This window comes from Benincasa hispida, chromosome 1, assembly GCF_027475165.1.
Source record: "Benincasa hispida cultivar pf3 chromosome 1, pf3_genome.v1.1, whole genome shotgun sequence".
In the NCBI taxonomy this organism is placed as follows: Eukaryota; Viridiplantae; Streptophyta; class Magnoliopsida; order Cucurbitales; family Cucurbitaceae; genus Benincasa; species Benincasa hispida.
Window position 1 is genome coordinate 76,752,860 of NC_143478.1, and position 72,089 is coordinate 76,824,948.

Below are 72,089 nucleotides of genomic sequence, written 5' to 3' on the forward strand. Positions count from 1 at the left end.
ATCATTTTTATATGTTGGGTGACTAAAAAATGAGTAAAGAAAATCTATGTTTGGCAGACAGTACAACTACACATACAATACTTACAAGTAGCAAATATTTTTCTAAACTGACAATATTGGAAGCAAAAGTCAATCGATTTCAGGTTCTACAAACCTGATTGAAGGTTTTGGAAAGCGGAAAGCTAATATTATTTTTCCTAGAGGAATAAAATTTATAATTGACAATGCATTGTTCTCTAATCAATGAAAAAGAAATTTACTTAGTTTTAAAGATATAAGTTGCTATGGTTATCATATTGAGATTGAAGAAAGAGTAATATGGAGTATCTTTATATCATATCTACTGTTTCATATGAAAAACGTATATTGAAAGAGTTGCCTGCTTTATCTTCTGGATTATATTATACCCATATACGAGTAATTGAAACATATGCAACAATGAATATGAAGTTCATGAATCCAGACATATTTACAATTTCGCGTGACAAATTAGGTCATCTAGGGTCTATAATGATGAGAAGAATTATTGAGAATTCAAATGGACACCCATTGAAGAGCCAAGAGATTCTTCTATCTAATGAATTATCCTGTGATACTTGCTCTCAAGGAAAATTGATAATTAGACCATCGGCAGCTAAAGTGGGGATTGAATCACCTGCATTTTTAGAATGAATTCATGGTGATATATGTGGACCTATTAACCCACTAAGTGGACCATTTAGATATTTTATGGTATTAATAGATGCGTCCAGCAGATGGTCACATGTGTGTTTATTATCAAGTTGAAATCTTGTATTTGCAAGATTATTTGCTCAAATAATTAAGTTACGAGCACACTTTCCTGATTATACAATTAAGACCATTTGTCTTGATAATGCTAGTGAATACTGTTGAGTTTTATGCCTTAAAACTCATAGATAGTAAATGTTATTAATTGACCATCATCAATAAAGAGTTATGGATGTTAAATCAATAAATGTTATTGTTTGTATTGTTGTCTATTTTGTCTTAATAATCCTAAATCCAATAAACTAACATTCAAGGCATCTTATGAGTTTTGAACTGTATGTGGAGACATACAGGGATCAATGTTCAAGAAATAACCTAAATGGTCTATAGTATAGAGATAAGGTTGGGTACCTTATCTTGATAACACTTGGATACGACCCACTTTGTATTTGATACAAACGTAATGATCCAACGTGTTCGTGTAGATGACATGTGTGTATGGGTATCTTATGCAATGAGTTTTCATAAGACTGGACTGCGAAATAGTAACCATTGGATTTAACACCGTTGACTAGTTAGGTTTCTATTTCAATAGGATGACCTAGGTGACTTAGTCTTAATTCTGAGTATATTATGAACTCCTGTTCACGAGGGATTGTCCTTTGATTTGTATGGGTAAGGGGATCAAATTGCCGACTCAATATGCCTACTATTTTGGGGACAAGACCGAGTAGGGAGCTGGGAACATAATAATATAAGATGAAATTCATTCTTCCCGCCTTAAAGGTAAGTAGATAAGTGTTCTCTTAAGTGGTGTCTCTGAGACTTCAAAAAGGGCCTACCTTCTCATTGGCCTAAGAGGGGTTTCTGTTTATTGGTTGAACCATTGGACCATAACAAGTTGTTTAGTGAAGTGTACCACAGTTAACGAATATTGATTAATTTAGTTAATGAGTTTAGCCAATTAATCTCATATCGTTGGAGCTTCTGATCTACAAGTCCATCAGGTCCAACTATATATTAATGTGATTAATATATAATTAATTATGAATATAATTTATAATTAAATTGGAAAGTAATATTTGAATAAGATTCAAATTAATTAATTCAAGTGAATTAAATTCACAAATAATTAATTAATAGAGGGATTTTGCACATATACATGCAATGTTTATGATAATTAAATATATACATTAAATTGAGTTTAATGTACAAATAGTTATTTAATGATTGTGCATATTAAAATTAAATAAATATTATTTGATTAAATGGGCTAATTAATTAAATAAGTATTATTTAATTAATTATAGAAAAGGAAAATATTAGGAAAATAGCTTGGCCATTCTCTATACAAAGACCTCCTTATGGCCCTTTGGGATATACGTTCTCACCAAAGAAGATGACTGACAATATACAGCACCCTAGTGTTATTGTACAAAATTTTCTCTAAGAGAATCCTCTGTACTCTCCAAAACCCTTTTCTCCCCTCCCTTTCTCAATAGTTGGATACCACATATTCCTCTATTGAAATCCCAGAGAATAATGAGGTTACTCTCGTAGTAGTGTTCGAGATTGTTTAAGAAATTGTTCATGATCAAAATCGTTAGAGATCCGCTTGTTGAAACTAGGAGAGGATTGTTTGTGGCACTTGGGAATCTACAAAGGTAAGAATCATTCTAATCTTTTTTCTAAAACATTACTAATTTATATGTTTATATTCTATTTTAATACAATCGGATCGGGGGATGCAAGACATTCTAAAAAACGCTTCCATTGCGGGAATCAATTTCTTCAAATACATCCCAAGCTTTTGATAATTATTGTATAGAAATTGGGATAAGTGTTGAACATCCTGTAGCTCAGATTCATACACAAAATGGTTTAGCATAATCATGCATAAAACGTTTGCAGTTGATTGCTAGACCATTGCTTATGAGAGTTAAGCTTCCTACATCTGTATGGGGACATGCTATTTTGCACATAGCGTCATTTGTATGCATTAAGCCAGTAGCTTATCATAAGTACTCACCATTACAATTAGCTTATAACCATGAGTTAAATATTTTCCATCCGAGAAATTTGGATGTGTGGTATATGTTCCAATTGCTCCACCACAACGTATTAAGATGGATTCTCAAAGGAGATTAAGAATATATATTGGATATGAATCCCCATCAATTATTAAATATCTTGAATCCCTAACAGGTGATGTTTTTACTGCACGATTTAGGGTTGGCAAATATCCCCGCGGGTCCTAACCCCGATCGGGGCGGGGAATCCCCAGTTTGACCCGGGATGGGGGTCAAACCGAGGATCCTAACTAGGTCCCTGGTTGGGGATGGGGAGGGTATCCCCACCCCGTCCTCGTCCCCGTCCCCGTTCCCACCCCGATTAAATTTATTATTATTATTATTATTATTAAATATATATATATATATATACAAATAAATATATTTATATATATTAAATACAATTTTTTATATTTATATATTTATATATATTAAAAAAAAAAGGTCGAGGATGGATCCCCATGGGGACCTATTTCCCCCGCGGAAAATCCCCGTCTCCATCCTAGACTTCAATTGGTGGGGACGGCGATGGGGATGGGGGGACCCCCCACGGGGACGGGGACGGGGAGTCATCTGCCCTGGCCCGGCCCCGTTGCCAACCCTAACACGATTTGTTGATTTTCATTTTAATGAGATAAATTTTCCAACATTAGGTGAATGAATTACAAAGTTTGAAAAAGAAATTACATAAAATACATCGTTATTGTCTCATTTAGATCCCCGTACAGATCAATATGAACATGAAGTTCAGAAGATAATTCATTTACAAAATATAGTAAATCAGTTGCCAGATGCATTTATAGATGCAAAGAAAGTAACTAAGTCACATATACCTAAAGGATCCATTGAAAGTCCTTGAGCAGAAGCATGAGATTAGACCAAATATTTAAAATTTACAAAAAATAAATTTTGCAGCAAAAAATAAACTGATTATGCATTTAAAATAAATCACAGCATGCAATAAAACAAAGATTATAGAAAAGTAAAAGGGTTTAAGAAATCTTACCCTTGAAGAATTATTCTTCACGAGATTCCTTCTCCAATAATTGTCATGAACAATCTGAAGCGTTATTTTATGATATGGAATTATGGATGAAATGCAATGATGAAAATGCGTTGAGCACTCAAGTTTTCTCAGTAGAATCCAAGTGTAAACCCCACTGAGTTTTCTGGTAAGTCCAGGGTCGAACTAAGGAACTTAGGAAAACAGGTTGCAGTGGTAATTTTTAGGAAAACCTTGCAGTAACTGGTAACTCAAACAGTCGTTGGTTTTGTTTGTTGCGGTAATGAAATAAATAAATGTGGCGGATTTGAGAAAAGTTTAATTGTGTGATAGATGCACTGAGTATGCGGATGAATGGGTCGAGAAGGTCTTTAGCAAGCGTTACTTGGGAATACATCAGACTATGCGATCATGCTACACCTATGCACAACAAGTCATTTTCCAATGCAAATGCGGTGCTCCTAAGTCTAGGACGCATGTGTTGAATGGAAAAGTGTCCATAGAGCTTATTCCTAAGTCTCTTCTCTTTTCCTATGCAATGATGCAAGATACACAAAGGCAAGGTGACCGCACACAATCATATCCTATCTCTAAGATGCATGCGATGCGTTAATAACAAACAGTGCTTATTCCTAAGCTCTTATCTCTTGATTATGCGTTCTAATCTAACTCTCCCAAGCCTAGATTCTAACCTGACTTTTTCAAGCCTAGATCCTATCCTTAGACTGCCCTCCCAAGTATCTCTAATGGACGAATGAGGCATACATAATACAAGATGATCGCATAGAATGAATATCCCAGTTAAGCTAGCTAAGTACTTCTCAACCCATTCAACAAATTTAGCTATTCATGCATAAATAGCAGAGAGTGAACAGATATAGAGAATTAAATTCCATTTTTATAAATGAGTTTGAATACAAAATAATAATGGAAGATAAAGGTAGACAGCCTGGTATCAATCCCTTGTTGACCGAGGCTTTTACATTGGTAATCTCTATTCGATTCAAAAGATATTCCTGCTTCTGCAAGAGCTGGCCCTCTCTTTGATATTGAAGCTTTCGATGCTCTCCTAAGCTCACCGGAACGATCTATCGATATAACCTCCTTCTCTCGCTTCTGCCTTAAGGTAAAATAAAATCTAAGAATAGGGCTAAACTATGAATAGAACTTGTGAACTCGTGAGCAGCTGAACTTATTAACCCTTTTTTGAAGAATGCCTTCGGTACTTATAGAACTTCCAGGATGAAAGGCGGCTTCTCTTTTATGAATGCACAGATGGGATGGCTTTAATTCTTTGACTGATGTGCCGAATATTTATCATCGAAAAGCTGAGTGTACATGTTATCATTAGCGGCTTGTTAATTTAATTCGGATTCGACCGTCATCAGCTTTCTGTCCCATCGTGATTAATTATGCGTTTCACCCATATGCGCCCACCAAGTTGCGCCGGCTCTATGTGGCAATCCTTCTTGAGCAGATGTTTGCGAGCACAAATCACCGCAAATTCTTGCAGTAATGTTGCGCTTGTCCGTTGATTTCTTGTGATCGCACTTTTCGCCTTGCATCAATGCATATTCTACATAAAAACACAAAAGTTAATTGTTTCTATGCGATGAACGCATGCGACCGCAATGTTATAAACTTAATGCTTTTTGGACGCAATCTAACATATTTCATCAATGCAAACCCTCATTGTTTAATAATTTAGCAATGTAATAACGTGCATCTGCTTGTTATCACACGAACAATCTCAAACCCTCTAACCGTCTACAAGGACACCACAAGAAAGATTCCTCTGTATTCTCTAGATGAGAATCCTCGAATTTTGTGGGCTTTGGCTATTTTGAAAAGAGGGATTTGAGAGTGTTGAGAGGAAGAGATATGTTCAATTTTTTCTCATAGAACTCTTCCGTACTTCTCACATGTAAAAAAAAAAAATAGAACTCTTCCATACTTCTCGCATGTAAAAAAAAAAAAAAAACGTTCTAGGAAGATGAAAAACTACCTGTCTTCTTACTTCCCACTAACACGTTTTTTAGAAAAAAGAGAGAAGGGGAGGGGGAGGGGGAGGAAGAGTTACAACTCCCTCCCAAAATGATTTTTTAAATAAAATAAAATAAAAAAAAATTATTTATTTTCATAAATCAATTTAATGTATACTTATATGATAACTATATATATAACTATATGTTATATCAAATATAATACATAACCTATAGATTTTATATTGTATCAAATACAATATAACCTATAGTTTCTATTCTTTCAACAATGACATTTAATATAAATCTCATTTATATTAAATTTAATTATATGAATAAAATTCATGTAATTAATATTTGAATCATATTCAAATATTTATTTCCTCTCAAATAAACTTTATACTATAATGTATCAAATACATTATAGTAATTATATCATATATAATTAGATTGAATTAATTATATTACATATAATTAATTCCTTCAATTAATTTGAACAATTCAAATTAATCCAAAAATTGATTCTCATTAATTCTCGTTGGGCTTAGAGGGGAATGGACCTATAGCATGAAGCTCCAACGGTACGTTAATAATGAAATAAACTCCTTTAATTAAATTATTCACCATTCATTGACTGTCGGTCACTTCACTAATGACCGACAGTTGCACTCTTCGCACTACAGATATATTTTTGTGTCTATTGGATATAACCAATCAATAGTACAATGACCCTTCACAAATTGCTCGTAAGTATAGTTGGACCAAAATTACCGTTTTGTCCCTATAGTCACATTTAACTCCTTAAGTACCACTGATCTCTTTAATGAACAATAAATCATAGTCCAACTATGACTAAATCCCTCTCAGGCCAAGAGAGGGTATGACGCTACATTTACAAAGCAGGCCATACTCGTAGTATTATCAGGATAAGGTACCCAGCCTTATCCATTTACTAAAGACCATTTAGTTTATCACTTAAACATGATCTGCCTGTATGTTTCTACATACATGTTTAAGTTACAAAGATAACCTTGGATGTTAGTTTATTAGTTTGTGGTTAATGCAACTAATTTTTTTTAAATAAATCACATATTTTATTACATAGATAAAATTGTTGGGATTGGTGTCCTAATTCTCCCGAAGTCTCGTTGTTTTGTAAAAATACACATTGTTTAATGATTAAAATAAGTGTTATTTAATTTTGGCATTTACTCATATCCAATAAACAAAGCTCCTTGGTTATCTTATGTGAACTTAAGCAAGTATATGTGATATACAAGTGGATCATGCCTTAAGTGATAACCTAAATAGGTCTATAGTATAAAGATTAAGGTGGGATACCTGATCCTGGTGACACTACGGATACGACCCACTTTGTAGAGGTTTACAAGTGTTGTAAACTACTACAGATGGTAGATCCTGATCATTCATGTGGAGACGTGCGAGCAGGGGTGTCCTATACAAAGAGTTTGTATAAGACCTAGACCATGAGATGACTAGACTCTGCATATAACGCCATTGATACTAGAAACTTACATCTCACCTAAACGACCATAGGTGACACGACCTCAATCCTGAGTGTTTTGGGAACTTCTATCTTTGAAGGCGGTCCTTTGATTAGTATGGGTGAGAGTGGCAAGATTGCCAACTCAACATACCTACCTTTTGGGGGACTTGTCTGATCTGGGAGCTGGGAACTCAATCTACAAGATGGAATTCACTCTTTTCCCGAAGTATGGATAAATAGAGAGATTACTCCCTTAAGGGCTGATTTCGGGGCTTGAACATAGTGACCACAACTTCTCTTTGGAAGAGAAGACTCAGTCATAGTAGGACTATAACTTATGTCCATTAGAGGGATCAGTGGTACTTAAGGAGACAGATATAACTATAAGGGCATAACGGTTATTGGCCCAGCTGTACTCACGAGAGATCTGTGAAAGGTTGTCGCACTGCTGATTAGTTAAGATGGGCACATAATATATCTGTAGTAAGGAGAGTTTAGTTATTGGTCTTTAGTGGAGTGTTTGACAGTTAACGGATAGTAGATCCCGTGACTAAAGAGTTTAGTCAGTTATTCACGTATCGTTGGAGCTTCGATCTACAGGTCCATAAGGTCCCCTTGGAAGCTCAATGGATTCAGTTGAGGATTAGTTCTTGGTGTTGATTTGAAATGTTCAAATTGACAAGAGGTATCTTGATTATATATGATATAATCGGTATGATGTATGAGATACATCTAGTGGAGGATTGATGTAAATAAGATTTACATTAAGTACCATGGAATAGAAACAGAACTATGGTTTGTATGTTTCATGAGATGAAATATTAAAACTATAGGTTATAAATATAGTATGATAAGTTGGTTATCATTTATATTTATAAAAATATTGATTATTGGATAATTAATTCTTTTTCTTTAATAACCAATTGAGTGGGTGGTTATTGGATTCATGGTAACGATGAGTTTAAAAGGAAAATGGTTTTCCCAATTTTAGAATGATTTACAAACGCTGAAAAGTTTTCGTAAGAAGTTTTTTGAGTTTTTTCTCTCTCATGCAAAAGAAACTCACGTAGTCGTCAAATAAATATGGATTTACTAAACGACGGTCGGACGAGCTAAAGGATCGTGCAGTGGCGAGCTAAACGATCGTACAATATTTTCTAAACAATCGCATAGTTTTGCTAGACGATCGCTTGCTCGAAGTAAGTGATCGTGTAGAGTTTATAGGCGACAGACTGAGCTAAATGATCACATAGCTTTTGCTAGACGATCACTTAGCTTTATTTAAACAATTGGGCATCGACCTATACGATAGGTCTCCACCATCTCCCACTTGCCTAGTCGTGTACACGATTCGTGTTTCCTCCTCCGTCTGCCTCATACCAAGTACGAACAGAGCCCACCCTCTGAATTCTCACACCGAGAATACCAAGGTAGCCTTATTGGTGGTGTAATACTCAACTCGACATTGTTTAGGTTTTTTGGAGGTCGTTCATGTTGTTGCTGAGGAGTTTATGACCGAGACAATCATTGAGGATGAGTGCGAAGTATTCATGCTGTGTTCATTGCTATGTTGCGGTCGTGTAAATCAAGCATTCGAGGTTGTTGTTGTTTGAGCGGTTGTGCACAATGGAGCGCGGAGACGCATCTGCCAATGTTCGTACAGTTTTTTCCTTTGTGCATTTGTAGTTATTCATGTTGTAATTTCTGAATTAATTGTATAACCGCTTGTTTTGAAGTCGACTGTAAATGTATTGTTCATTAATGATTGTGATTTGGAATAATCTTGTTCCGCTGCTCATGGAAATCTCGAATCTAATTTCCTTAAAAAATGTTTGTACATTACAATTACAAATTATGAGACCTGACGAGATTTAGGACATCGACCTCAACAATACCAGCTGTAAATGTTTCATCGAAAATTGATATCCCAACACAACAGGTTGTCATTAATGAGTCTAGAACATGCCAGAAGCATGGTAGACCAGTGAGTTCCAAAGATAAAAATTCTCAAAAAGAAAAATAATAAATAGTCAAGAAGACTTGGTTGATGATATTAATACCCATAAGAAATCCTTGACATGATTAGTGAAGAAGGTAAAATACCTAAATATTTGAGATTTTAATAAACTATGTCATGACAAGAAAAAAGATGGAATTGAACTAATGTAGTTATTGACAACATTTTTGCGTATAATGTTAATCTTGATATTATATTTGAAAGTGAGGATCCTAAACCAAAATCTGATGAAGAATGTTGGCATAGAAAAGATTGGCTTCAGTGGAGAGAAGCAATCGAGGCAGAATTAAACTTACTTTGAAAATGCAAGATTTTTGGACTAGTAGTCTAAACACCAGAATGTGTCAAATCTGTGAAATACAAATAGGTATTGTGAGAAAAAGAAATGAAAATAATGTGGTCAAGATATAAACCAAGACTAGTTCCATAAGGTTTATTTGGCCCAAAAATGACGTAGTTAGTTTCAAGCTTAGCCCTAAACAAATAAAATTTTTAAACACATACAACAACTTTACTCTAGCAAGTAGATATAGTGAGTACGAGGTCAATCGACAGAGAACCTCTATTAATTGGCATAATTGAGTTTTGAAATCTAAATTGTGGAGAGGGAGGGGGTTTGTTGGTTTTTAAGGAAGAAAAACTAAAATCAAAATAAATTCAAATGAATGAGAAAAGAATTGTAACACAAACCTTTTTATTATTATTATTATTTATTTTTTATAGTGAAGATTTGATAGAAAGAGATTTTCTTGGGAAATCTTTGTTAACTAGGTTTTATTCTATCATTGATCTTGAACAAGTTTATGAAAATTCAACATTTCATAATCCAATAGGGCAAAAACCCTAAAGACCCAATTAGCTAATTAATATGGTCAATACTAATTAGTACTAAACTATGTCAAAGACACTTCAAATAAGCAAATTCTTGTTCTTTTCTTAGATTGCTTTAGAAGCTAGGGTTTTCTTGATTATGACATTCAATAAATACTATAGTGTAATTTTCAAGAATGATTTGTTGAATGGTCTAAACTAAGAATTTCAAGAATTAATTTCGGAAAGAAAATCCTAATTACAATAAGAATTCTTATATTTTGCAACTTAGCCTACTTTATGCAATAGTGCCAAGCAAGATTTGCTAAAAAGAATTTAGTAGAATTAAGGCATCAACTTTTTCCTACTAATTTCTATTGAAATTGAACTCAAGAACATTCAAGAATGAAGAAATTCATAAAAATATATAAAAGATCTCAAGAAATTTAATCTAGATTGAAAATTTTCCCAAGAAAAGTACTTACCTGGTCATGAATTGAAGAAATCTTAGAAGAATTCATTGAAGAAATGATGGAATTTATGAAGTAATTCACAAAAAGACTTGTGAATTTTACAATAATTCTCTCAAGACAAATGAATTTCGTGGGTTTTTCTTTCAAATTTCGTTCTCATTTTCTCTCTCTACCTAAAAATTGATTTTTTTCTCCTTTTCTTGAAAATTTATGGAAAAACTGAGTTTTAATGGCTGCAGATCGCAACATTGTGATCCTTAAGTGACGCTGGCTCGACGCTCTTCTGCACAAAGGCCCACACGTTTTTTTTCCCATCAATGTTTGTAGCGTTGCAATGTTGAAGGAGAGCGTTGTGACGCTGTCCTGTTTCTTAACTACTATCGCTTAGTGTTGGACCTATGTATAGGTGAGCGTCGTAACGCTCCGATTTTGAGTTGAGGCGTGCAGGCTTGTTTCAACTGAGGGGCAAAATGGTAATTATAATGGTTTCTTCTTCTTAATTGATTTTTTGTTCATTTTAACTCCTTTTAGCTCTAAATTTCTTACAGTGACTCCAAAAGTTCGGGATTAGATTTTACCTATAAAATTGACATATAGAAAAAATTAATAGTATAAAATTGAGAGATTTATGTAATAAAATATAGTTCTTTTCAAGAACTATAAAAAATACCCCAACTTAGCTCTTGGTCGTCCGAAACAAGTAAAATTAGAAACATACATTCAATCAAGCAAAATCGAATCACTTATTTGTTTATTCAAATTGTTTATATGTTCACTTGACTTACACAAATATTTCATTCTTAACTCTTTTCTCAACATTCTAGGAAGTATTGATACAAACAAGCATTTAGAAAGTTAAATTTACTAACAAACAATTAAAACTTATTTTTGAAAAAAAAATTCTTTTTCTAGAAAAATCATAAAAGAAAGAAGTGCAAAGCTTTACATTTAAGAGTCGAAGGCTAGTGGAAAGGTGATATCTAACTCTTAATTCCTCTTCACCCTATACTAGCCCAGTTAACGGTCTAAGATATACCTAAACTTGCAAAAAAGAGAGGCAATTCTAAGACAAGGGCGCCTTTATAAACTCACGCACACAGATCTTAATTGGAATGTCTTTTACCTAGAGAATAACTTTCACACTCACGTCATCGAGAACCTATCACTCTTTTCTTGTGGGCCCTAACTAGACACGATAGAGGTAGCTCTTTTCACCTCTATCCATGCACACACACGCATTAGTGAAAGTTATGTCATTTTGCAAGCTTGCTTTATTTTTTATTTTTTTAGGCTAGCAACTTTTTCTTCTCTCTCTCTCTCTCTCTCTTTTTTTTTAAATAGTAGGCCCTATTTTATTCTCTTAGTCTAGACTTGCTTCTAAAACATATTGGTTGTTCTTAAGACCAAAAGTTGTCTTATCGAGGTGATAAAGAAAATCAAGTAGTAATGACATTTCTAAAAGTCTAAGATTTCAAATAAACATAAAAACAAAGCATTCGATTTTTTTTTATGAAATTAAAAGGAAAAGAATTTTTCTTTTGAAAAATGGTTCTAAAAACTTGTTTGAAAATTTTGCTTGTATCTTAGTAAAAAGAGAATGTCATCAAAATTTCATTGATAAGAAAGAAATGATTTTGTAAAAATCAATTGAGAATATAAAATAAATTGAATGTGATTATTTTATTTTGTGTTTCCATGCATTCAATCAATCATGCATTTATTCATTTATAGAAAAGTGAGTAAAGAGTAATTTTATACATCTAGAAGTCATGGAGTATTTAAAAGAAATCATAAAGAACCATTCTTAATATGAAAGACATATTTCATCAAGAAGTCAAAAATTCACAATTTCAAAATAACAAAGTCATCATCAAGATATTACAACCATAAACATATAGTCAAGATATCAAAATATCAAAATGATAAAATCGAAATCTAACCCGAGCTCAGAAGACATGCTTTATATCATTATTATAGAGCAAAAATTTTAATAAGGCTCATTTTTCTATTAAAAAATAATTAAAAAAAAGTTAAAAACATGCAATGTTTCCCACCATCAACTTAGAAATTGAACTTTGTCCTCAATGTTTAAAATATGTATATAAGTTCAAGAAGAAAAGTGAGAGATGTAGAGAGAAACTTCCTTGGTTTTTGTGGTTGTTTATTCTTTTGTTTGAGAAAATTCCTTGTTTTTGTTTTTCTTTGAGATTTTCTTTTCCTTGAGTTTACCTGCAAAGAAAAAGAAAAAGAAATTATTCTTTCATCCTTTTATTTATTAACAAAGTTTGCTAAGAAATGCAAAAATAAAAGTAAGAGAAAAATAAAAGAAAAAAAAAGAAAGTGAAAAGAAAAAGAAAATTCATACTATTTTGCAAATTTTTAGCATTGCTTGCTCGATGTTGGTGAAGAGGGGGGTCATATATACGAGGGATTAGTCAAACACAATTCCAATGAACTTGGTTTACATGCCTTATGTTGAAGATTTTAAGCCTATGCCCGTTCACCTTGAAAAAAAAATTCTTTTTCAAGGAACATCAATTCTCGGTCTTTTTAGGCCCTTTCTTATGGGATTCTTGAAACAACTACAAAAAAATTTACTCTTCTCAGGAGATGAGAGAGTCTTGGACTATATTTCTTTTAACTGCATTTTAAAAACAAAGCAAAAGTTAGAAGCCTTATTTTTGTTTTGTTATTATAAACAAATTTAGATTTAGAATCATGAGTTGAATGTTTTTCTTTTAAACAATACTTGTTTTGAGATTTTGAATCTATTTATCAATATTTTGGCAAAAATTATTGGAGGAATTCAAATTATCATCTTTTGAAGATTTTCCATTTTTGCAAATTTTAAGAGAAGAATTGACTTTTTCACAGAATTAAGAGAAACATGAGAAGAATTTTGAGAAGTCCAATCAAAGTCATAATCTATAGAAGGAACTATCAAACAATTAAAATTTTCATACAACATGGAATCAACAACATCATCTATTTCATCATGCAAATCAATAGAGTAAAGAGACAAATACTCTTCTGAGAATTTCATAGCATCATAAATGTTGAATGATTTTACTTCTTCATCAAATTTTACTAACAAAGACCCTTTATATACATCAATTCTAGTTTTTATGGTTTTCATGAAGGGTCTTCCTAGTAAAATAGTAGAAGAAGATGCAATATAAGCTTCATCCATTTTCAAGATATAGAAATCAACGGGAAAAATCAATTCACTTACTCTTAACAAGACATCCTCAATTATGCCTAGAGGTTGTATGTATGACCTATCGGCTAATTGTATGCAAACATTATTTTTCCGTAGGCCATTCAATTTTAGGTATTCATAAACATAGTAAGGCATAACATTTATTGATGCACCTAAATCTAGCATAGCATGCGTAATGATTATTTCTCCTATTTTGCATGGCAAGGTAAACATTCTCGGGTCTCTACATTTTTAGGCATATATTTCTTTAACAAAGCATAGACATTCTTGCTAACAGTTACTCTCTCCTCTTCCTTCCCTTTTCTTTTCTTAGTACATAAGTGTCACACCCCGTCCCAGACTACCCTCTGAGCCTAGGAAAGGACATGACTGCAGCAGTTATCAACCCTTTTGTTGACACTTACTGCCTAATAACTCTTGCGGAAATAACTCTGATACCAATGAAAAAAATTCAACAATCAACTGATTAAGTCAAAGAGGCAAACAACAACTGATTAGGTAGGCCCATTTTATTATAACAATGTAACGTTTATACAACTCCAAGACTTAACTACAAAGCTTACAACAATAACTGTAAAACCCTCCGGAAGTGTAACTGTGGCTTATGGCAGACCTTGACCTTAGCAGCACCTTGGAACTCCTCACTTTTCGCTACCTAGGAAGAAAAACATGAAAGAAAAGAATGAGCTTCACAAAGCTCAGTGAGTGGTAAACAACTTCTAGAGTCTATTTCAACTCATAAATAATAAGCATATCATAAATATAAGATTACAATCAAACCTCAGCCTTGGATGAGTCTGTTCTCAACTCTATCTATGCGCATGGTAGATAGCTAAACTGATAACTACTTAGAATGAGTATGCTATCTACCTATACACACGGTAGATAGATAACTGTTACTAAATATAACGCTTACTCTTAACGTTTCCTTTGTCTTCTATGTGCACATAGCTCCCTGCTCATGGGCTCAGAAGCTAGGCTCGTCGGCCTTCTGACCATCCCATACGAGGATCCTCCCACAGGCTCAGGAACTAGACCTCTCGGTCCCCTGACCATCCCGTGAGGTTTTGCTTACGGGCTCAGGAACTAGGTTTATTGACCCCCTGACCATCCCGATCATATAATCTCATTCTCATACTAGATACTCATTCATAACATAAGCATATAAAATTTACTCTAAAAGATATGCTTTAAGACTTAAAGGAAAGTACCACTCACCTTGGTCATTTAGGAACCTCTCTCTAGAAGTTCCTTGATCACTTCGGGCTCCCTTTTGAACCCTACGATCCAGATTCAATTTAAAGCTCAGATTACTCATAGTTATAGGCTTTATCTCGAGATACTTTCTTCTACAAATATGCTCTAAAATGTCTCACAAGCTTACCTAAAAATACTAGCTCATAACTCTTTGTTGTTTGTCCGGAATCTTTAAAACATCAAGACTGTCCCAGCTTACCTGATAGCTCGACCCTTCTGTCTTTTCTTCATTATCCAGCTCGATTCCTTGGAGCTTCTTCTTCGGCATCCCTACTCTGAGAACTAGACTCTCATAGCTTTCAAGTGGCTTTAGAATCACTCCAAACGCATGAGTATTTTGGGAGAACTTCTCATCCCAAGTTGATGCTACTTCCTGTCCTTTCTGTCCGACAACATCTTCCCTCTTGGAACCTCTTGACCAACGCATGGTCTTGCTACCAACACATAGTATCCTCCCAATACACTCTTCTTTATGTCCTTTGAAGATACTTTTGAGTCCTCATCTGAAGTCCTTGGCCCTATTTATAGGCATCCAAGATCTCTCTAAGACCGACACCTCCAACTTGGCCGTATGTCCAAGTGTCTCTTCCTTACACTATTACCACAATCTTGTATCAGCGCAACCCCAAGGTGTCTTGCTCTCCTTTTTCCAATGCATAGCCCTCAACTTTGCATGTCTTCTTATACATCCACCTCATTTGCTTAAGGCTTAATATTTTCTCCTAACAAGCCACATGTCCGGATGACGTCCTTAAATGCGTCCATCCTTCATATGCGTTCATCCCTCATATGCATCCATCTAAATTCATAGGCATTCCTCCTATCTTACCTTGTGCCCTTGCGGTGTCTTTAAATCTCAACATAACACCCTTCAAGCCATTGCTGCCTAACACCTTTCTCTATATGCGACCCACTAATCTCGATTGTGCCATCTCTAATTAACGCAATCCTTACCTTGTGCATCCCATTGACGTAACTTAATCGTATATACTAGATGCTTGCAAGGCTCTTCCTTGGCCGCATATCCTTCACTTCTGCATGGCTTACCTTTGTCCTATGCGCTCAACTAGGATAATGACCAACACCCTTTCAACGCATACTATTTGCTCAAGTCTTGTCCTATACGTCCACCTACATTTGGATGTACAACGCATAGCACATGGTCAACGCATAACACCAACGCATAGCAACCTTTGGGTCGACTTGGTTCTCAGTTCAACACCTCAAGGCATAACTCACCATCATCTAGGTTCTTGCTAACGCATCCCTTTTACCAATGCAACCAACCTCATGAACCTGGTTACCGCAAGCCTTAGCAACGCAAGGACAAATCACCATGCATCCACCTTAACTCGTTCCATCGCCTAGTTTATACTTTAGCAAGGCCGCCACATCCATCGTATTCATCGCATGCCATCGCATACTACCAACGCATTCCTTCGGCTGCACACACACATACCATTAGCCGCATCACCGCATGCCCTCGGCTGCATACTCTCGCGTAGCAAGGCTGCAGTATGCCACCAACGTATAACACCACTGCATGACATCAACGCATAGTATCACTGCATGGTACCAATGCATAGTGTTGCCGCATAGCATCGACAAATAGCATCACTGTGTGACACCAATGCATAGTGCTGTTGTATACCATTGATGCATACCTTCGGCCGCACAACGCATAGTACCGTCGCATGATACCAATGCATCCCTTCGGCCGCATCGTAGTACCATCGCAACCATCACATCCATCACGCCACATACACACATACCATCGTGTTCAACATCCAGCGCCCTTGGATGCGCAACTTGAGGCTGCCGCATACCTGATCAATGCGTGCGCGTGCCTCCAGTGCCTTGCGCCCATGTCCGCACAACCTAAGGCTGTCGCATACACTACTAACCTCCCAAATAACCTCTCAAAGTCTAATGGCCAACGCATGACACACACTAATGCATTATCAAATACTTAGTCATTTTTCTCCTTGGCTTCCAACACATGGTTACTCTTGGCAATGCCTCTTGCCAATATTTCGGCTAATCATACGTCCAACCTTACAAACGTATGGTTGCCTTTTCAACTTATGCGTTAATGTCTCCTACTTTTAACGCATGGGTCCTTTTGACCTTACACTTAGCCAAATTTCATCAATTAAAACTTAACTAAAAACTACTCAAAGAAAATCTATTCAACACTTAGAAATTTCCTTCATTTCAACATAGAATTTAACTTTCACTTAGTTAATTTCTTTAACCTCCTGCTTAAGTAGGAAAAATGGAAATCCAAGTTTCACAATAATTCTTTAAAAAATTTAACATACCTAGGTATTTGTGGAATAGCATTAAGCAAAGGGATGTTAATTTTGTACCTCTAAATCGGTATCTTCTCCTTTAGGCCTTACTAATCTACTAGGGAATGGTGCTTTAGGTACATAGGGTTATATTCGAGGAGGAAAGTAATCACATACCTAAAAAAATGGGAATCTCCTTTGGTTCAATTAGCTTGCTCTTTTGTTCATTTATTACTTTTTCTTGCTTCTTTGAAAGGGATTGAACCAGGTTTGAATCTTGAGAGGAAGAGGAGGAGGGAATCTTCTTTCTACTCCCAAGAGTTATGACACTTACGTTCGCGTGCTCCGGTTGGGCGGGAAACTTTATGGAGGATTTGCTTTCTAGCTTGCTTACCACGATTGCTAGTTGGGTTATTTGAGTCCCCAAATTGGTGATGCCTTGTCTTATTTCTTTTTTAAAAGATTTCGTGTCTTGTTGCAATTGAATGTTGTCTTTTTGAAGTTGATGAAGTTCCTTTTGAAATTTCAAAGAGTGGTCAGTTATTGATTTTACAACATCCTCTAATGACATATCTGAGGAAGATAATGAGAATGATTGGTTCTGGTTTTCAAATTGCCCTTGAGATCCTCACTTGAAGTTAGAATGATCTCTCCACCCTTGATTGTAGGTTTGCCCATGTGGATTGTATTTCCTTTGGAAACTTCCTATTGCATTCACTCGAGATTGTGAGCAAGCTTCAGAAGTATGTCTGACAACTCCACATGCTCCACATGTCTTAACTTGAGGTAGACCGTCTTGAGTAACCTGTGTAAAAGAGACACAAGATTAGAGATTTGAGTTCTAAGCTCACTTACCTTTTTGGATTGAGCAATGTTGTGGTTGAGAGTCCTTGATTCGAAATTCTAATAATTTTCTGCCATGGTGGATATGAGTTGACTAGCTTCGGTGAGCGTTTTGTCAGCTAGAGCCCCTCCGGCGGCAGTATCAATGTTGCACCTCTATGTTGCTCCTTTCCGATGGAAGCAACCCTGAATAGAAATACTGGATAAGATATTGTTTAGAAATTTGATGATGAGGAAATGAAGCACAAAGTTGTTTATATCTTTCTCAATATTCATAAAATGACTCTTCTACGACTTGCTTAATGCCATAGATTTCTTTTCTAATATTGTGTGCCTTAGATGCAGGGAAATTTTTTTTTTCTAAAAATCTATTTTTCAACCCCTTCATGTAATGATGAATCTCGCTGACAAATAGTACAATCAATCTTTGGCCAGATCCTTCAAAGATAAGAGAAAGGCACTAAGATTGAGTTGTTCTTGGGTTATCCCATGTAGGCACATTCCATCGCATACGAGATGGAATTCTTTCATATGTTTGTGTGGATCCTTGTCGGGTTGTCATCTAAATATAAGCAAGAGATGCACAACTCCTGATTTAAGTTCGAATGGAATAGTAGTTTCTAGGTACATTATACACAATGATTGTTGGTTGTAATCCGACTCCACAAGCTGATGCAAGGTTTGCTCCCTTGCTTATCCCATAATGTTCAATTGTGTTGGTTCCTCTTCTTCTTGTCTTAGCTCTTCAAATTATCCTTCTTCTCTTCTCGTTCTTTTCTTTCGAAGTTGCCTCTCCTCGCGATCAATATCTATAATCAAATCACAAAGTACAATTATATTATGAGGAAACGTATTCTCATGGATTTATGTATTAAAATGTAGTTCTTTTTTAGAATTATCAAGGTTTTTCACAAATATCTGATATTGATTATGAGGAGACGTATTCTCCGGCGGTGGATGCAATTACTGTTGGGGTCGATGCCCTAAATCTCGTAGGGTCCAATAGTTTGTAAACCTTGTATGAATAAACTTATATGTGATTAATAATATTTGATATTTTATTCACTTTGTCTATGAAATATGTGATATTTTAGTTGCATTAACCACAAACCAATAAACTAACATCCATGGTTATCGTTGTAACTTAAACATGTATGTGGAGACATACAGGTGGATCATGTTTAAGTGATAATCTAGATGGTCTATAGTATATGGATAAGATTGGGTACCTTATCCTAGTAACACTACGAGTATGGCATACTTTGTAGATGTTACAAATGTTGTAAATTGCTACAAATGATCAGATCCTAATCACTCATGTATTAGACATGTGAGCGAGGATATTCTATACAAAGGAGTTTGTATAAGACCGGACCACGAAATGCTTAGTCTCATTATATAACGCCGTTCATAATAGAGACTTTCATTTCACTAGGATGACCATAGATAACATGACCTTAATCATGAGTGAGTTGTGAACTCCTACCTATGAGAGTGGTCTTTTGATTTGTATGAGTGAGAGTGGTCAGATCACCGACTTAACAAGCCTACCATTTTGGGGATTCGTCTGATTAGGGAGTTGGAAACTCAGCTACACAAAATGGAATTTACTCCTTCCCCAAAGTAGGGGTAAGTAGATAAATTGCTCTTACTTAAGAGTTGATTTCGGGTCTTGAACAATGTGATGCCACATCCTTTCCTGGCTCGAAAGAGGTTTAGTCATAGTGGCACTATGATCTATTGTTCATTAGAGGAATCAATGGTACTTAAGGAGTTAGAGGTAACTACAAGGGCAAAACGGTAATTTGTCCCAACTGTACTTACGAGCTATTTGTGAAGGGTCATCGTACTGTTGATTGGTTATATCCAATGGATAAAGAAATATATCTGTAGTGTGAAGAGTGTAGCTATCGGTCTTTAGTGAAGTGTCCGATAGTTAACAGATGGTAGATAATGTAATTAAAGAATTTAATTAATTATTCACGTACCATTGGAGTTTCAAGCTACAGGTCCATAAGGTCTCCTTGGTAACTCAAAATGATTTAGTTGAGAATCAATTTTTGGGTTAATTTGAAATATTTAAATTAATAAGAGGAATTTAATTATATATGATTCAATTATATGTGATATAATTGATATAATGTATTTGATACATTATAGTTTAATTGGAGGAATAAATATTTGAATGTGATTCAAATATATTTTCTATGAATGAGATTCATAGTTGCTAAATTTAATATAAATATGATTTACATTAAATGCCATAAAATAGAGAAAAAGAACTATAGTTTATATTGTATATGATGCTATATTAAAACTACATATTATAAATATAATATGATAAGTTGTTTATCATATTTATTTATATTATTTATTATATTTGATAATTAATCATTTTTTCTCTATAACCACCTTAGTGGGAGGTTAGTTGGTTTTTATGGCAAAATGGAATAAATAAAATATGATTTTATTTTTCCATCTGAGAGTTACACTACTTGCAAAAGATCTATACAATTTCAACAGAGCGTATATGATAGACTCCTTACTCTACATGATTGAAGAATTCTCTATGTGATAGTGTTGTTCTTCCTCAATCGTCTTCCTCCTTCAAACTCACAAACTCCTTCTTAACCAAAATAACCAGAGCCCACCACTCCTGGATTCTCACCCTGTGAATACTAAGGATACCAAGTGGTGTGTCTTCCCTTTTTGGTTCAAGTTCTATTGTTGTTTGTTCGAGGAGTTCATGTTTGTTCGAAGTGTTCGTGACAGTTTGAAGGATTTATGTGAAGAAGAGTTCTTCAAAGGTATAATCTCTGAAATCTTTTTCTAGTTTAAAAGTATGTTGTAATTTTTGTTAAAATGCATAATCTGTATGTTTACTGTAAATGTTTGTCTTCAATCGAAATGGAATTTGGACAATCTACTTCCGCTCATGGATCTTGTAAATTGAGTTCCTTCAATTACATTAAGATATTTAATTGGTCTGACTATGTATGAAAATTTAGACATGCATCTTATAGATGTAGTCACAACATATTTATACAGATATTTTGATAATGATATTTATATGAAAATCCCAGAAAGATTTAAAGTATCTGAAACATATAAATTAAATTCCCAAGAATTGTATTCAATAAAGTTACGGAGATAGCTATATGGATTGAAACAATCAGGAAGAATGTGGTATAATCACCTGAGTGAATATTTGTTGAAGGAAGGATATCAAAACAATCCAATATGTCCATGTGTTTGTATAAAGAAATCACAGTCATGATTTGCTATTTTAACTACATATGTTGATGATTTAAATATAATTGGAACTCCTGAAGAGCTTTCAAAAGTAAAGAATATCTTAAGAAAGAATTTGAGATGAAAGATCTCGGAAGAACAAAATTTTGCCTTGGCTTGCAAATTGAGCATTTAGCAGATGAGATATTTATTCATTAGTCAACTTATATAGGAAAAGTTTTGAAAAAGTTCTATATGGACAAACACATCCATTGAACAATCCAATGAAAGTTCGTTCACTAAATGTGAAGAAAAATATATTTTAACCTTGAGATGATAATGAAGAACCTCTTGGTCCTGAAGTACCATATCTTAGTGCAATTTGTGCACTTATGTATATTGCTAATAATACAAGATCAAATATTATATTTTTAGTAAGCTTATTAGCAAGATATAGTTCTTCTTCAACAAAAAGACATTGGAACGAAATTAAACATAGACTCTGTTATCTCAAAGGAAGACTGATATGAGTTTGTTTTTATTCAAATAAATTGAATTTTGATCTTGTTGGTTATATAGATTATGGATATTTATTTGATCCACACAAAGTTAGATTTCAAACAGGTTATTTATTCACAGGTAGAAGAACTATTGTATCATGGCGGCCAGTGAAACAGACCACCACAAGTACTTCCTCAAATCATGCTAAAATTCTTGCAATTCACGAGGCTAGTCGAGAATGTGTAGAACTAAGATCAATGACTCAACATATTCGTGGAATGTGTGGTGTGTCTTTTAGTAAAAATCTTCTAATGATATTATACGAAGATAATACAACATGCATATCCCAAATCAAAAGATGATATATTAAAGGATATAAAATAAAGCATATTTCATCAAAGTTTTTTTTTACACTCATGATCTTGAAGAAAATGGTGATATCACTGTACAACAAATTTGTTCAAAGGATAACTTAGCAGACTTATTTATAAAATCATTACCAATCGTGATCTTTGAGAAATTGGTGCACAATATTGGAATACAACGACTCAGAGATCTCAAGCGATGTTTCCATGAGGGGAGTAAATATATTCAATTCTTTTTAAGAGTATTAGATTATATGATATGTGTACTTTTTTTTTCCTTCATTAGGGTTTTTTTTTTCCCAATAGGTATTTTCCTAGTAAAGTTTTAACGATACATATTATATATATATATATATATATATAATAGGCGCATAAAGGGGAATATTATAAATATTATGATAATAGATGCCTACTAAATGCTCATGCTTAGTGCGCATTAACCATGTGTCATGCCCTCATTTTCCTAAGTGTTGTCCATGTGTCTCAAAATTACACATTATTGGCGTTCATGTAATCCACCTCCTACTTGCCAAATTGCCTATAAATAATTACATTTGGTGGGTTTTGAAAGACACACATTGGGCAAAATCCATGAAAATTGGAGAAGTGGAGATTTTAGAGAAATTCCTTATTTCATATTTTGTTAATTTATTTTATTATTTTATTTATACATTATGTTTTATTTATTTTAATATCTATTTATTTTATTATATATTATTATTATATTATATTTTCTTCATATCCGTGTTCTCGTTGTGCTCCTCAAATTTACAACATGATTCAAATTTTAAATCAAATATGGAAAAAATTAAATTGAAAAGATTTTTTTCTCTTGTTTAATGTGTTAAATGTAGTATAAATGGGATTTAAAAATTATGTAAATTAAATAAAATGAGATTTTTATTCTCCAAAATATAAATTAATAGATAAAATTAGATTTTTTTTTCCCAAATATTCTCATCATCTTAACGTGGATGATAGGTTTTTGTTGGAATTTTTTTATGCATTTAACGTGAATATAATATAATGAGAATGGTTTATATCTTTTTTTAAATATTTTTTCAATGATACCAAAATCATATAATCAAACATTAAACCAATAAAATCAAATATCCAAAACCTACCTTATATTTTTAGGAGGTTTTTTTTTTAAGTAACTATTTACACAAAAAAGAAATTTAATATTCTTTGATAGAGACTGTGTCTATCAGTGATAGAAACGGATAGAAATTGATAAAAATCTATAATTGATATTATGTGATAGATGCTGAAGTCTATCAATATATTTTTTTTTTTTTTGCTATTTTTATAAATGTTTGCCATTTTTTTATAGATGAAAATTTACCTTTATATATATATATATATATATATATATATATATATATATATTATAATTTTAATGTAAAATTACATTATATAACCTTATAACCAATCATGAAAAAGATCAAATATGGAAAACAAATGTTTATCTTCCATAACTAGGTATTTTAATTCAACAAAAATAATTGAATTAATAAATATGAAATATCTTTTTTAGAAAGATGATGAAATACCATATTTATTAATATTTTAAAATTTTTAAAACTTCTTCAAAATACAATTATGCATTTGAGAATTTCAAATTCAAAATCTAAAAACAATAGAAATATAAAAACGTTGTTTTATTGAAAATTAAAATTAAAATTAGGTAAGAAAGGATGGTTAATTGAATGAATTTGAAAACATAAAATATAATCTAAATTAGGGGAGATTTGCTTTAATGGACGGGATAATCGTATAGAAGAAAGAATTCACACGTGGCGATAGTATAAAGAAATGATTTCGTCTAACGTTGACGCCATTCGGATTTGTTGGTATGAGAATCAATATGGGCCTTGTAATATGGCCCATTAATTAAATAATGGGCTAGAATAGTGAGCCCAATGGCCGAGCAATTATTGGGATATGAGTCAGTTCCCACTTAGTGCACTGTGGGCCCACAGAAGTACCCAAAAAGCCCCATAAGGTAGCCTAAGCTATCACCCCTTTCTTAAAAGAGTTGCTGTTTTTAGTCCAAAAGAAGGGAAAAAAAAAAGCTGTTTTTTTCTCTTTGTTGCAAAAACAAAAAGTGTTTTTTTCTGATATTTTTGGAATTTAAATGCTAAACAAATATCCATACATTTAATATTAGATACACTGTTTTTTGACCATGATTGAAATTTTCTCAATACATGCCTGTTTCTTTATTTTTATTTTAAATAAATACATGAATAAATTTGAAATTTTTATTAGAAAACAATAAAATAAAAACCCATATTTTATATAAGTATTTTCTGAGTTCAATAATTATGTAACCACCCATTTAGATGATACTCATGCTTTTATCCATTAAATTATATTCAAGTTTGTAAAATAAAGGCCTAAAGTTATGTTTCAAATTTTCATAAGTTATAGTTGATTCTTCCACGAAATGATAAAGCGTGAAACTATACTATATACATGTATGTAAGAGAAATCAAGAAAAGGTTCATTGCTTCATGATGTGACATGGTTATTTTTTTTAATATTTATTTTTAAGTTAAATAATGATTTAGATCTTTTAGGCCCTGTTTAGTAATCGTTTGTTTGTTTTTTTTTTTTTTAAATTAAGTCTATATCATCCACATTTCTAACAATGATTTGTATCTTTAAGTACAATGATTGAATATTTAACCAAATTCCAAAAACAAAAACAACTTTTTGAAAATTACTTTTTTTTTTCAAAATTTGACTTGATTTTTTTAACTATTGATAAGATAACAAATGAAGAAATTTGTATGTATAAGTAATGTCGATAAACTTAATTTTAAAAAAATGCAAAATAGTTAACAAATGAGACTTAGTTATACTACATCCATGCTTTATGTTAATTGATTTATATAATATGTCAGACATATTAGTACCTATCTAATACCTAAGGAAAAAAAAGTCTATTTACTTAAATTTACTTGTCATAATCTATTGTTTGATTTATTTTAGAATTATGACAATGAACTTTTTTATTTGTTGAAGTAATAATCAGAGAATCATAAAAGCATGAAGAATAAAGTAATTAAGTTAGTTTAACAATAATAGTAAAACTAATCATTGTAATCAAAATTCGAAAAGGAAAATACATTTTTTACGTGACACCAGTAATGCATGTATTTGAGGAGGTAAGAACGTGACCTATAAAAGAAAAAACTTGCACACCAATGTGGTACTTGTCATATGGTGCTCGTTAGAGAGTGAAAAAATGTGGAAGATAGAGAGTTCGAGAGTAGGATTCGAGTTATCTCATATGGAGTTGACTTAGATCTTCCTATAATTTATTTTGGAATTCAATTTTATTTCATAACCTGATTGGATCCTATGTGAGATTCTTGAGCTTGGGGATATGTTGGGCATGCCTTATGCAAAAGTTGGCCTTGTTAGCCTGGAGGTCGAGGCTGAGGAAGGTCTAACTCCCCTCCCTTGGTCCATCACGATCTTGTTTTCAATCCGATTTTCTTTTTATCCCTTATTTATTAGATTTATCTTTTTAGTTAAAAAATTACTCATACACATTAATCGAAGTCAATTTCAAATTTTAACTCTTGTTGTTAAGACATGTAATTATTAAAAATCTTACTTACCTTTGAAAAATGGTAAAACTCATGTCTTTATAAGATAAACGAATTATTCGTATGATTGTTAATTAATTTTGAGAGACCATCAAATTACAGTCCAGATAGCATTGAGCTTAAAAACAGCAAGTAAATAAATGGTTAAAGAAAGTTGTAAAAGGTTAGAAAAGAATATAATTTAGAGAGGATTTAAAAAAAAAAAAAGAGGAATGAGATAGTATTTTTTAAAGCATAAGAAAATTGAGAGATTTAAAGAGAGCAGGAGCACCGTCGATTTGCAAATCTATTACTGTTAATAAAATAAGAAAAAAATATGTGTTGGATCCAATTATTGTTCATAATTAAAAGTAGAAGGAAAAAAAAAGGTAATTAAAGTCAAAAGAAAGTCTGCATCTGTTTATTTGTTTGGGGGATTGGTCCAATCTGTATTTTCGTCAGAAATACACTCACAAACGCTACCCTCCTCCTTCATCTTCTTCCCCAATCATCACTCACTTCCCGACAAAAATCCTCCGCCATAGCTTTTTCCTTTCCTTTCCTTTCCTTTCCTCTCCTCTCATTGTTCTCAGAAAAGGGAGGAGCAGCAGCAGTTAGAGCGCTAACCATATCCCACTTTCCCAACAGATTTTGATTTCTTCTTTCTTTCTTCATGGACCCCTCTCTTGAACTTTCAGAAACGCCTGAGCAGATTATACTTCGTTGGGACTCCGCCGCGCCGGAGGATGTCAAGGATAAGATGATTTTTGACTCCGATAGGGAAGAGATCGACCGTTATTTGCAGGCAGTCGATGAAATCCAAAGGTCCATGTCGTCCGCTTCCATTTCAGACGATCAGAACAAAGTCGATTCCACTATGCAGATCGCTATGGCTAGGCTTGAGGATGAGTTCCGTCACATTCTCTCCAGTCATACCACTCCGATCGAGGTCGAGTCGCTTACTGATCCGAGTCCTTCTTCTCGCTCTATGTCCACAAGTGGGAGTGCTGTGTTCGAGGATGAAAACGATGACGAACCGGACTTGGGGGAAGTTCAGCTGGATTTAAGTGGTAGTCCGAGTTTTGGGTCGAGTGGCCGATCGAGTTACCGGGCGACCAGTAGTATTCGTGAAATTGATCTGATACCTTCGGATGCGATTATCGATCTACGAAGTATTGCTGAACGGATGATATCGGCGGGGTACCTGCGCGAGTGCATCCAAGTCTATGGCAGTGTGCGAAAGTCCACCTTCGACTCCAACTTCCGACGGCTCGGAATTGAGAAACTAAGCATTGGAGATATCCAGAGGCTGGATTGGAACGAGCTGGAGACGAAGATCAGAAGGTGGATTAGAGCAGCAAAGGTTTCTATTAGGACTTTGTTTTCCAGCGAGAAGAAGCTCTGTGAGCAAATTTTTTATGGCATAGGGACCGCCATAGACGATGCTTGTTTCATGGAGACTGTAAAAGGCCCTGTGACTCAGTTGTTCAATTTCGCCGAAGCGATCAGTATAAGCCGTAGATCACCTGAGAAGCTGTTCAAGATTCTAGACCTCCATGATGCTTTAACGGAGTTGATACCTGACATTGATGTGATATTCGAATCAAAATCCGCGGAGTATATTCGGATTCAGGCGGCGGAGATATTGTCGCGGCTGGCGGAGGCCGTCAGAGGAACGTTATCGGAGTTTGAAAATGCGGTGCTGCGGGAGCCGTCGACGCATCCGGTTCCCGGCGGGACGCTTCATCCGTTGACAAGGTACGTAATGAACTATGTAAGTCTGATTTCGGATTACAAAGTGACCTTAGACGAGCTCATCGTGTCCAAACCATCGACCGGCTCGAGGTACTCGGCGGACCCCACGACCCCAGATATGGATTTCGGTGAGCTAGAGGGCAAAACGCCATTAGCGCTCCATCTCATATGGAGCATCGTGATTCTGCAGTTCAATTTGGAGGGGAAGTCCAGACACTACAAAGACCATGCTCTAGCTCATCTCTTCATCATGAACAACGTTCATTACATCGTTCAGAAGATAAAAGGATCCCCGGAGTTGCGAGAAATGATCGGAGACGTTTATCTGAGAAGGTTGACCGGGAAGTTTCGACAGGCGGCGACAAACTACGAAAGAACAACGTGGGTGACTGTGCTGTATTGCCTGCGAAACGAAGGGTTGAATGCCGGCGGGAGCTTGTCTTCCGGCCCCGCAAAGAGCCTTATTAGAGATAGATTCAAGACTTTCAACGCCATGTTTGAGGAAGTTCACAGGACACAATCAGCCTGGTTGATACCAGATTCTCAGCTGAGGGAGGAGCTACGCATATCCATAACTGAGAAGTTGATCCCAGCTTACAGGTCGTTTCTTGGCCTCCATGGCCACCACATCGAGAGTGGAAAACACCCCGAAAATTACATCAAGTATTCTGTTGAGGAACTCGAAAATGCCATCTTGGATTTCTTTGAGGGTTGCTCAGTAACCCATAACTTAAGAAGGAGATCTCACTGATACATAGCGCATGCTATTCCATTTTCAAGTTACTCAAATTCTTTCAATTTTTGGTGGAGTTTTTGGGATGATATGATGGTTGCCTTCTTTGTCGTCATCCACTTTGAAGTTTCATTGTTCATCATTCTAATATTGGGAGTGAGCCGGTTCTGCAATTGATCTGCTTTATTTTTCCAATGGAGCCATATCCTCAGCCTGAATTCTCCTGCCTTGTAAGCATGTTACTTTTTTTCTTACCACATTTTTTTTCTAAATTTCTGTTCATATTGGAATTGTTCTTTGTGTGCTTTTCATTTCTTATTATTTATTTTGCACATCTAAAGTATCTGGCTGTCTCCTTCTCTAAGCATTCAAGTCGTCTGCACCATGTTGTATTTTTTTTCCTGCACCATGTTGTATTTCTGTTCTAATCTGGAGAGACAGTCACTGATAATCTTTGACAGTCTAGAACTTTTCCTCTTTTCCAAACATTTTTAGATGTCTATCTCATATTGTTTTGTATTCCATTGACGAAGCTTTGGAAGCCTTTACAGTTCGTAAAGTAAGAGCCGAAGTAATGTCTGATTTGAACCAACACAACTCATCTTGAGATGTTCACTATTCGAGTTACGTTCCATATTTCGAATCTGAGAAGTTTAAGAATCTTTTAGCAAATAGTTCCATGTTAGACACTAGTTGGCTACTTCAGACAGTATTCAATATCCTATGATGTGGTTGCAGATTATACTACAATGCTGGTAAATTATTAAACTGTTGTTTCTGTTTCATTAATTATTCCTAAGGAATGCTATTTGCTGGGTAGAAAGAGTATTGCAGGGACTTAAGTGCTCTGGTTAAACTCTATTAGTTCTTTTAGTTCTTAGTTCTCATTCTGATTAGTCTTATATATGAAAAAAGTTCTGATTTAGACACCTAGTTTATCGAACAGAGCTAAACATAATATACAAATAGTGAACAATATGTTAAAATAGAAGAAATGACAACGTTAAATACAGAGAAATTTTTTCCCTTTGAAATTGAGGGTGGAAGTCTCTCTCTCAGTCACTTACCTGCCTGGATTCTCATTATTCATTGATCAGCCCGACTCTGATTGTTCTTTTGGACTATTTTCTTAAGTAACTTTCAAGAGATGAGTATTTGAACCTACCACCTTTAAGTCAAGTAATGACTTGACAAGTTGAGCCATGTTCAAGATGGCAGTCTAATAGGTTTTTTTTCCCTACTTATATCTCTGTACTCTGATGATGATACTTTAAAGTTTAAATTGTATATTAGGTACCTTTACATCTCCATAATGAACACATGTTGTCCATAATTTATTTTCTCTGTTCTAATAGAATTTATCATATTAGTGGAGATGTAGATGAATAACTATTATTTCTTCTTACCGAGTCATGACTGGTGTCATATCAGTAGGGGCATTGTTATATGAACGTGAACTGTAGAAATGTTCTGTGCATTGAGTACAGTACTCATGGTCTTTGTTTTTGCTTTTTAGTTGCGTTTGTGCTCCTTCTTCACCTGCACAGAAATCTTAAATCTGTTCCCATCATCGTGCACCTTCAAATGTAGGCATCCTTATTCAGATTGCACATTCTCAGGCTGTTCTAATAGATTCCTCCAATTCCCACTTTTAATGTTGTTTGCTTAAAAGGAAAAAGAAAAATTTGTTAATAAACTGTAATACATGAGACTTTTACTAATCTTGAGCCTTAGGATTTGGCTTCATTGCCAATTGAGACTGTCTGCCTTTTTTCCTTCATTTTTACACAATAGCTGTTCATTGACGTGCCCTATCATTTCTAGAGCAAGGTCATCAGATAGCATACTTCTCTATTTGAGAAATTATTATAGGAAGTCACTACAATGTTACTATTCAGTTTTGTTAGAAGCATAAGAGGGATTTGCTTCTAGTGGTTATTACTTATTAGGAGGGCATGCATCTTCTTAAATACACATCCAACTATTATATTTTTAGTACAAATAGACGGGAGAGATTAGAACTACGAATCACTTAGTTTTCAACTCATTTTGGTGCTAGTTGAACCAAGCCATCCAACTATTCTTACAAGACAATCTCATTGTGGTAGCCATGTTGAATAATTTTTCCGATCCGAATCTTATTCTTTTGCTCTCCTTCTCTTTCAACTACTGTTTTAATTAAGTAATAAAAATAATATCTAAAAAAGAGGAAAAGTGATTTGTTTGGTTGCAATTGATGGATGGATTATAGATAGGCCTATCTCACGTAAACGAACAATTGATTCTCGGATTTGATAGGTTATGATCTATCATTTCTACTTTGGTGACTTGACTCAGTGACCACGTAGTCTTGCTTTTATGAGTTCCAAAAGGCTCCTCTGAAGCCACAGGTTATGGCCACTTTTGCTATGAATTTGGATGGTAATGGTGTTGAGTTGGAAAAAAAAAAGGCTCACTAGTTGTGGAATAATGAGTAATCATCCTTTTTTCCAAAAGGAGATAAAGCTTCCCAATTTTCTTTAGTTGTACACAGGGTAAAAGTTGTAAATATAACAATCAAATCAAAACTATTAGTTGATATAACAAAATGTGAATTTTCTTCTTTTACAAATATAGTAAAATTTAGATAGTCTATCCACAAATATAATAAAATCTATCAACAAAGGATAGATTTTGCTGTATTTATATATTTTTTTAAAATGTTGTTATACTTAATTATTATCCTTAAAATTGCTGCAATCTGCAATTATTTAAACGTTTTTAATGGCAAAGGCAAGCTCTAGTGAAAATTTTACAATTTCTTTTAGAACTTCTATTACAACTTTTTTGGTCTATAACAAGGCATCACCAAAACTCGTGTTCCTGATTAAATTTAGATGAAGACATTCGAGCTACAGGAATTGGAATATTTGACATTTTGGTTAAAGATACATGCCCGATTTCTTAAGTGAAACGATGCAAGTCCTAAGATTTGACATATCGGAGAAGTAACAGATTCTTTCCAATCAATCAAATATATCTTCAAGGAGTTCCTCCATCCATTTCTTCAAGGTTCTTTGAAGCTCTACTGACTCCCTTTCTGCTTTCCTAGCCTGCATTCATCCCCAGCCATGCTTTTAGAATTTTCTAAAATGTAAGGTTCAAAATTATGTTAGAATCAAAACCGAATAAAATGGCTTCCAAAGTTATTGGGAGTGTTCTTTCATTATTTTCAATGGTTTAAAAATCTTTCCCCCATGCTCAAAAATAACGAGCGAAAGAAATGTTTATAAGTTTAATTAAAAGAAAACGGAGCGAGGCCGGGATTAAGTTTTCGTATTAGAGTAGGGGATTTTGTGTTGGATAAATATGTTACTTACAGTTAGAATCTGAGGGAGAGAGACAACAGTCATATGTGGAGGAAGTTGAGGCAAGCTGGGGTCCTGAAATTAAGAATTGAATTAAAGGAATTGGAAGTAGAATTTGAATTTAATTAAGGAGAGAAATGAGATTACCGGCTCTCCAATTAGAATAATATTCTCGGCTCGAACTACCAAAAGACCAATGGGATTATCACAATACTCATTCTCAACAATAATTCTTTCAAAAGCACTTTCAAGAACAATAGTCCCTACGCAAAATTTAAAATTATCAAGTGAATTTTCATAATAGGATTATCTCTCTCATAAATAAATGAATTAAAAATGTACCAAATTGATCAAAGGAACGCATAATGCCAATGAAACATCGTCCATCAAGAAGCAGAACCAGTAATTTGCCTGTAGGATCATGTGAAATTAGAAGAAGAAGAAGAAAGGGGAAAGAAAAGCAAGAATTTTGAAAGAGAGGATGTGAGTACGGTCAAGATGATCGCGAAGATAGAAGATGCCTTGCGTGATAATTGAAGAAACCATCATTGAGTCTCAATTCAATAGTATTGCTGAAACTTACTCTAATTAACCTTTCTAGGCCTAAACTTATAATTAATAACTCTCTCTCATCCAATCACAAAATATGCCCATAATCAGTTACGATTCATTTTAAATTTCTCTCATTTGAAATTCAATAAATCATTTTTATTTTAAATTTCTATTGGAACAAGATTTAAAATTTTGTGTTTGGATGATAATTTGGAAAAAAAATAAAGTAGAATTTCATTTTCTTTCTCGTTGCAACAAAGAACGTAATTCATTTGAAATTCTTCAAGAATTTTAAATAAACATTATATTTTTTAATTCACAATTTGTCGATATTATGAGTTTTTTTTAATAGAATCATTAATATCTTACTTCATAATCTTATGGCTTTTGAAAATTGAGTGTTTATTTTTATTTTAAGAATTGAGTTTGCTTTCTTACAATTTATTTTTATTTTATTTGAAGCCTTAGTCGAACTTTTTCAAACTTTTTTTTTAACTTTTAAATTTTGGCTTTCAAACCTTATATGGTATATTCTTATGACATTGAGGAGTACTACGAGTGCTAGATATTGTATGTCACAATGATGGTTTGTGATGGTAGTGGTGATCTTGTGATGGACGTATTTAATTGACATTGAAGGTATAGTATTAACGACATACTTAATTAAGAGAGTTTTGCTCAATCAACTTAATCTTATGGAGGATTTTCAAAAATAGAAAAATAAGGGAGATTATTTACACAAATAACAAAATTTAATTATAATTATGATAACATTGTGTTATCAATGTCTATCACAGATAGACGCTGAGAAGCTTATTAACATCTGACTGTCTATCAGTGATAGAAACTGATATTAGTCTATCACTGATAGAGACTGATAGAAGTCTATTCATGTTTATCAGTGATAGAAAACTGATAGAAGTCTATCATTTATAAAGACTGATAGAAGTCTATCAATGTCTATCAATGCTAGAGACTGACAGAAGTTTATCATTGATACTACCAATGATAGAAACTAATACAAATCTATCATTCATAGAAATTGATAGAAATCTATAAGTGTCTATTAGTATTTTTTTTAATTTATTTATGTAAATAGTTTGATATTTTTCCTATCTGTGAAAATATATCTAATTTTGTTATATAATATAATATGTTTATAGATGGAATAATATTTAAACAAATGTGCATGGTTATTTTTTTTAAAGAAAAATACATAAAAAAAAAAAAATTTACACATGATTTTTCTAACATGAATTTACTCATGTACTTCACTATTGAAATTATCATACTCAAATCACCTAAATAATGAGTTTTAAAGATTGAACATAAATAAAAACAAAGTTCTTACTAAGTAGAAGATGAATAACAAATACAAGGTAATATAAATGAGGATGAAATACATTTTCCAACCTTTATTGGGACAATTGTTAAAAAGGGAAATAAGATCATGTGGGTTTATGGCTATTGGCCATTGAAAATTCTCTATCTTCTACGTTATTGAATGGATTTTGACCTTGAGTTTACATTATTACAATTATCATATTTGTTCTCTTCATCTTCACTTCTCTTATCTCTCCTCTCTTTCTCCTTTATGAATCTCTTCAATGAAGCCATTTGAGAAGAATTCTTAGGGTATATCTTCTTACGAAGCATCATCCTCAAGATCTGTCGATTATCATACGTTCAACATACGTACATGTAAAACTATGAACTATAATTAAGCCTACTACGTATTCTACTAGTTAAAACATTATATATCATCATTGTTGTTTACGTACCTTTTTCATCGTTGCGTCTTGCGGTGTGTCCATGAAGCTCAGTGGCGGCAATGGTGGCAACGGTGCAAAACCGCTTCCACAGACAAATATCTTCTTGACCAGAAACGATACGGATCTCTTCACAATGGATTTTGGATGATTACTTTTCTCATCATCATCTTTCCATTCCCCAATCACTAAATTACCAATGTTCTTTTTCACACCTTGTTCTTCTGTTTGATCATTATCAAAATCATCAGTTTCCTCTTCCCCAAGTTGAGTGTTTTGCTGCCAAAGTTCCCTCAACTCCTCTTCTAATTTAGGGATATCTTCAAGAGAACCACCTTCATCTTCGGTTTCTTTCGATGGAGATCGAGCGTCAACGACAGTGTTTTCGGCATCGGTCGTCTTCAATACATTCAACACATTATTGTTGCCAAAAGTTCCAATTGCTAGTAGGCCAAGAGGCAAAGGACTGGTTTCTTCAAGCTGCTCAACTGCTTTATTTATGATAACATATATATCATGATTAAGTATGTAAAATAATGGTGAGTTAGTAGTAAAGTATCATTTTTTTTTTTTTTTACTTGAGATAGATAAAGAATAGTGCAAATTGATATTACTTGAAGAGTTTGAATGTGATCCTTTGTTCTGAAATTTTACTTTTCCTTGGAGTTTACTTTGCATCCAACTCAACAACTGGAACCCAAAAACAAAATTATCAAAATTTGAAGGGTTATTCAGCAAAAAGAGAATAAAAACAAAGATACATGCAAATTTGTTTATAACTAACCTTCATTTTGCAAAGGAGAGGCCTTGGAGGGCTCCTTTAAAGCAAGTATATGTATAATGGTAGTGGAGAAGCTTTTGGGGGGTTAACCATAAAGAAAAAACCTCATTTCAAAGAGCCAATTTTGCTTAAAAGAGAGTGTGGGCTACTTTAATTTCCATTATAGATCAAATTAAATTACTTTTTCTCATCTTTTGATATCTTTCCCAAATGATTAATAAATAATAAATTGTTTTTTATATGATCAATACAAATGAATTGCCAATTGATTAAAAACTTCGGTTAAATTACAAATTTAATTCCTAGTCCCATGATTTGATAAAATCTTCGTATATAGACCATATGGTTGAATCTATTTTATGAAGATTTTATCAAACCACAAGTACTATTTATGAGGTTTTATCAAACCATAAAAACTAAATTCTAACTTTTTCCAAACCGTATGGATAAAATTTGTAATTTAACAAGAAAAAATCCATATTCTTTCAAAAGACACAATATTATACGTATGACGTTTCATAAGTATTTCAAAATAGTTATATGCTAAAATGTTATTGAGTGAAAATAGAGACATGAAATGATGTGGTAGTGACCTTGAATGAATATGATTGGAACCGGAATATTGGCTCCCCATTTCAATAATTTCCATTAAAAATTCCAACAAATTTGTACTCCTAAAGTAATTTTAAAACGTTTATAAAAGTCCAAAGATAATATTACAAAATTTAAAAGAATACAAGTATCTATTTATTTATTTTATTAAAGAACAAAGTTGAGGAATATTTAACAACATATAAAATTAGTATGAGCATGATAGACCAAAAACGGAGCCAACTGAATAAAACCATCCGATTGACGATCGATTTGCACCCCTCAAATGTTGAAGGTCGATTTGAACATTTACTTAATTTAATTTGGTTGAAAAAGGGACTCTAACCGCAGGTGCACAACCTTACTAAAAGAACATTACTAAGAAAAAGGGAAACCACATATTTATTAAAATGAAAAAAAATGGAGATTGTGTATATTTGTAATTGAAACACGTGGTAGATTTCTTGAAAAGCTAAAAATTGTACTTGAAAAACTAACAAAGGGAATTAATGCATGAATATTTGAGGGACATATGAGAGGTGAATGTGGAAGACTTTCTACAACTACGAGATGATACAATTTCGGACTATGCTTCTACTCAAAGCTTGTGTCGGCCCTTTATTATAATGCTACAGACTTTCTGTCTTTCCCTTTTTTAGACTCTAATCTTCCCTATTCAACTTTCAATTTCATCTATCCACTCTTAAACTTATGAAATTTGTTGAATTTAAATCTTTAATGCATCTTTATAATTTTTTTCCCTAAAAAATAAGATGCATGAGATTAGATAGTCCAACCTAAATTGTATCTAATCATTGTCTTAAATTATATATTAAATCTTCGGATATTGTGAGATTATCACGATCAAACTCAAATTATTCACCTCCGTTTTTCATATGGTAACTCAACTTCCATCTTGCTCCAATAAAAAAGAAAAAAAAAAAACCCCACTTCCATCTAAAATCCAAATTATTTCTAGGGTTGATAATTGATATTGTACTTTAATTTTCATATTTTATGGGGTCAATAGAATTTGAGTTTTATTCTACTGTAAAAGTTTATCATAAATTGTGATCAATAGCTTCGTTTTTTAATGATACCCTATAAAACCTCTCGTGTTAATATCATCTCAATGTTTGGAGGCCCATTATCTTATCTCACTGATTTAAATTGTTTGTAGACCTATTTTCGGAACGTGTTTCTTATCTCACCATCATTTTCCTTCCATGTATCGTATATCATCTCAGTGCTTGACATCAGAACTTTCCACATTCTATATCATCTCAGCGCCCCAAACAACTCTAATATTTTAGAAAGAAAATCAATCGTATAACTTCGAAGTTAATAGAACATATTTTATATTGATTAAACTATGCTCATTTCGATGAAATAGAAATATATAATAAGTAAAAGCCGTCTAATTTTAGATTTGTAGGGAATTTTGGGGTGCTAAAAGTTGAAGTTAGAGCCTTTAATTTTGGATTTCTTTTCAAGGTGTGGGGAAGTGAAAGAAGAGATTCACATGGCCGGCTACCTAACTTTGGAAATCCATTTTATATATGTTGGGTTTGGAGAATAATGTAAACTACAAACATTTTATGTCGTGTTTCTATTTCTGGAATGGTTTCTTCATACAAACTACAAGGGCCTCGTTTGGCGTCTAAATTCTATAATTCCCTTCTATTTCTATCTACCTTCTCAAACTTATCTCCCATCCGTCTTTGGGATATGTGGTTCAAGATAACCTTATTGCTTTGAATGCTTTCTCTGTCAATGGAAAAATGGAGTTTCTGGTTTAAAACTTCAAAATCTCATTTTCTAATCTAAATCTAAAAAACCCTTTGTTAAACCGTTAAAGTAGAAAACACCACTAACTATTTTAAAAGTTTCTTTGAATATCTACCATATGATTTAAATGTGTAAATTAGACTTCTCTAGAAATATCTTAGCCTTTCTTTAGGCTCTAAACAACTCTAGAGTTTCTTTAAATAAGATAAGGGATAATTTCATGGAATTATATAGGATATTTTAGAATTAAAAAAGGGTCCAAACAAATTCTTTTACTAGACCACAAGGATATCATGCCTATAAATAAGAGGAGTGTCCCCACATGTAAGTTAAGAAAGAAATAAGAAGTTAAGGAAGTTCGGGGAACTTAGAAATAGCGAGGAAAAATGAATGAGTGAGTATTGAAAAAGTGAAGACATCTTATCTCAAAAGTGCCCATATGTTTTTTTCTTTCCTAATATAAGTTTCTTTCTTTTAAGTGATTTTCTCTCTTCCTTTTGTGCTAATTTCTTCGACAAGTGATATCAGAAGCAAGCTAGTATAGCTTGTTGTAATGGAGCTTATGAAGTGCCGGTACAATATGGAACTGAGAACCTTGTTTTTTGGGACATAACTACGTGTGGAGTCATCACTACAAGATGATGGGAGACCTTCAAGTTGTTGGAGGAATCACAAAGCTCAACACTCAAAACTACAAAACATAGTCCACATGCAGAAAGTCATATCTCCAAGGCCAAGGCTTGTGGATTGTTGTGGAAGGCACTACAGTCAAGCCACTTAAAGACGCTACAACTTTGAAGAAATAGAATATTGAGGCAACTAAGGCCATGTTTGCAATTAAGACTATAATTGATGAAGAAATATTGCAGTACATTCGTATCGTAAAGACGACGAAGATAGCATGTAGCATATTTGTCTCACTTTTATTAAAGAAATCTGATGCAATAATGCAGTTTTTGGAGAACAAGCTCATGTCAACTGCTAAAAATGAGATGATCATCAATCAATATTTCAATAAAAACTTTATGTCTTCATTTTTTAATTAAATTCTACTACTGCTATTTCAGAAATAAGAAGGAGAAAAATTATTATACATGGTCTTAAACATGAGTATAGAAGCTTCATTGCTACTATTCAAGATTGAGATGTCCAACCTTCTCTTATTAACCACTAGAAAATCTATTTTCCAATAAAAAAATTGGGTAAGAAAATGTTGGTGGTCATACTAAAGAGCATTAATGAAGGTGTGTTCTTTAGAGGCCAAAATAATAGATCATCTAGAATATCAAAAGAAAGTAGGATAAAAAAAATGAAGAAATTCCTAAATGCTCTCCAAGTAAGGGGAGTATAATGCATGGTCATCACAAACCACATTCTTCTTAAACAAATTCCTAGGAGGTCACCCAACATAGAACTGCTTCAAGTTAAACACACTTAACTTTGGAGTTCCTATGATTAAACCATCGAAAAGGAGGGTGCATTTTATTGGTATAGATAGTAATTTTCAATTCTTTTAAGTCGTTCTTAACTATACTTTCATGTCCTATGATCCTTCTCATTCGGATGTGATTTTAGTTCATTCATGTCCCCCTCCTAAATCGGGGCATTACAAGGAACTAGCAAATTAATTGAAAAATGAGTATTGAAAAAGGGTAAATGTTATAATTATGGAAAGGTAGGCCATTATGCTAGAGATCGTTGTTGAAAAAAAATCAATAGGAAGCAACGCAGTCAGTTAAAAGCATTAGTGAAAAAGAGTGGGATGCAGATGCATGTTTTGCAACAATAGAACCCAATTGCCAAATGATATCCAATGTAGTTGAAAAGAAAGTGTTGACTCTTTATGCAAAATAAGTAAATTGTGAAAATGATTTAATTGTCAATCCAGATTTTCTCTAACCACATGATATGTGATATAAGAAAAAACACATTAAACAATAAAGTTGAGTGTTTTCGTAATTGCAAACAACTTGAAGTTCCAAGCTGTTAAGTGCTTTGTAACATAAGCAGAATGTTAGTTTTCATTGATTTCTATGATTGAGTCCTTCTGCATTAACGCATTTAAGATTGGATCAATCGTATAATAATATCTTTCAATTCTTTTTTCCCCCTATTCTGACCAAGTAATTGTAGCCAATCGACCAAATGTGTGTGAGTGATGGAAATGAGAATGACTAAGGTCTAAGTGCAAGCATACATTGCCAATGAAGTAATAAACTCAGAGTATTCTAAGTGTCGAATCCCAGAGGACTAGTTTACTTTTAAAATTAATGATGGTTGTGAATCAATGTGACTGAGATAACTAAGTGATAGATTGAGTTGGACTTAATGAAAGAATCTTACAAGAGGCTAAATAACAGTAATCGAACAGGGGCAAATAATGCTTCAGCTTTTCGGGTTCTATGTTACAAGTGATGCGACTGCATCGCACTAAGACAGTGAAGTGTTCATGGACAAAAATCTACCCTTATTCGATCTGGTGTTCAGTTCCTTTAGGAGTTCTAGGCAAATACTGCCCAATGTTCCCATGGGTAGCTGAATCCTAGAGTAATTAAAGCCCAAATTCTTTACCCTATGGGGTCCCTTATTCCTAAAGCAACATGGCCCTCCTATTCATAGGCTCTTGATCTTGTTGGGAATATTCTAGTCCAAGTGGGAGATTGTTGGAAATGCTTAAAACTCGCAGTTCATAATATATGAAACATATTATATTTTTTCAATAAAAGTATTATTAAACTTTCAATCTGTTATAAAATCCAATAAATGAACTCATGACTATAGTATGAATATTTTAACTTTATGTAGAGACATAAAAGAGGATTAAGTTATAGTATATAGCCTAAAAGGTCTATAAGTATATGGATGAGATCAGGTACCTCATCCTGGGGACACTATGGATGCGACCCACTTTGTATACTGATACAAACTATGTGATCCCGAAATCATTCATGTGGAGACATGCGAGTGGGAGCTTCCTATGCAAAAGGTGTTTGCATAAGACTAGACCACGAAATAGTCACTTTTCTTTATAATGATCGTTTACTGTTAAAACTGACTATTTCAATTTGATGACCTAGGGTAATTCGATCTTAATCTTGAGCTAACAATAAACTTCTATTTATTTGGGATTATCCTTTGATCTGCAAAGGTGAGAGTAGTTTAACAACATTGCTCAATAAGCCTCCCATTTTAGAGATAAAACTGGATAGATAGCTAGGGACATAGTCTTGTAAGATGGAATACACTCCTACCCAATTTAGGGTTAGTAGATAGGTTATCTTGAGTACTGATTCCTGATCTTGAACAAAGAGGGCCTCACCCTTTCATGATAGAAAGGGACATGGTTTATTAGCTGGACTATAAATCAATTGTTCAATAAAGGATCAGTGGTGACTTAAGGAGCAAGATATATTTAAAGAAGTAAAACGATAATTTTGACCTAGCTGTAAATACGAACAACCTGTGAAAGATCGACTTACTAATCATGGTTAAATAATTTGAATATAAATATATCTATAATGAGGAGAGTGCAACTATCGAGCTATAGTGGTATGTCTTGATAGTTAACGAATATTGATTAATTCAGATTAAAAAATTTAATCGATTTATATCAAATTGTTGGAGCTTATGATCTGTAGGTCTATAAGGTTCCTCTAACTCGTAAAAAATTAAACCTTGGATTAAAATATTAAGTGAATTTAAAATATTCAAAGTCATCTTTTTAGGGTTTGGATTTGAAATGTTCAAATTCAATATTAGGGATTGGATAATTATATAATTAATGTTTAAATTTATTGAAATTAAATGTAATTGGAGAGTTCAAAATATTTAAGTAATGATTTAAATATTGATTACATGAATAGGGATTCATGTGTGAATTAGGTGTTTTATTAATTTAATATTTGATATTAAATTATTATTATTTATTTAATTAAATTTGTTTAATTAATTAATTAAATTAAATTCATTTTTAAAAGAAGAAATTAAATTGAATTTCAATTAGACTTAATTTAGTTTTTGTTTATTTTGATTAAATGAAAAATTAGAATTTAAAAAAGGTTTTAAATCGTCGAAGTGGATGTATCCCAAAAATTGGATTTTAAGTGGATTAATCCATAGATTAACATGTAGCCCACTTGGATAGTACTAATTGAAGTGTCAATCAGCTGATCCTTGTAGTGCTTGCATGAATCAAATGAATAAATACTTCAAATTTTTGAAACTTGGGGATTATGCAATCAGAATTTGAAGAAATTCCACTGAAAGTTTTTTTCTCTCAAATCCACTCCAAACCATCTCCAATTCCCTTCCAATTCAGAGTTTCACCACTCAAATGCAAGACGAAGAATAGTAAAGAAGATTCTCTTCGTGGTCTACTGAAGATTTGAAGATCAAATTCGTGGAATTAGCAAGGATTTAGAGGAATTCTACAAAGTTTGTAAATTCTGAAACCCTCTTTGAATATTCTTGTGTTTTAGCATGCTTGTGACTTAAATTAAGTATAATTAGAGCGTTTAATGATTCTATTAGCTTCCGTTTTATGCATGTTCACTCTATCAGATCCCATAACCCATTGTGAGATCCATTTACACTTTAGCCTTCCCAGTACTAAATCTCCACTAAACTGTTAAATTAAGTGACTAGTTTAATTTACTAATTCTAACATTAATTTTGACAAAGGGAATGCACAATTCAAGTTGATGTGGGTGCAACATTACTTAAGTCATAATAACCCTAGGGCATCCACATTGTTGAATCTCTAGGAAAACTTAGTTCATGGTCGATGACAAAATAAACATCTTTATTGAATCATAAACCATAACTACAAGTTAACGTTCGAGTGAGAAAATTAAATAACCACAATGAATGAATGAAATAGAAATGTTGAAAAGAAAGTGCAATCTCGAGGTGGGATCTTTGAGCAAACCCTCATCCTTTAGTCTTTCCCTAGGAAGATTCTCTTTTTTCAAGGTGGAATCGTGCTTCACCACACGTTTTCACAAGGTGAAGGACCTAGAGCTGCTACGCCTTAAAGGAACCTTTGTTCGTAAGGCTGTTGACTTGGAAGGTTGAAAATTTGTCCAAAAGACTGCTGGAAAATGAAAGAAACAATGAGGGGAAATGAGGTGACTTCAGGGGACGATGAGCTCTCCTGAACTGAAGGTCTTCATTGCCTTATATAGGCCCCAAAATGGTTGGGAAGGGCCGAATTTCGTGCTCAAAAGGTTTACCGGGCAACTTCGAGACTAAAAAACAACTTAAAACGAGAAAATTGCAAAACCTGTGACTGGTTCAAAATCTGGAAAATTAGGCATGCTAATGCGGCCGTATCGTCAACCACATTGCCTGGCGCATTAAAGCATATCCCTCTAGAAATGGACAAAAACCTGCTAAAACCAACAAAATTAGCCCAAAATCAACAATATCCTTTGCAATGCAAATTAAGGCCCTCTTGTTTTGTTTAAGAAATTTAAGACCAACTTTAGAGGGAAAACACATGGAAGAACACATTTTTCCAAGTAAAAATACACAAATAAAAGCTTAAAAACATGCATTTCATGCCATGTATCACACCCCCAATCTTAAATATTTTCTTATCTCCAAGAAAATACTAAACAACTCCCCAAAGTTCAGAACCCACATGCTTGGAATGGTAAATGCAAAGCATAGCAGCATTCAGAGGGGGTATCCAATCTAAATACCCTGCATAAGTTTAATCTCCTATAGAATCCTCACAGGAGTTTTGACCCAACCATCAGCTCAACTTCCCATAACTATCCACTTAAACATGCCCTATTCAGCTGAGCTTTTAATCAACAAACCTAGTGAGATCCAAAACACAACTCAACTTTACCCAACGACATCTTATGACATTTATAGACCCTCCCCCCCACCCCCCTCCCCCCAAAATCATGATTTGCAAGACTTCTCTTTTAATGCGATATTTTTTATTTTTTTTCCTAGGACAAACCTATCATGTCATTCTCACCTTTGTTTCAGCTTACCTACATGGGTGTCATGTGAGTCATCTGACTATGAGCAAGGCTCACACTCCAGGCTTTACTCACTTCCTACAAACTATTTTGCTACAAAAGAAAGAACGGGTGTCATGCTTGCCTTTGGCTATTTTGGATTGTTAAAAAAGAAGGAGTGTGGTCTTAACTTTATTCTCTTTCAACAATTTTTTTTAGTAGGCCCAACATATATTTAACGCACAAACACACACATTCTCATAATCGAGGCTTACAATGATACACAGAATGCGAAGAGCTCTCCCCCCCAACTTAAAATAAGCAATGTCCTCATTGCTTGAGAAAGAAAAAGTTTAAAAAGGGCTTGGTTGCGATGTGCAAGGCTAAGTGCTCCTAGTATCCTAAAGGAGTGAACCGACAAGTGATTAGCCTAAAGAGGTCTTGCATGAGTGGATAAGACTAAGACTCTTGGTTTTTTATCCTTTGGGGTTGAATGTAAGATATGCAAAAGGCGATATGTCCTAGTGATCATCATTAAGAGCTACGTTGCACAACATTCCCAAACAATTTCTAATCAAATCCAGCTAAAAATAATCAATCCAGCAGAACAAAAAGAAATTAACCTAATAAAAGGGAATTTAAACCTAACTGCATAAAAGAAATAAACTAAAAATTAGCTGAATTTTGTAGAGGAAAATAAGAAAGAAGGAACATGATACTCCTCTATAGTGCTGGAGCATCATCATCAACTTCTGTATCATCATTGATGATAGGATCTCGTTTCTCGTTGATAGAGTTCTAGAGAATATGGTATGGGAAGGCAAGAACAATAGGGCAGAAGCCAGGGTCAGTTGGCAATAAGTTCATGCGGCTGCATCACCAACCGCAGATGTCGAAAGGACATGAGTAGTGGAAGGGGTAAGGCCATGACTTGCTGATTCAGGAATGGGGATTGGACCTTGTTGATGAGAAAAAGCAAGGGTCCCATGATCTCTTTTAGGCGAGGAGAAGGTAGCGTCATCCAACATAAGGTTCCTTGAACGCCCTGATAAAGTTGATGTAGGGGAAGATGAAGACTTCGTTGATTTGCCTTTCCTTATGACATATTCTCCTACACTTCTTAATTAAGCCAAGATCAATGGCTGGATTCACCTTACAACGTACCTGAACTAGATCAACTGCTACCCTGACTCGAGCATAAAGCTTACTAATAATAGAAGGAAAGAATAGATGCCCTTTCGTCTTGGGGCCACACTCGACATCTTTTGATTGATAATTTCCCTAAGTTGATAGAAAGGATCTTTTGGATGTTAAAAAAGAGCATGATCCGCCCCAAGGAGATGGTCGTGTCATTGTTAGTTGGCATAATTCGATGCTTAATGAAATAGAGTCAGATGGCCAGCTAATCCTTGATATCCCCAAATTAAGATGTGTGGCACCCTGTGGAAGAGAGCACCCATTCAGCCTTAGGAATCTCAACTGTTTGTAATGCTTCATTAGTCTACTCCTCAGATGGAGCATATATCTTTATAAAACTCTTCTCCTCTTGCTCATCAAACAACCGGTAGATGGAATTAATAACTGGAGGAGAGAAGTCCACCTCTACCCCTCTCAACATGGAAATGCTTCTTTCAGACTGCATTCCCAAGTAGAACTCTCAAACAAGGGCACTATTGGTCAGTAAGGGCTATTTGGCCAAGTATTCTCATGCATAATGAGCCGCCACATGAGTAACATAAGGTGGTAACTCACCAGCCCTCACGAGAAGTCATTCTCCTAAAAAACATCCTTTCTTCTGAGGACCTCTATCTCTGAGCCAACTCCTCCTTATCCACTTCCATAGCCTCCTCATCAAATTTATTAGTGGATGTTATTATAATCCTCGAGGCGTCTCTTCTTGGATTTTTTGCTTCTGCCTTCTCTTTTCTCTTCTCAACCGTTCTCTTGCTTGTTGACCTAGTGATTCTTTTGGGAGTCATTTGCTCAGGCACATATTGCCTAGTTTATTTTTCTTGGCTTTCTTCCTCATCTTCAAAGTCATCTTGCTTATCTCTTGTAGGCCTTTGTTCTTGGACCTCAAACATGAAGAGGTCATCAAAGTCTTCCTCTTCCTCAACTACGTGGGCCTTACCCTCCCTTTGTTGGAAAGGTTGTGCAGCCGCATCATCATTAAGTTGTGTTTCAGTTGCAATCTCTGTTGTTTGCTGCGATGTAGGCGATGTGGCCATACCAGCCTCTATTGACTGCTTTCTGCTTGACTTTTCATCTTCTTATCTTCTTCTGAGCCCACAAGTTAGATTATTTAACTTCCCTTTCACCTCAATCACGGTGTTCTCCGTCTTCTTTCTTATTTCTTTTTCAAGAGCCTCATGCTTCTTCCTATCATCTTCTCCCTTTCTTCTATTCTTTTTTTCATCCTCCATCAGAGCTTGTCTCAAAGCCCTTTCAGCCTTCTCATATCATTGATCTGCCCAGTACTTCTGGCGGCATTCTTCCGCCATTGCACAACTTGATTCACTATTTCCTTCCATAATTCCTTAGAAAAAAGAGCACTAGAGGGACCGCCCTCCTTTCGGTTCTACATGTTCAAAAAAGTTGAGGAAGGAGAGGGTTTTATTCCTGTACCTTTTCCAGCCGAAATAGTAGTCTCTGGCTATTATGGGTTGGGATCCTTCTCATATAAGGCATGTCGTCTTGCAGCAACCATTTACTAGATTTCCCTTCACCATGCCTTGGAACGAACCCATGGTTTAGTGGGCTCGTGCACGACTGATTAGGCCGAGGATCCTTCTCCTTATCCTTTTTCTTTCGTCTCTAATGAGGGTTTTTTGTAACGCGATGGAATATGTGTATGATATTAAATGCTCACAATGATGCGATACTACTACTATTTATGTGTTAATTAGGGATTGCTCAGGTAGTATGCCCTGTGTTGTCACAAGTTTCCTTATGATGGAACCAAGTGTAATTCCACCGCAAGTTTCTTGGTATGATCCGAGGTTGAACACGGAGAAGTGGTGTCGGTTATTGCGGTATGTTTATGTTATATGCGACTGGGTTTTTTTAATTCTTTATAAAAGATGTATACAGTATGTAAATTGCAGTAAAATAAAGGAAAGCGGTAAAGATGCGATAAGACATAAAAATACAATAAACCTAAGCTAGATGTTACAAGATACAGACTTTATGTGCAAGATACTAGGACTAAGGCTAGCTGTGAAGATTGTGCAAAGACATGGGATGCGACGATAAGTCTTGTGAACAGATTAGAAAGAGAAAGATAATTACAAACAACGCAAGTTCTTAATTGCATTGAAGGTACAAATACTGTTCCGCTCTTCTCTTAGCGCACACCTCTCAGTGATCGGCCGCGTTTCCCACATGTTTGTGGTGAAACAGAGTCCAACATAATGAACGCAAGGTTTCTTCCATGTCTGGAAGTACTACTCGCTTTAGTTAAAGCACTCTTCTGACCTTCTCTCGATAGATCAGAATGACATCTTCACTTCTGCTCTCACAGGTGAAGATGCCGTCTAGCATGCTTTAGCTAAACGTATTTTATAACTTTAATACATATTAAGTTCTTGGTGATTCATATTGCTCATCAAGGGATTAAGAAAACATCATGAAAAAAGTGACTAATAGGTGAACGGAAATAGACAGAAAATGGTAAACGAAATCTATCGAAACATTTAATATTTCGACTAAGTGTTTGATACATGATGTGTGAATGAAGAGATAAAGAAAATATGGAATACAATGAAAGAGAGATAGAATAGATACAATTCAGTGCCAATGTCTTGACACAGATTCGATGGAGATTTTCTTGCCGGATCGGATGGTTTCAATGGCAGGAAGAGCTTCCCTCTCAGGCTTGCTCCACCGGTAGCAGGGGTCTCTGCACAGAGCTTCGATCGGGTATATGACAGGTCGGATCTGAGATTCACCTCTCAGCCTTATCTCGTTTTCTTCCCAGATTTCTTCTCTTCAGCACTCAGCTCATCCTTTTCTCTTCTAAAATCTTACAGCACTTAGCCTAGTGTAAAATAACATACTTTTCTCTGAAATCACTAGGGTATTTATAGGAGCAGATCATTTGATTTCGACCTTGTGGTCCCCACGTGATGGTTATGGTAATTTCGCAGATGGAGGGATATTATTCCTTCTGTTATGCAATCAGACCATCAATTTTGCACAACCGTTAGTTGTACACGTGTCTCAATCCTCCACTCTTGCGTTGCTCAGTTGCATCTTTCGATCATGGGTTCGCATGCGGTGTTTGTTTTTATTACCGCATGCAGTCGAAGCGTAGCTCTGGACCGATTGTTGCATTGCGTTGTTACTTCGGTAATCGTCTCTTCATGGGTTATCAACAGGCACAATGTGACAGAGATGTGTTGATTAGTTTCTCATGAACCTTGAGCGCGGTGACTTGGTCTCCTGCAAAATATAGTAAAGTTTGGCTTGTCCTCCATCTTTTTGGCATTTGTGGGTGTAATTTCAAACATTTATAATTATTGTCATACTAGGTTAATTTTCATACAATTGGCGCATAATTACTAAGCTTTGGCCGCAATATCTAGATAAGGTGGCATAAATAACTTGTATTTCTACAAGTTATCAGTGTGGATGCGATGATTATGCAAGTTTTCCTAACAAAGCCCAAGTATAAGCCTTCTTAGGGTCCTGGTAAGTCCACGATTGAACACAGGGATTACTCAAACAGATATGCAACAGACTCTATCTCTGATCTTATTGCTATTTTAAGTTTAAGAAGTTGGATGGTGATTGACTTTGATTCTTTAAGGTGATGGAATTAAATGCAAAGTCATAGAAGAGTGGTGTTGTAACAAATATGCGATAAAGGGTTGAGAAGAGGTTTTGTCAACATTTCTCAAGATATTCTACAAGTCATGCGATCATTCTATACACAAATGTTAAGCACTACATTTCTCAATACATATGGCCACATTTCCTATGTCTAGGATGCATGCGATGTGTAGGGAACGCAGCAAATGGAACTTATTTCTAAGTCTTCTTTAGTCTTGCTTATGAGATCTAATCTGACTCTTTCAAGCCTAGATTCTATGTTTTTAGGCTACTCTTTTAAGTACTCAAAGTGATGAATGAAGCATACATAAGACAAGATGATCGCATGAAGTGCATAACTTAAGTCATGCTAGTTAAGTACTTCTCAACTCATTCACAAATTTAGCTACTCGTGTATGTAGTGAAAAGAATGAACATAGATTGAAATGTAATTTCCATTCTTGCAAATAAAATGCTCAAGTAAAAAATAATAGATGATGTAAGTGTTAAGCCAGGTAAGTAGTGTCTTGCTTCCTCTGGTGTTTACACAACTTTTAGCACTCCAATTCTTTTATAATTTGTAAACTCTTGCTCTCACAAGGGTTAGGTGTGGGTTGATGTCTCTCTTCCATGTTGTTTCCGGCAGTCTCTCGACCTCCTAAAATTAATTCTCTTGGTTTGGTAGCATTGAATGGTATTTATAGACTTCCAAACAAAAACAGTTCTTCGTCTCACTAATGATTGCGTGGATGGGTAGCATTAATTTCCATACCTTGTTGCGCCGTCTGATGGTCACCAGAGGTTAAATGGATTTGCAACGGTATGGTCTTCAACAACCACTAACTGAATTTCTGATTTGACCGCTATTGGCTTCACGTCCCATCACGTTTTATCACATTAGGTCACCGCCTTTATATAAGGTCATCACACAATCATCTTTGAAGTACCATTGGATTGCCAAATTCGGAGATCGTGCTATTGCCTTGTTCCTGCACAAAAATACAAGATTACCTCAGTTTTATTGCTTTTATGCGATGAGAGTTAGCGATCGTGATTTTAATTTTAGTTTAGCGTATTCAATCATAATATTGCCTATTTACTATCGCCTTTTCTCATTGTTTTAATAATTTGAACTTTAATAACTTGTATTTCTACAAGTTATCACACCCCCAAATTTAAAACAATGCTTGTTCTCAAGCATAAACTAAAGATTTCTCAAAATTTTAATCGTCTTTATCCTGCCTAGACTTCTCATAATGCCTCATTCAAACCGCTGAACCATTGTCATTATTAATTTCTATCCTAATCTCTTCCTAAAATATTTCTAACCTTTAGGGATTGCAAGCTTAATCTTAAAAAAATCTTTACTCATTTCCCAGGACATTGCATGATTGATTTTAAATCTTCTCAAACCGGGGTGTTCAAGTGGTTTTGGCCTTCGCATGATTTAAATCTTAGTTTTGTGATCTTGTACTGATCCGAGTGCCCAACCTTCATTTTGGCTTGCTCCCACGGGTGTCATGCGGACATCCAACTATGAGCGAGGCGCTCTTTTCAATCAAAACTCATGCCTATCTTTTTGTTTGGCAAAGAAGTTACGATCACTTAGTTTTTGCGTTGATCACGATTCCCACCTTCGTTTTGGCTTGCCCCCATAGGTATCATACAAATATCCAACTAAGAGCAGGATCCGAAGGCTGAAAATATCACCCCCCCCCCCAAAAAAAAAAAAAAAAAAAAAATTAAACGCAACAATGTCCTTATTGCTGAAAACGAAATAATTCATGCGATGGACTCAGAAGATTTTGTAAAAATAGTTTTGAAGTAAAGCTGGCAGACCAACTAAATTTTAGAAATGTTTTGTGAATTGAATGTCCTGAAATTAATCTGGCGCTAGTTCATGCGATAAGAGAAGAGGCATATATTTCATCATTAAAGTCGTAATGGGCAAAGGATAATTGCAACAACCAAATGTTAAAGTAGTAAAAAAATTTAGAATTGACTCAAACGAGAGAGAATGCGATAGTAGAATTCAGTAATATTAAATTGAAATTGAAGTACAAGAATTGAAATAAGACATTAAGGCAAGGAGTGACACAACCCTAAAATTTAATTTTTGCACACATCATGCTAATCGCATCCTTCGTGAGAAGCTTTAGGTAGGTCTAAGGGTGCATCCAGATTGGGGGGGGGGGGGGGGGAGTGGTGGTACCACCATGAGACGTGACACGATACTTTCAAAGTAATTTACCATGTAACGAAACTGGTCATGCTGTCTCTAAGCCATCTGCCTGATGAATCCACGCGTTTGCCTCTGATGATCGCGTATAATTTTCTTGTTGTAACTTAGTTACTTAATCTTGAAGTGACTTCTGTTCTCGTGAGAGCTCGTCGAGACCTCTTAAAATTGGTTCGCAAAGGTCATCGTGAAGAAAATTAGATCATTCATCTTTAGAGTCTATGTCTGCGGTCACATTGAGGTGAGCTTGTGGTTGTTCGTCATCGGGCTGCCGCATACCAGTCTCACCAATGGCTGAGCTATTTCCTTTTTCAATATGAGGTGATAGCTGACTTGGGTCATCAATAGGATGCAGCGGGCTCTTTTGGTGCTTAGGCGATGGTTGGGGAGTTGGGTGTTGAGTGGCCAAAGGAAGGATAGCTGGCTCCTTTGGTCTGGAGTACAATGCTCAAATTTGGTCGGCGATCATCTTTCCAACGTTGATTGGGATGCGGCATATAATGCAATAGATCACCATGACTCTTTCCCGTGAAATGGCGTGGTCATGAGTTGTTGGCATCAATGTCCGCTTGATGAAGTAAAGCCACACGTTGGCTTCAGGTGTCAAGTCGTGAGGTGATAGCGTATTAACTCCTTTGACAGAAATGTTCCATTTCTTTTTGGGCAATGCTACCGCCTTCAAGGCCTTTTTCTGCTCCTCAGCGGTGGGGTTTTCAATGATTTGGTTTCTTTTAGCGTCATCGGTGTCTTTTAAGTTGAAAATTCTATTGATCTTTAAGATGCCAAACCCGATTGAGCCATCCCCAATGTTAATCTTATAGTGCCCCGAGTGGGGTTTCCCTTCATAAAAGACAGCAATTGCGGTCGGCTTGACTGTCTTCGCTCTGGTGCAAAAATTGTGCCATCCCAACGCCATGATCATTTGCACGATGAAGTCAGGGAGAGGCGATGCAGATGGCAGAAAACCCACTTTTATCAGGATCGAGGGTCTCTTCTTTGGCATCCTTTCCTCCACTAGTGGTGCCTTACCCTTGTCCTCTCTTCACACCGTTTGTTTCTTTGGTGCCTTCTCTCTTCCTATCGCACTCTTTTCAGCGCCTTTTCCCTTAGCCTCTTTTTCTTGTGTTCTTTGAGGTTGAGCTTAGTGCGCTTTTCATTCTTTTGTCTAGCTCGCTTTTCCCTGTCACTTTCTTCCTGCATTTCTCGCTCAAATTTTATCGCAGCCCACTCTATACTGTCCAAGGATTTTTTAGGTTGGGGTGGCGGACATTCTAACTTCTCATCGTGTAGTTCATGATGAAATTCAGTTGCGGCAATGAGTGTTAACGCATCCTTCCGAAGGTTTCCTAGACCTTCACATACTTTATTTGCTTTTTTCTTAAACTCCTTGGCCAATGCCTCCGCAAATGAGGCTGCAGCACTAGAACGACTGCTTTTCTAGGTTTGCAATCACTTGAGTGTAGTTGGTTGATGACTTCCTCATCAAGTTGTTCGAGTGATTTGAGGGTTTGAAGGATATTGCCATAAACTTCGTGTTCATCTCTTCGTCTAACCTCGCTTATAGTGGAGAACTCTTGAGGGTTTTAGCCGTATGATGAGGTGGATTGCGAAAGAGTAGGGGCTGAGATGATTAGCGTAGGAGCGAATGGATGGGCGGAAGCCACCATAGCTGGTGGCGCGTATGTGGGTGGTGGGGCAGTTGGGAAGGCAATGGGCCTCCATGAACCCGTTTGTGAGACAACTTCGAATGTGGAACCTGGGTTGGATGAATATATTGAGGTAGGGGTACCTTTGCTGCTTGCCATTTGGAAAAGAGATTTCCAGAATCTTAAGGGATATGCTAATTCCTCGGAGGTTAGAGGGCTCGAAAGTTTTGAGAAAAGTGAAGGTGAAACGTTTGAATAATGAGGGGGGGTTAAATAGACGAATAAGGAAAAAAGATGGGGGTTTGTGCAAACCCTAATCATCACCTATCGCCACATTAAATGAGGTGACAATTTTTTACGTCTTTTCAGTCTCCAGAGGAGACATACGATTTCCTTATCTGCAATGGGCTAATATTGTAATTGCGAAGAATTGGGCTTTTCCAAATGCCCAACTGATCGCATGTTTTTTTTAAGCTCATCACATCACTCTGTTGCACCCGTCCATTGCGATCAAGATGATGCAATCAAAAGGATAGAATGAAGTTGAAAAAGAGTTGATAGTCATATAAAGTAGTAAATATGCAGAAAGTAAAATAAATTCTGAAAAAAACCAAAGGATACACAAAAGAATATACTTCGTCCCTGGTGAATGTATGTTGCTTATCATCGCATAGACTGAGTGTTTCTTCTCTATTCTGGCTTATCTAAGTCAATGGAGGTTTTCTCATGCTGAAAATCCTCTCCATGATACAGCTTTACTTCTGTCCATTCACTTTAAATGTGTTGGTCCCATCTTCGTTAGTCAATTCCACTGCTCCATGCGGTAATACTTCCTTGATTATGAAAGGCCCGGACTAATGCGACTTCAGTTTTCCAGGAAGGAGACGCTGCCTGGAGTTGAACAACAATACCCTTTTCAAACTAATTTACCATGTAACGAAACTGGTCGTGTTGTCTCTAAGCCATGCCTGATGAATCCGCGCATTTGCCTCTACTGACTGTGTATAATTTTCTTGAGTTCCTCATTTTCTTGTTGTAATTAGTTACTTGATCTTGAAGTTACTTCTATCCTCACGAGAGCTCATCGAGACCTAAAATTGGTTCGCAAAGGTCATCGTGAAGAAACTTATACCATTCATCTTCAGAGTCGACGTCTACGGTCACGTTGGGGTGAGCTTGTGGCTATTCGTCATCGGGTTGCTGCATACCAGTCTCACCAATGCCTGAGCTATTGCCTTTTTCCATATGAAACGATAGCTGACTTGGGTCATCAATAGGACGCGGCAGGCTCTTTTGGTGTTGAGGCGATGGTTGGGGAGTTGGGTGTTGAGTGGCTAAAGGAAGGGTAGCTGACATATTTTCAGGAGGGGGTGGTGTGTTGAGATCGACGCCAACTCGCGTTTCTTTGATGGTGGGCAGAGGTGGGGATTTTTGAACTTTAGGGGAGAGGGCTAGGCTTTTATCAACCCTCTGCTTCTTTTGCTGAGCGTTTTCAGTAGCTGCAGATTCAGGAGGCTGCCGCTTTTGAGGAGTCATGGATAGGCCTTCTCCCTGCGGTGGAAATCTAATCAGTCTATGGAGAGACTTGTCTGTAAGCACGGACTTGACTTTCACGTCTTCTTCTTCTTCAAACTATCCTTGCACCACACATAGCTCTGTAATGAGCGACAGAAAGAACAACTTCCCCTTTGGTTTGGAGAACATTGTCCAAATTTGCTTCTTTCCATTATTACTTTCTAAGGTCTCTGTGTTGCTAGGCAGTACTCCTTGCAGCCGGTTCTTTAGTTCGCTAGCAATTTGTCCTACTTGCATCTCCAAATTCTTGATTGACGACAGCTGACTCGTTAGTAGAGATGTCCAATTTCTCCACGGAGATGGGGATTCCCCGATTAGGTGAGAATGTGGGAGGGAGGGGGAAAAAATTCCCCATGAGCTAAACGGGGACGGGGACGAGGAATGCATTCTCCGTCCTCAACCCTGCCTCGTTCCCCATCCCCGCCCCGATTAGCTTTTACATATTTATTTTGTATAGTTATGTAATGATATATTGTTATTATTATTATATAAATATTACATGTAAATTTCAAATTTGATTATTTATTGGGAGACATAATGAATATGTTTAAATTTAAATATATATGTGAATAATTTGATTTATATTTATTTCTTTCTACTAAAAAAATTAATTTAAATTAATTTTTTAGGCCAAAATTTGAGTAATTTATCTTTAAATTCAAATTTTCATATAAAACTAACCATAATAAACAATTTAATGATAAAGTTAAGTATTTAATTAAATTTTGCTCACATTAGTGATTTAAACTAATTAGCTTTTTGCCAAAAAAAAAAAAAAAGTAACGGGGAAAATTCCCTGCGGGGAATCCCCGTCCTGATCCCCCTGGGGAATTTCATGGGGGTGGGGAATGAAATGTGGAGCAGGGACGGGGATGGGGAATGGCATCCCCGGCCCCGCCCCACCCCGTGGACATCTCTACTCTTTAGCAATGCATTATTTTGGGTTATGGACTCCTTCAAGAGATTTTCAAGTGGAGATGTTAAACTCGACGCCTGACCACCTCTATTGAAGGATTGATGCTGAGCCTATTGTAGCAGCCGAAATCCAGGCGACGACCCCTATCTATGTTGTTGGTGCGTCCCCGGGTGCTGTTGTTCTTGTTGGTGACCTCCATAAGAAAATTTTGGATGGTTTTTCCATGCAGGGTTGTATGTGTTTGAGAATGGGTTATTTTTTTTATAAAACATATCGACTATGGGTTTTGCGGGCAATCACTATAGAAGTGAGGTTCTCCACAACCCACTCAGCTAGCCATGGGCTGCATGAATGCATCCACCTGATGCACCTTTTGGGTGTGAGCTGCATTTCCTAGTGAGAGAGTTTGCAATAGTTTTGTCATAGCAGCTCTTTGTGTAGAAAGCCTGTCTATTGCGTTTGAATCAATACTATTCATGTTATGAGAACTGTTGACGAATCGCTGATAGGTATGATTGATGATGTTCTATGCTCGAAATGATGTGATGCTACTGCTAGATATGTGTTAATTATGGATGTTCACATAGTATGCCATGTGTTGTCACAAGTTTCCTTACGATGGAACCAAGTGTAATTCCACCGCAAGTTTCTCGGTGTGATCTGAGGTCGAACTCAGGGACTGTTTTAGGTTATTGTGATATGTTCATGATATATGCGACCAGGTTTTCAATCTTTAAAAATGTGTTTGTACAGGTATATAATTTGCGACAAAATAAAGTAGAGCAGTAAAGATGCGATAATAAAATAAAATACAATAAACCTAAGCTAGATGATACGAGATACAGGCTTCATGTTACAAGATGCTGGGGTCAAGGTTGGTTGTGAAAGTTATGCAAAGACGTGGAATGTGACGGCAAGTGTTATGAACAAAATAGAAAGAGAAAGATAAATAATATAAACAACGCAAGTTCTTAATTGTGTTGAAGCTAGAAATACTGTTCTGCTCTTCTCTTGGCGTACACCTTTCAGTGATCGGCCACGCTCCCACATGTCTGTGGTGAAACAGAGAATAACGTAATGAATGAAAGGTTGCTTCCATGTCTGGAAGTACTACTCGCTTTAGCTAACACATTCTTCTAACCCTTTTTTATAGATCAGAATGGCATCTTCACTTTTACTCTCACAGGTGAAGATGCCGTCTAGCATGCCTTAGCTAAACGCATTTTATACCTTTTACATAGATTAAGTACTTGTTTGATTCATATTACTATTAGGGGATTAAGAAGACATCATGGAAAAAATGATTAATGGAGGATGTGAAATAGACAGAGAATGGTATATGAAAGCTATCGAAATATTTAATATATCTATTAAGTGTTTGATACATGGTGTGTGAATGAAAAGATAAAGAGAAAGTGAAATACAATGATGAAAGAGATAGAACAGATACAAACAAGTGCCAATGTCTTAGCACTGATTTGATGGAGATCTGCTTGTCGGTTAGGATGGATTTGATGGTAGGAAGAGCTTCCTTCTCAGGCTTACTCCACCAGTAGCAGAGATCTTTACACAGAGCTTTCGATCGGGTATTTGGCAGGTTAGATCTGAGATTCACCTCTCGACCTTATCTCCTCTTCTTCCCGGATATCTTCAATTAAGCACTCAGCTCAGCCTTTTCTCTCAACACTTTAGCAGCAATTCGCCCCGTATCAAGTAGCATAAGTTTTCTCTGAAATCTATGGCGTATTTATAGGTGCAGGTCTTTGACTCTGGCCTTGTGGTCTCCACTGATGGTTATGGTAATTCCGAAGATGGAGGGATATTATTCCTTATGTTATGCAATCAGTCCATAAATTCTGCACAACCGTTAGTTGTACACGTGTTTCAATCCTCCCTTTTGCATTACTCAGCTGCATCTTTCGATCGTGAGTTCGCATACGATGTTGTTTTTATTACCGCATGCGGTTGAAAGTCAACTCTTGATCGACTGTCGCATTGTGCCGTTATTTTCGGTAATTGTTTCTTCATTGTTGATTGACGGGTGCAATGTGATAGAGATGCGTTGATTAGTTTCTCGTGAGTCTTGAGCGCAAACGGTGACTTAGTTTCCTGCAAAACAGAGTAAAACTCGGCTTGTCCTCTATCTTTATGGTGTTAGTAAGTGTAATTGCGATCCTTTATAATTATTGTAATTCTAAGCTAATCTTCATACAATCGATGCATATTAACTAAATTTTGGCCGCAATATCTAGATAAGGTGGCATAAATAACTTGTATTTCTACAAGTTATCAAGAACGCCTCCTACTATCTATTCTTGCATCATAGGTATCATCCACTCATTACATATTGTGCTTGGCGATGTGATCTAAAATCTCTTTAGCTTCATTATAAAACTTATCCATTATGTCGCCAGTTGCGGCTGCGTCAGCAGCCATTTGAGATGCTCTATTCAACCCCCCTGTAAAAAGTTTCCATTTGAATAGTCAAAGGTAGTCCGTGGTTAGAACAATTCTTGACCAATCCCTTGAATCGTTCCTATGCAATACTCAAGGTCTCAAATTCTCATTGTTCAAAGTTCATAATCTTCCTATGCCTCCTTTGTTAGTGGTGGGAGGGAAGTATTTTTGCATGAACTTTTCCACTAACTTTTCCCACATTTTTATCTCGCCAGGTTTCAAGGAAATTTGCCCATTGCTTGGCATCATCGAGGAGAGAATAGGGGAATAAGGACAATCTGATGGTCTCCGATGTGATTCCTGGAATCACAAATGAGTTGCATGTTTCTGGGAAGCGTTTTATATGGGCATGTGGTTCTTCGTCGTGGGCACCTCCAAACTGACCTACTATTTGAAGCATCTAGAGCATTAACGACTTCATCTCAAATCTCGTTCCATGAGGTGTTGGATATATGATCCCTGGCGAAAAGTCATACAGTACAGGCGACACATACTCTCGCATTAAATGCATACTGTTATTTGCCACCAGGATCGGGTTTTGGGCAGCATTGGCTAATTATTGAGCTAAGTTCTGGTTTATCTGATCATCCGCCATTTGTTGTTTCTATCTTTGTTGTTGCCTTAACCCTCGACAACGATTAGATCGGTTCCTTTATGTAAAGGTCCTTTCAACTTCGAGGTCGTATAGGAGCCCAAGAGTGTTTTCCTTGCTCATAAAATGTTCACAAGCTTAGGCTTAATTTGTAATACTCCTTCAGTTGCAAGTTTTTCTACAAGAGAAACAAAAGCAAAATTCTGGTTAGCTTTGTTGCTAAAATCCCGGGCAAATGCGCCAAAAACTTGTTCGTGCTTCGTGATTTTCATTTAAAAGTGTATATAAGTAAAGGTGAAAAGCAAGATTGGGATGAATGAATATGAATGGTGAATCACTTCTCTAGGTAAGAAGATTAGATGAAGCGTTAAGGTGATACATTTCACTTTCTATAATGCGTAAAAGCTTTTCCTGACCATATCCAAGTATAAATCTAACTTAGGTTCCTAGTAAGTCCAGGGTCGAATACAAGGACTTTATGATAGACTAACGCAGGCCTTATGTTGCTTTAGTTGTAGAAAGATCCTAGATAAATGTGGGAGAGGTTTATCTACACTAATCTCAATTCATGTATGCAAAAGAACATAAGAGTTCAAGAGAAATAGAGGGACTTATGAATGAATGGTGCTAGATGCTAGGGGTATGCGTTGATTCCAAGTAAGATGAACACGTGTGTGAAAGTGTAAAGGTGAAATGAAGATGACCGGAATGCTTGTTTACAAACCAAATGTATGTACATACATTAGGTTTTTGTTCCTCTAATCATATTATTCAACATTTCTCCTTGAGAATGCCACTTATGCTCTTATTTTAGGGTGCATGCATTGGTCACATAAAGTAGTGAAGCACAAGTATTTTTATCTCTAAATCTACTGTGCGTTCTGACTCAATGCATTTCTAGCTATCATATTCTCTCGAATAGTTAACTGAGTTATAACTTCAACCAGATGATCAAGATGATTAAAGCTTGGAAATTAAGCATGCAACAAGTTAGCAACGCATCAATCACATACAATAGAATGTAAATAGAAAGGCAAAAGTGGATGGATCAAATATATGATTGAATTTTGAAATTCGAAACTGTCTTTACAACGATCACACTTAATCGCATGAAATGGAAAACGGAAATGAAGTGAAAAAAAATAGGAAGGAGTCAAGCCGCATAGTTCAATCTCTTGTCCTCTTTGGCTTGATTCAAATACGTGTGCAACCAACTTGGTGAAGAAATGAAGAAGAATTCTTTCTTGAGCTTGGTCTTCAACAATTCTCTTTGATCAACAATGGCAATGGTTCTTTTCCTATATTCTTCTTGCAACAACAATCAACTATGATCTAAGTTCTATGGTTTCTCTCACAATGGTATATCTTCTTTGGCTGCAAGTTTTCTTATTTATAAGCATTTTTCTCAGCAACTTGTGATAAGACAGCATTAATTTCCATGCCCTGGTCAGCTGCCTGTCAGTTCAGATGCTTTTAGACGCTGACAGTCAGATACCCATACTTGTAAGTGGTGATTTGACAGGAATAGTGCGAACTAATGTATCTTCTCTGCGTTGGACAACTTCGGATGCATGCCCTTGCGTTAGCTTAGCCTGCAACATTTAGCGAATTTTTTTGAAATCCTGTAATAAGATGCGTTAGTGAAGTAGTTTTACCAAGAAGTATGCTTTTGTAAGCGCTAGTGATGTTTGAAGAATTCTATGCGTTTTCCCTTAAGATAAATGTGTTTTTATCATTAAGAATCCTAATTGTTCCAACTTTTAAGAGACAATAACTTGTATTTCTATAAGTTATCAGCCAGCTAATCAAAGACAAGTTTACAAGCATATGACGTGTGTATAAAGCTCGTTACATCCAAGAGGATATGAGGAAAGAGTATGGCATAAACATAAGTTACGACGAAGTGTGGCGTACAAGGGAAGCCACCTATGCTCTCACTAGAGGTAGTCTAGAAGAGTCATATGCCATTTTACATGCATACGAGGAAGTGTTAAAAATGGAGAAGCCAAGTACAATGTTTGAAATCAAACTTGAAGATGATGTGCATTTCAAGTATATGTTTATGGAATTAGGTCCTTGTATTAGAGGTTTTGCAAGTTGTCAGCCTATGATAATTGTTGATGGGTCGCATTTGATAGGAAAATACAAAGGGACCATGTTGGTCGATGTTTTCATGAATGTTAACAACCAAGTATATCTACTAGCATACGTCATAGTGGAGAATGAAATTGATCATGCATGGAATTGTTTATGTTGAATTTGAAGTGTGCCATTGGAGAACCCCTTAATTTGGTGTTCGTGTTCGATCAGGCAGTATCTATCGATAAGGTCATTCGTGTAGTTTTCCCCATGGCATTTCGTGGATTATGCACGTACCACATAGAAAATAATATTATTTTAAAATTTAAAGACAACATGGTTGTTATGATGTTTAAGGATACAACTAGGGCATTCCGCATGTTAGAGTTTCAATCACACTGAGACCAATAGGTTTAACAATGGGGCCGGAGGGTGGGGGGCCCGTTATTTCTCAGAAATTGATCTTATGTCACACAACGCATGGATGCATATGATGCAAGGTTCAAATCCATGTGATACTACTTCTAGAAATGCGTTAATTAACAATGTTCTTGTAGTATGCTGTGCATTGTCACAAGTTTTCTTGCGTTGAAACCAAGTATAATTGCACCGCAAGTTTCTCGGTGTGATCCGAGGTCGAACACAGGGATTGTTTGAGGTTATTGCGTTAGCTTGTGATACATGCGATCAAGGGTTTTCAATTAATAAAAGTTGTCGTGTACAAGAATATAAACATGCGATAAAGTAAAGTAAACGGTAAAGATGCGATAATAAAGTAAATTGCGTTAAAGTAAATCTAAGTTAAGATGATACAAGATACAGGTCTCATGATGCAAGATACTGAGGTCAAGGCTGGCGTGAAGGTTATGCAAAGATCGTGTAATGCAGTGACAAGACTTATGTACGAAGCAGAAACAGAAAAGATAATTAATACAAACATCACAAGTTCCTTAGTTACGTTAAAGGCATAAATATGGTTCCGCTTTTCCCGTGACGTACACCTCTCGATGATCGGTCACGTTCCCACATCTCTGTGGTGAAACAGGGACAAATGTAATGAACGCAAGGTTGCTTCCATCTCTGGAAGTACTTCTTGCTTTAATTAACACATTCTTCTAACCTTCTCTCGATGAATCAGAATGGCATCTTCACTTCTGCTCTCACAGGTGAAGATGCCGTCTAGCATGCTTTAGCTAGACGTTCTTATTTCTTTAGCACAGAGTAAGTTACTTGTTTAATTCATATTAATTACCAAGGGATTAAGAAGACTTTATAAAGAAAGCGATAAGCGGAGGAACAGAAATAGACAGAGAAGGGGGTATGAAATCGATCGAGACATTCAACATTTCTATTCAGCGTCTGATACATGATGTGTGAATGAAGAGATTAAGAAGGTGAAATAAACTTGATGAAAATAGAGTTAGAAACAATTACAAATGAGTGCCAACGTCTTAACGCCGATCTGGATGGAGATTTGCTTACCGGTGTGGATGGATCGTGCGGAAGGATGAGCTTCCCTCTCAGTGACTAGTCTTTTCTTGATAGATCTACCGAATTCTCGAGAATTCTCTCGATTTCTCTATTTGAGATCTCGATTGACCCATTAGTCCGAGGGTAGTATGTTGCAGCTACCCGATGCTTGACATTGTGTTTCTGCAATAGCTTTTGCCATAGTTTTATTAATAAAGTGGGTTTCTTCACCGCTGATTAGAGCTTTTGGCGTGCCATATCTACAGAAGATGTTCTTCAAAAGAAATTTCTTCACAAGTTTGGTATCATTTGAAGCAGTTGTCATAACTTCAATCCATCTTGATACATATTTACTATAACAGGATGTAAGGCTTCTCGAAAGAGGGTGGAAATGGCCTTATAAAGTCTATTCCTCAAACATCGAGTATTTCCATTTCAAAGATATAATTCATCGACATTTCACTCCAAGCTATTAAGTTGCATGTTCTATGGCATTTATCACATTGTTATGTGAACTGATGAGCATCTTTAAATAGTGTCGGCCAAAAGTACCCACATTGCAACACTTTGGCTACCGTATTCTACTCGCAAAATGACCTCCGTAAGGAGCTCTATGACATGCTTCCAAAATAGAAGACACTTATTCTTCTGCAATACAATGCCTCCAAATATGGTTTGGCCCTAATTTGAACAAGTAAGGGTTATCCCAATAGTACGACTTGAGATCATGAAAGAATTTTTTCAACCTTTGGTTCATGGCTTTAGGTGGGACAATCCTAGCTGCTAAGTAGTTAGCAAAGTCTGTATACCATGGAGCATTGTCGACAACCAATGACTACTCATCTACAAAAGCGTCTTGAACTTCATCTGACTTATCCATCTTCATTTTAGTCTTGATAAGTGATTGGCAACCTATTTCTTCGTACCTTTTCTGTCTACTATTTCTAAGTCAAATTCTTGTAGGACCAGTACTCATCTGATTAGCCTTAGTTTGACGCCCTTCTTTGTTAATAGGTATTTTAATGTTGAATGGTCAGAGTGGTGGATGACTTTGGTCCCAAACAAGTAGGACCAAAACTTATGAAAACCAAATACCACTTCTAATAGTTATTTTTCCGTGGTAGTATAATTCTCCTACGCTTCATTTATATCTTGCTTACATAATAGATGGGATGAATGACCTTGTCTTTCTTTTGTGCTAATATTGCTCCGATCGTGTAGTCACTAGCATCAGACATCAACTCGAATGGCAACAACTAATCTGGTTCTGCCATAATAGGTGCTCTTCCTAGTGCTTCTTTCAGCTTTTCAAATGATTTCTCACACTCTTGATCAAACACAAATGTCATATAAGCTTTTAGTAATCTGTAGAAGAGCCTTGAAGTTTGCGAGATTTATATATATATATAAATCTTCTTTAAAAACTAGTATGTCCCAGAAAACTTCTTACGTTCTCTACTAATGTGGGCGAGGGGAGCTTCGCAATCAACTCAATCTTGGCTTTCCAAACCCCATTGTGAAAGAACAAGACATTTACAATCAAACAACCACAGTTATGCATAACGAGTAAATTACAACATGCTAAAAACATAAAAACCAACAAGAGATTGAGTAAACATACCTTTGAAGAACTTTTCTTCTAGTGTTTCCTCGATCGAACTTAGCAAGACGTTCAACAGCACGAGCGCAACGCGAGCAAATCTAGCAAACAACACGAATTGGTAAATACTCGATCACAATCAAGTTAAACTTGATACTCGACCCTCGGATGCAAACTCGACACTACCACGAGGCTACCTTGGTATTCTCAATGTAAGAATCTAGAAGGTGAGGGCTCTATATGGATTTGGTAGAGGGAAGAAGGAACTGAATGATCGAGTAAGTGGGAAAAGGTTGAAGTCTGTCATTTAGACTTAGGTATTTGATCGTTTAACAACGAGTAGCTATTGTATAGGAGACTCATTCGATCATTTACTTTTCTCTCTTAACAAGTCGTCTGATTAACTTGCTTTGTATGTCATGAATTGAAATAAATGAAAACGATTTTTATTTTATCCAAAAAATGATTAAAAACTTCTCATTAAGTCGGTTATAAGAAGAAAAAATCGAAAAACAATTTCTTATAATTAATTTTATTATAAATAAATATAATAACTAATTTATCATATTCTATTTATAACCTATAGTTTTAATATCACATCATATGCAATATATAAACCATAGTTCTTTTTCTCCTTTATGGCATTTAATATAAATAATATTTATATTAATTCCTCCATTCAAATAATGTATCAAATACATCAAATCAATTATATCATATGTAATTGAACTAATTTAATTATATCATATATAATCAAATTCCCTCTAGTTAATTTGAACACTTCAAAATAACCTAAAAACTAATTCTCAATATGAATCCATTGAGCTACCAAGAGAACCTTATGGACCTATAGCTTGAAGCTCCAACGGTAAGTGAATAATTGACTAAACTCTTTAATCACGATATCCACCATCCGTTAATTGCTGGACACTCCACTAAAGACCGACAACTGCACTCTTCACACTATAAATGTATTTCTCTGTCCATCAGATATAACTAATCAATAGTACGAGGACCTTTCACAAATCGTTCATGGGCCAATTTACCGTTTTGACCCTGTAGTTACATCTAACTTCTTAAGTACCACTGATTCCTCTAATGAATAATATATCATAGTCCCACTATGAGTAAACCCTTCTCGAGCCAAGAGAAGGTGAAGCGCCAAATTATTCAAGCCCCGAAATCAGCCCTTAAGGGAGCAATTTATCTACTTACCCCTGCTTCGGGGAAGGAGTGAATTTCGTCTTGTGTAGCTGAGTTCCCAACTCCCCAATCAGACAAAATCCCAAAGTGGTAGGTTTGAGTCGGCAATCTGGCCACTCGCACCCATGCAAATCAAAGGATCACTCTCATAGGCAGGAGTTCCTAACTCAATTAGGATTAAGGTCATATTACCTATGGTCATCCTAGTGAAATGAAACCATGAGTTTTAGATTAAGGTCATATTACAACGATAACCAGGAATTTTAGTTTATTGGTTTGTGGTTAATGTAACTAAAATATCTCATATTTCATAGACTGAAGTGAATAAAATATCTCATATTATATATCACAAAACTGTTTGTTCATACAGATGTTTATAAACTACAGGACCCTACGAGATTTAGGGCATCAACCCTAACAACCCTCACCTATGCAAATATAAGGATAATCCCGAATAAACAAAAGTTCATAGTTAGCTCAAGATTAAGGTTAAGTTACCTAAGTCATCGCTATGAAATAGTCAGTCTTAAACAGTAAACAACGTTATAAAGTAAGAGTGACTTATTTCTTGGTCTGATCTTATGCAAACTCATTGCACAAGACACCCCTACTCCTCACGTTACCACATGAACGAATCAAGATCACTTCGTTTGTAGCACTTTACAACTTCTTCTAACAACTACAGAGTGAGCCACACCCAATAGTGTTACCAGAATAAGGTACCCAACCTTATTCGTACACTATAGATCATTTTGACTATTCACTCGAACATGATCCACTCTTATGTTTCCACATAAAGTTCAAGTACTCACGTAATAGTCATGGATCTTTTAGTTTATTGGATTTATTTCTAAAAAAAATAAGCAATTTATATATTCAATAACAACTTTTCGATTTATAGAATGAGTTTATTGTTTACAAACCATGAGTTTTAGAACATAAAACCCAACAAACTCCCACTTGGACTAAAACTCCAGTGGTAACATATATATGAATACATTGAGTTTTTGAGTTTTACAGAGAAATACAATAAACTAAGGCATCACATACCCATCCTTAGGCATCACATACCCTTGGTTTACGTTTAGGTATCACATACCCATGGGTTTTTCTCCCACTTGCCCTAGGTTATACAACCTGTAGTCCTAGTCTCACTAGGTGATCCTCAAACACTTTAGCCGAGAGGATCTCTGTAAACATATTAGTATACAACAGACTTCGATTCAAAACCATATAGCGAATGCATCTTATTTCCACAACTTTTTGTTTCTCGATACTGTCATCAAGACCTGATGACTTGAGTTTCCACTAAGCCCAAATAATGGCTAGACTGTCATACATTCCTCCCACTACATCGAGATACTTTAAACTCTTTGAGTAAGATGCATCTGATCTGTCCAAACAACTTTTGTTACAGTGTCAATTTTAATCAATAACTCTTTATTGATATACACTTTTCTTTTTATGGAAACTAAATAATACATGGTGATCTCGTATACTTTTCTAGAAAAATTTACCATTTTTCAACACAAACAATTGATTTTCTCTTACTTGAAAAATATACTACTTTTGGGTTGCCTACAAATAGGCATGTCATCTAAACGATATTCCAATACTTAAGGGTTCGACACTAACACATGTGCCGATCTATTCTAGATTTCTGAACTATGTAAACATCGTTTACATATCATAAACAGTTTTTATGAGCTCTTCATATCTCATATGGAGTTCAGAAACACCTTAAAATGGAATGACGTTCAAGACGATTTAAGGTAACTAGATGTGGAGAATTGTCATTAGATTTCATTGTTCTATCAAGATAGCCCTCGAAATCTCTGATTCTCTATACTCTCTACTTCGATCTAATCGTAGTGTTTTGCATATTTTACCTAACAAGTTTTATACACTTTGAACCTTTCAAGTGTTCTAAACTTACAACTTAGGTAACTACGGTTGTACTTTAGAATAACTACTGAAATATTCATACCCTTCCTTATGCTTCAACATTCACCAGACCACAAAGATCTGAATGTATAAGCTTTTAAGGGTTCTTTGGTTCTTTTGATCATCTTATCTTCAAGATAAGACACATATAGAGTTAAAAGATTTGTCTTTTAACCTATTTAGATGACCATTTTTAACTTTCTTTATCTCATTAAGACATAATGTGACGATAATCTTAATTACCAAAGATAAGTATCAGAATACATCTTTTGTCTTATTATTTTTCAGTCATTGCAAATATCTAAATATTTGAAATGACCTTGAACTTTGGTTGGTTTTAATAGAAGTTGCTTTATAGTAGAAAAAATATAAAATGTAACTTTTGCTAATGAACATTTCATTTATAACAAAAAATTATATAAAACATGTCCTTTACAAAAGATAAAAACAACTTTTATTATATTAATAAAAGTAACCGGATTCATCTTTTGCCGGCAACTCCAAAATCTCCCACTGGTCTTTCTGAGATATTCTCCCATGTTCACAACCTAGAGCATTATCTCATTGCCAGCAATCCTCAAGAACTAGTTTCCTTGTTTTGCTTTCTCCATTTTTTTCTCTGTAAGATATTGTGGACAGTTTTTCTTTCAGTGTCTGTCCTCCTTGTAGTAGAAACATTTTCCTTTATTTGTAGTTTTGGCCTTGCCTTTGTGGCAAGTAGAAGTTTTGTTTTTCCCTTTCCCCTTGTTCTTTTTCACTGGAATACTCTTATTCTTAGAAGAAGAAGCAACATCAGGCTTTTTAAAGGACAATCCTCTTTTCTCAGCAGCGACAACATTTACCTCTGCTTTTTGTCTTTTTGTTCTCAAAATGGAGTGAAAAGTCTACAGCTCATTGAGAAGTATAGTCAGGTTATATTCTATCTTGTTCAATAATGCATTAGTGTGAAATTACAAGAAGCTCTTCAAAAGAGACTCTGGAATAAAATTGACTTGACTTCTCTCATCTATGATAGCTTCGCTTACATTTGCCACATTGAAATGGACCATCATGTCCAAGACATGTTCTCTAACAGAGGTCCCTTCTTTCATTCGACAGTTGTAAACATATTTGATAGCATCATGCCTCAGGAAGATGGACGGTTGTCCAAACATCCTATGTAGAGTTTCCATAATCTCTTTGGCAGTATACATGCTTTCGTGTTTCTTAGCCAGAACATCAGATATGCTGGCAAGAATGTAGGCACGGGCTTTCTAATTTGCTTTTGTCCATCTGTCTTATGCTTCCCAAAAAGTTCAGTTTGCATTTGAGCCAGGGATGGGAGGACACTCATCTGTCAAAACAAACCTTAAATCATCTATCACCAGTACTGTATTCAAATTTGATTTTCATGTAGCATAATTGTCCCCAGTTAATTTATCTGAAGCCAACAATTATACTAATGAACTAGTCATTCTAAAAATATAAACAAATTCTTTATTAGTGAATTGTTTTAAACCCAATTCATGTTTGAGCAAAGTAATAATGTACCCAAATTTCATTATTTTTGCAACAATATTATAGTGAGTCGGAATAAGTGCTACCGAAGGATAGTCAAATACTCCTTCACTAAAGTAAGACATTCTTGACATACTATCTCCAGAATAACTCATATTTCGATAGTCATTTAGCTACCATTTTTTTATCAGAACTTACTAACGCTTTAGTAATACCATAAGTGTAACCCTTCATTTTCAGACTTCAAAGGTTGGCCCCAATGATGCTACCGAATTGGAAAGTCAAGATTGGAAAATGACCTAAGAAATTCTATCAATTTCTGGAGTTTGAGTTGTTTCGAATCCCATGTTACAACCTTTTGAGGGGATAGCCATCGTTAAACGACTAGCAAGGACCGCCTAAAGCTAACCAGCAGGTACAACATAGTAATCTCACGGTCCAAACAAACGAAAGAGACCGTAGGATGTGTTGACACATATCCTTCACCCACTTACTATGAACTACTTCCCTCATTCACCTTGATCTTAACCCATACAAACACTTTTCGAATGGAGCAGTTGAGGTATAATTGACACAAAGCATTATATGAACCTCACGGTGTGAACTTTCTAGGGACGTGAGAGTTGAAATCAGTATATTGTATATTTGATTTTACATTAAACAACTTCCCTTCATTCACCTCGATCTTGATTTATGTAAACACTTTCCGAATGTAGGTCACTCCCAGGGTGACACGAAATGAAACATGAATCTCGATTGTGAACTCTTAGGGACGCGAGAGCTAAAAATGACATATCACATATGTTATTAATCTCCCACTGAAGCGTTATTAAATTCCCACTAAAGTGTTCTAATAACATATCATATATGCTATTAAAATCTCGTTGAAGTGTCTTAACATTTGTTTGGGTATATCTTTACTTAGGAATGTTTCGGCCAATTAAACAACCTAAGTCTAGGTGTTTATCTAAGTATAACATTTATATTTAGATTGAACCTACAATGTCTAGGTGATAAACCAATTTTAAAACCTTACACCGCTCACGTATTGCTCATAAAACTAGTTAACAACGCTCAATTATTCGGCCATAATCCTAGGTAGGAGGTGTTTCGTAGACCGTCAACTAAAATACCTCCAGTCTTAGACAGGATTATATATTGGTTGAGTTTGTAACCCAAGTTTTATAAGATAACAACCTATTTTAACTATTAAAACAAGTGGTTAACCTACATGAGTATGCAACTTATCTTTGTTATAGATTTTAAATGTCTAACCTAATTTTATAACAACTTATGAAACTTTAGTCATATTGTACATCCATAACATATATCAGATATCTCATGATAGAATATAACACTGATATTAAAACATTTGAAACTGTAAACATGCATACTATATATTATAACACTTTATTAACATACTTTCAATGCATGTAACATGCTTCCTATGGTGGGATTTTAAATATATATGACATACTATATGCACATACAAGATTTATTTAATTATAACATACATCATATGCATAAATAATTAAACACAGATTGATATGATTTAGTTTTGGCATTCTCAAGCAAACAAAAGCCTAGATTATTACAATTATAACCAAAATTGGCTCTAAAACACTTATGGACCACTCGAACCGCCCTGAACCGGACCCGAACCTCTCGAATTGGACCTCCAATGCCCAAAATTAGGCTGAACCGGGAAAAAACGCTCGAGTACCATCAAGCATCAAGTATGCCATCGAGCATTAAGTATGCCATTAAGCGTCGAGTATGCCATCGAGCATCTATATGCCACCGAGTATGAGCATCAAGTATGCCATCGTGCATCGAGTATGACATCGAGCATCATATAGCATCGAGTATTTCACAAAATACCATCAAGTACCATCGAGTATGGGAATAAATGCAATCGAGTACCATCACATATGGCATCATGCATCGAGTATTTACCAAAATACCATCGAATAAAATACCATAAGTAAATGCCATTGAGTACCATCGAGTATGGCATCGTGCATCGAGTATGCACCAAAATACCATCAAGTAATGTCATCTATCCCTTGAATTTGGTGGTGAAATTATGTGTAAGAAGGTGACTAACCTTCTTGCTTGAAAGTGGGAAAATCCCACATTGGGATTTTTCTCCATTTTCAATTTTTTTTAAAAAAAATAAATTTGAAATTGATTTTCAAAATCAAAACTTTTTCCAATTTTAATTCTTTAATTAAAATTGAAATCATTAATTTTACAAAAATTAATTCAATAATCAATTTTCTAATAAAATTAATAATTAATAATTAATTAAACAATTTAATTAATTCTATTAATTTAATATCAAATATTAAATTAATTTGTCACCAAATCCATCACCATAAATATCTATTCATGAAATTAATATTTAAATCATACTTATATATTAATCGATTCTCCAATTACGTTTAATTCCAAAATTAAACATGTAATTATATCACATATAATTACTAATTCTCTTAATTCGAATTTGAACATTTCAAATCAACTTATCACGTTATTCTAAGTCTAATCCGTTTGCGAGCTAGTAGAGCGATCTAATGGACCTACAGATAATGGGCTCCAACGATCCGAATTAATTGGCTAAACTTTTTACATCAAATTAACCCTTATTCATTAACTACCGAGTCACTCCATTAAAGCCCAGTAGTTGCATTCCCCTCTATAGATATGTTGTGTTCACTGAATATAATCATAATTAGTAAGTTAAACCTTGATAGGTTGTTCATAATAATGGCTGGGATAAAAAGTTGTTTTACCCCCGATATTATCTTTTGTTCCTTAAGTCCCACTGATCCTCTAATGAACAATTGGTTTGTGATCTGATCATCAGACCGAGCCCCTTTCGGGCCAGTGAGAGGGTGGTGCCCCTTGTTCAAGACCCGAAATCAGCACTTAAGGAAACAACCTATCTATTTTCCCTGAAAGTGGATAGGAGAGAATTCCATATTGCACCCTATGTCCCCAGCTATCTACCCTGTCTTACCCTTGAAATGGGAGGTTTATTGAGCCGGCACTGTTGAGTCAACCCTCACCTATGCAAACCTAAGGATAATCCCGAATAAACAATAGTTCACAGTTAGTTCAGGATTAAGGTTAAGTTACCTAGATCATCGCTATGAAATAGTTAGTCTTAACCAATAAACAACGTTATAAAGTAAGAGTAATTTATTTCTTGGTACAATATTTTGTAAATTCATTGCACAAGACGCCCCCATTCCTCATGTCACCATACGAACAAATTAGGATCATTTCGTTTGTAGCATTTACAACTTCTTGTAATAATTATAGAGTGGGCTGCACCCAATAGTGTTACCAGAATAAGACACCTAACCTTATTCGTATACTATAGATCATTTTGACTATTTACTCGAAACTGATCCACCCTTATGTCTCTACATAAAGTTCAAGTACTCATGTAATAGTCATGGATCTTTTAGTTTATTGGATTTATTTCTAAAACGAAATAAGCAATTCATATTCAATAACAACTTTATAGATTTACAGAATGAGTTTATTTTTTACAAACCACGAGTTTGAGGACATAAAACCCAACATAGATGACTAATTACGTTATTCAAAGAAGCCACTTGTTCCTTTAATGCCTCTATCTCATCGAGCTCGTAAAGGCCTACCACTTTAGATGTGCCCCGTGCTGATAGCTAGTTATAACTTATGGTGGCCATATCCTCTAATAGTGCCTGAGCAGCGGTTGGGTTTTTTGCAAAAATTGAGCCACCTGTAGCAGCATCCAAGATGGATTTCGTAGTGCTGGTCAACCCATTGTAGAACAATTGAATCTGCAACCATTTAGGATATCCATGCTAGGGACACTTCCGTAGCAGCTCCTTGTACCATTCTCATGCCTCAAACAGTTGCTCATCCTCTTTCTGCCTGAACATCCCAATTTTTTGTCCTCAATCTATTGTTTTCGTAAGAGGGAAGAATTTATTCAGAAAGGTTGGACCAACTTGTCCCATGTAGTTATACTTCCTGTTGCAAGTTACTCCAATCAATCTTTTGCCTTGTCATGCACAGGAAAAGGAAACAATCTCAATCGAGTAGCATCAGAAGAGACTCCATTTAATTTTACCGTCCTATTAATTTCCAGGAAAGAGTGGATATGCTTATGCGGATCTTCATATTGAGTTCCTCTGAATGCAAGGTCACGTGCCATTTAAATTAAACCCGGTTTTAGCTCAAAATTATTGGCATTAATTGGGGACTCAACAATGCCCGTCTTAGTCGTGGGGACTGCTAGTTGGAAATACTCTCTAATGGTTCTGTCAGCTCCCTCTTGGTCTCCCATGGCGTCGAACTCAAGTCCTCAACAGTTACAAAATAAAACAAAAACAAAAACCCAAATTAAGATCAACTCAGTTCTTAGCAATATTAAGCTTGGAAAAAAACCGTACTAGTCCCTGGAAACTGCGCCAAAATACTTGATGCGTGAACGCAAGCGTATGTATCGAAGTAATAAATCCCAAAATAGGGTATTGTCCTCAGGGACCGACGTGAGCAATTATTCCTAAGCTTAGCTATCACAATTCTTCGTCAATTTAATCTAGGCAACCAAAAGATGATTTTTATCAATGATTACAAGGAACAAAAATTCAATCACACACAAATACAATTCAGAGCGAAACTAATGTAGGGTGTTGTTTCATTTAGGAAATACAATGAGTTATGACATGCAATTGATTGAAATCGATAGACTGAGGCTAGAAGTTCTAAAATCAGGAAATCCTCTCTTGAGCTAAAACCATCCTAATAACTAACCATTGACCTGAATCTCTTCTATCGCTTGATTAGCTACAACATTAAGACCCTTCAATTGCACT

At 35.3% G+C, this 72,089-nt stretch overlaps 3 protein-coding genes across 3 annotated transcripts; 1 reads left to right on the forward strand and 2 right to left on the reverse strand.

Annotated features, from left to right (window-relative positions):
- Positions 1–26,193: 26,193 nt before the first annotated feature.
- On the forward strand, positions 26,194–28,873 carry EXO70D3 (exocyst subunit exo70 family protein D3). Its single transcript, XM_039038590.2, has one exon. The coding sequence runs from the start codon at positions 26,571–26,573 to the stop codon at positions 28,401–28,403; it is 1,833 nt and encodes a 610-aa protein (XP_038894518.1). The 5' UTR covers positions 26,194–26,570; the 3' UTR covers positions 28,404–28,873.
- Positions 28,874–31,163: 2,290 nt separating this feature from the next.
- Positions 31,164–32,380, reverse strand: LOC120083068 (sm-like protein LSM1B). The gene is made up of 4 exons (XM_039038601.2): positions 32,075–32,380; positions 31,880–31,995; positions 31,745–31,807; positions 31,164–31,477 (listed from the first exon to the last, which is right to left on the reverse strand). The coding sequence occupies exons 1-4, from the start codon at positions 32,094–32,096 to the stop codon at positions 31,391–31,393; spliced, it is 288 nt and encodes a 95-aa protein (XP_038894529.1). The 5' UTR covers positions 32,097–32,380; the 3' UTR covers positions 31,164–31,390.
- A 1,401-nt stretch (positions 32,381–33,781) lies between these two features.
- LOC120079020 (protein NEGATIVE GRAVITROPIC RESPONSE OF ROOTS-like) lies at positions 33,782–36,697 on the reverse strand. Its single transcript, XM_090314273.1, has 3 exons — positions 36,637–36,697; positions 34,066–34,541; positions 33,782–33,952 (listed from the first exon to the last, which is right to left on the reverse strand). Exons 1-3 carry the CDS (start codon positions 36,695–36,697, stop codon positions 33,782–33,784), a joined length of 708 nt encoding a protein of 235 aa, XP_090170399.1.
- Positions 36,698–72,089: the final 35,392 nt, after the last annotated feature.

Coding starts and splice junctions, on each gene's coding strand:
- EXO70D3 (XM_039038590.2), top strand. CDS start 26,571: ATGGACCCCTCTCTTGAACTTTCAGAAACGCCTGAGCAGATTATACTT.
- LOC120083068 (XM_039038601.2), bottom strand. CDS start 32,096: ATGCGTTCCTTTGATCAATTTG. Junction 31,996..32,074: donor GCGTTCCTTTGATCAATTTG/GTACATTTTTAA, acceptor AATTTTGCGTAG/GGACTATTGTTCTTGAAAGT. Junction 31,808..31,879: donor TTATTCTAATTGGAGAGCCG/GTAATCTCATTT, acceptor TCTTAATTTCAG/GACCCCAGCTTGCCTCAACT.
- LOC120079020 (XM_090314273.1), bottom strand. CDS start 36,697: ATGTGGAAAGTTCTGATGTCAAGCACTGAGATGATATACGATACATGG. Junction 34,542..36,636: donor TACATGGAAGGAAAATGATG/GTGAGATAAGAA, acceptor TAAATAAAGCAG/TTGAGCAGCTTGAAGAAACC. Junction 33,953..34,065: donor AAGACGCAACGATGAAAAAG/GTACGTAAACAA, acceptor GATAATCGACAG/ATCTTGAGGATGATGCTTCG.